General features: G+C 41.9%; 1 protein-coding gene and 2 long non-coding RNA genes across 5 annotated transcripts in view; 2 read left to right on the top strand and 1 right to left on the bottom strand.

Moving 5' to 3' along the window:
- The window catches only part of LOC137084486 (C3a anaphylatoxin chemotactic receptor-like), an 8,006-nt gene extending 3,365 nt beyond the window's left edge, over positions 1-4,641 (bottom strand). The window contains exon 1 of the mRNA XM_067450761.1: positions 4,504-4,641. Coding sequence (XP_067306862.1) covers positions 4,504-4,641 — 138 coding nt within the window. The remainder of the gene's footprint in view (positions 1-4,503) is intronic.
- Positions 4,642-21,133: 16,492 nt separating this feature from the next.
- LOC137084213 (uncharacterized) lies at positions 21,134-23,297 on the top strand. The gene is made up of 3 exons (XR_010906721.1): positions 21,134-21,175; positions 22,573-22,731; positions 23,169-23,297. It is a non-coding gene; the product is annotated as an uncharacterized lncRNA (long non-coding RNA).
- Positions 23,298-37,571: 14,274 nt separating this feature from the next.
- On the top strand, positions 37,572-47,115 carry LOC137084212 (uncharacterized). 3 transcript variants are annotated; one of them, XR_010906720.1, is made up of 6 exons: positions 37,572-37,826; positions 38,075-38,172; positions 38,500-38,533; positions 38,623-39,283; positions 39,693-39,774; positions 44,898-47,115. It is a non-coding gene; the product is annotated as an uncharacterized lncRNA (long non-coding RNA). The 3 variants fall into 3 exon arrangements; XR_010906718.1 differs by having other exon boundaries at positions 38,075-38,533; XR_010906719.1 differs by lacking the exon at positions 38,500-38,533 and having other exon boundaries at positions 44,898-47,114.
- Positions 47,116-72,089: the final 24,974 nt, after the last annotated feature.

The following is a 72,089-nucleotide window of genomic DNA, read 5'->3' as shown; positions in this document are numbered from 1 at the left end:
GATTCAACACTGAACTGATAAGTCTGGGCTCTGGCTGGGCCACTCAAACCCATTCACAGAGTTGTCCCCTAGCCACTCCTTTGTTATCTTGATTGTGTGCTTGGGGTCGTTGTCCTATTGTAGATTGAACATCCATCCCAGTCTGAGGTCCAGAGCACTCTGGAGAAGGGTTTCTTTCAGGGTCTCTGTACATTGCAGCATTCATCTTTCCCTTGATCCTGACTATACTCCCATTTCCTGCCACTGAAAAACATCCCCACAGCTTATGCTGCCAACACCATGCTTCACTGTGGGGATGGTATTGAGCAGGTAATGAGCAGTGCCTGGTTTCCTCCAGACATGATGCTTGCTATTCAGGCCAAAGTGTTCAATCTTTGTTTCAAAAAGTGAAGTGCTGTGAATACTTTCCAGATGAATTGCAGTGTTGTGTAAATGAAACACAAGAGAAGTTAGTTTTGAATGATGTGTCTAATGTTGAGTACTGTGTTTAGAGATTTGCAAAAAGTTAAATAGAAAACGTCTCAGGTTACGTATGTAACCCTAGTTCCCTGAGGGAACGAGACGCTGCGTCGAAACGCTGTGAGAACGCCTCTGCGTTAATGCGTCGTGAAGCGCCTGTAGAACCATTCCATCGGAAAAAAGATCGATCGTCGGCGTGATGACGTCATCGACCGGAAGCTATAAAACGTCCGTGAAAACAAACAGGAACTAACTTCTGATAAAGCCTGAAGTAAGTGATCACGGACACGCCGGGAGTATGGCAAAGCGACGCAGCGTCTCGTTCCCTCAGGGAACTAGGGTTACATACGTAACCTGAGACGTTCCCTTTCGGGGAACTCGAGCTGCGTCGAAACGCTGTGAGAACGCTTATACCCACATCGCCATAGGACCAAGTGTCTCGTATGTGTGAAGCCGAAGCGCACACGGTTACGAGAGTACCTGTGCCCCTACTGTAGATGCCAGGTCTAGTTCGTAGAACCTGACGAAGGTAGAAGGAGACGACCATCCGGCCGCGTTACATATATCATGGAGGGAAGCCCCCGACAAAAGTGCTTTAGAAGCAGCCATACCCCTGGTTGAGTGCGCCCGGACAGCCAGTGGAGATGGCTGCCCGGTAGCTTCATAAGCAAGTGAGATGGCCTCGACCACCCACTTGCTCATCCTCTGCTTGGATACTGGAGCCCCCTTCTTAGGGGGTCCAAAGCAAACAAACAATTGTTCAGTTTTTCTCCACAGGGCAGCTCTGTGGACATAAGTATCCAGTGCCCTCACAGGACACAGCAGATTTAACCTTTCCTGGTCTGACGTCATAAATGGAGGAGGACAGAAGGCTTGTAGAGTGATGGGGCCCCGTGGGCTCGTAGGAACCTTGGGGACATAACCCGGCCTGGGATGCAGAAATGCTTTCACCATCCCTGGCGCGAACTCTAGACATGAGGGCCCTACTGACAGGGACTGAATATCTCCTATCCTTTTAAGGGATGAAATGGCCAAAAGGAAGATAGTTTTCAAGGTGAGGAACTTATCCGAAACCTCCTCTAGAGGTTCGAACGGAGGTCCGGACAAGCCCCTCAAAACAATGGCCAAGTCCCATGCCGGGACCCTCGAGTGCATAACTGGCCTCAACCTTAATGTGCCACGAAGGAAGCGTGTAATTAGAGGGTGTCTTCCCAAAGACACTCCACTGCAAGGGACGTGGACAGCACCCAAGGCCGCCACGTACACCTTAAGTGTGGAGGGGGTCAACCCTGCAGAGAACCTCTCCTGCAGGAACTCCAGCACTGTACCAACCGGGCAGTTAACTGGGTCCCACTGGCGTTCTCTGCACCATGCTGAGAAAAGTCTCCATTTCAAAGCGTACAGCTTCCTTGTGGACGGAGCTCTGGAGTGTAGGATGGTCTCTACGACCTCGGCCGAGAGACCCTCCTCTATGAGCCTAGCCCCCTCAGAGGCCAGGCCCACAGTTTCCACATCTCTGGGCGTGGGTGCAGGAATCTCCCGCCCGCCTGAGAGAGTAGATCCCTCCTGGTCGGAATCTCCATCGGAGAGCCTTCCAGGAGAGATATCAGGTCCGAAAACCATACTCGGGTCGGCCAGTTCGGAGCCACTAGAAGTACCTGGGCCCCGTCCCGGCGTACCCTCTCCAGAACTCCTGGAAGCAAGACAATCGGGGGGAAGGCGTACAGAGGCAGCCTCGGCCACTCCTGTACCATGGCATCCAGCCCCAGCGGGGCCGGATGGGTCAGAGAAAACCACCGCGGGCAGTGAGAGTTCTCCGCCGAAGCGAACAGGTCTATCTCTGCTTTCCCATAAACCTTCCAAAGGAGCTCCACCACCTCTGGGTGGAGTCTCCATTCCCCGGGCCTCGGCCCCTGTCTCGACAGGCTGTCTGCTTCCTGGTTCAGGGCCCCCGGGATATATACTGCCCTGATTGACAGCAATTTCCCTTGGGCCCACAGGAGGATCTGATGTGCCAATTTGTCCAACGGACGAGACCTCAGACCCCCCTGGTGATTTATATAGGCCACCACGGACGTGTTGTCTGTTCTGACTAGTACACGGTGGCCCCTGAGGTCGGGCAGGAACTGTTTCAATGCAAGAAACACTGCGAGCATCTCTAGCCGATTTATGTGCCAGTGCCGCTGATGTTCCTGCCATAGACCCTGGGATGAGCGACCACTCATGGTCGCCCCCCAGCCCGTGAGAGAGGCGTCTGTCGTTAGCGTTACGCGACGAACATGAGCCCCCAACACGGGACCCTGAGATAAAAACCCCGGGTTTTTCCACATGACCAGAGCACGTAGGCATCGCCGCGTGACTTTGATCGTGCGGAGCGGATTTCCCCTCGGGGAGAACCCTTTTGTTTTGAGCCACCACTGCAGTGGCCTCATGTACAGTAGGCCAAAAGGTATCACGTTGGACGCTGCTGCCATGAGACCTAACAGTTTCTGGAACTGTTTCACAGTGACGGCTCGGCCTAGCTTCTGTTCTTTGGCGGCTGCCAGGATCGATGCTATGCGTGTTGGCGATAATTGCGCCCGCATAATTACCGAATCCCAGTTCACACCTAGAAAAGTGGTTCTCTGAGCCGGAGAAAGCACACTCTTCTTGGCGTTCAGCCTCAACCCCAGCTTCGACATATGGGCGAGAACAGCATCTCGATGCTGAACCGCCATCTGCTCTGTATTCGCTAGAATCAGCCAGTCGTCGATATAGTTCAGTATGCGGATGCCCTGCAGACGCAGCGGCGCCAGAGCTGCATCCACACACTTGGTGAACGTGCGGGGTGACAGTGCTAGACCGAAGGGAAGTACACGATATTGGTATGCCTCTCCCCCGAAGGCAAACCTCAGGAACTTCCTGTGATGTGGAAGGATGGAGACATGAAAATACGCATCTTTGAGGTCTATGGTGACAAACCAATCCTCCGATCTGACCTGCGCTACAATCTGTCTGAGTGTAAGCATCTTGAATTTGAGCTTGGCCACCGAGCGATTCAATAGCCGCAGATCTAATATCGGGCGTAAGCCCCCATCCTTCTTCGGCACGATGAAGTAACGGCTGTAAAAGCCAGACTCCCTGCTGGGAGGGGGAACCCTCTCTATAGCCCCTTTTTGCAGGAGTGTCTCTACTTCCTGTGCCATTACCAGAGCCTGCTCCGGGCCCACCTCTGTAGGTAGGACACCGCAGAAAGGAGGTGGCCGACTCTTGAATTGAATGGCGTACCCCCTTTCTACTATCTGCAGGACCCAACGAGATATATTTGATAGACGTTTCCATTCGTCTAGAAAATCTACTAAGGGAACCAGCCTCTCGAGGCTGGCCTCTGGTGTATTTTGAGCAACAAATACAGTGCCCTGAAGCGGCGGACCGGCAGGGAACGACTGACTTGACTGCTCGGGGGCCCCCCGGAGGGGGTGCGGACCACCCTCGGGTGGCCCGCGGAGACCGACTGCGCCCCGGCATTGCGGCGGGGTTGGCAGCGCGGCCCCCCGAGGGTGCCGTAGGGAAGCGGGTACCGTTAGCAGGGGTAAACACCGCTTCCCTATGGGGGGAACCACCCTCAGCGTCCTGACGCTTCTGGCGTCAGGAACGCTTCGACGAGGCCTTCTTGGCGATCAGGACTGTCCGCAGATCAGCCCTGCCCCTCGAAGACCTCGCCTGAGAGCGCCGCCCCTCGTCCCCGCGCTGAGGGGGAGCTCGAGTGGCGACGCTCTGCTTTTGTTGTGACCTGTGAGCGGAGCTCGTACTCGGCTTGGGCTGCCTGATGTCAGCGGCAGCCCCAGGGACCTGGACGCGGAGAGGGAGAAACTGCTTTAGCGCCGCAGCTTGTTTCTTTGACTCCTGGAACCTCTCGGTGACAGTGTGTACTGCGTCACCGAAGAGGCCACCAGGAGACAGCGGCGCGTCGAGCAGAAAGCTCTTCTCCCTCTCCTTGATTTCGGTGGGGTTGAGCCATAAATGTCTCTCCGTAGCCACCAATGCTGCCATAGAGCGGCCAACACATCTGGCCGTCTCTTTGGTGGCCCGGAGAGTCAGATCGGCTGCTGTTCTCAGCTCATTTATGACGTCACCCCCCACTTCATCGCGACCATCTAAGTCCCTGAGCAGGTCAGCCTGATACGCCTGCATTATCGCCATGGTGTGTAGGCATGCAGCAGCCTGACCTGCCGCCGAGTACGCTTTGCCCACCAGTGCCGACGTTGTTTTCAATGGTCTGGTGGGCAAAGTCGGGGCCTTTAGGGACGATGCCGAGGAAGGCGAGAGATGGCTCGCGAGCGTCTCTTCAACCTTTGGCATCGCCCCATAACCGTAGTGCTTCAGCCCCATGATGTTGCTATAGACCGAAGTCTGAGGGCTGAACACACGGTAAGATGCCGGTCTCCTCCATGATGTTGCCACCTCGGTGTGCAAATCATGGAAGAATGGCAGGCCCCGCCGCTGAGGTTCTGAAGCGCGAGCGGGCAGGAATCTCTCATCTAATTTACTAGATCTTCTCTTTCCTGCCTCAGATCTCTCTACGGGCCAGTCAATATTTAATCTGGCCACGGCTCGCGTTAGAACCTCAACGAGCTCCTCACTCGCAGGAGACTGAAGTGGCGAATCTTCAGTCGCGATGCTCTCAACGTCCACCTCCTCGGAGCTGGATAGTTGGAGCACCGGCGGCTCTCTCGGGGGGGAAGAAACCGCAATGCGTGCTTCCAAGCCCCGAGAAGAACCGCTGGATGGAGCAGGTGAGGGCAGAGATAAGGCAGCGCCCGTCTCAAACCCCTCTGCAACATCCAATTGTGAACCCCACGACTGCAGCCTCCGCTCTGCCTCGGCAGCAGCGGGACCAGAGCCGCGGGGAACACGAGCCGAGGCACCCTCCTCGAAGAGTGCCCGGCGGGAGCGCAGCGTTCTCAGTGGCATACGCTCACAGTGCTCGCAAGCAGCCCCCTCGAGGGCTGCCTGGGCATGCTGCGCTCCCAAGCATGCAACACAGAGAAGATGTGTGTCCCCGCCCGTGATGTAGCGTGGGCAGGGAGGAACACACTTTCTGAAATTGCTGCTTTCACTTGCCATTTCTATCTATTTTATTTTCTCTTTTTTCTGTTAATATATGGAATATTTAACAAAAGGGTGGAAAATCTCTGATAATAGACAGACAAAAACACCAAATAGACAGACAGGTTCACACAGATCGCTTACTGAAGGCACAGAAGCTAGTTCCTGTTTGTTTTCACGGACGTTTTATAGCTTCCGGTCGATGACGTCATCACGCCGACGATCGATCTTTTTTCCGATGGAATGGTTCTACAGGCGCTTCACGACGCATTAACGCAGAGGCGTTCTCACAGCGTTTCGACGCAGCTCGAGTTCCCCGAAAGGGAACTGAGTTTAACACATGCAATGGGTTTGTAGTTTTGCAAACTGTGTCTAAAGATTAGATACATGAGTGAATGGATGTGCTGAGTTGGCCTCAAGTACCACTTTCAGTGACTAAGCAATAAAAATAATAATAATAATAATAATAATAATGAAAATAATAATAATAATAAAGATAAATAAAAATGATAATTGAATGGTTGCTAGAAAGTGGAATGGTTGCAGTTTTTACATATATCCGCAGAACTGTGCTTCTTAGAATGACTTCACATTTCAACTAACCACATGTTTAAATATACTGCGGCAAATCTTTGTATTGCTAATAAAATATATCAATAAACATTTAACATGCACACTTCTACATTACAGGTTTTTTTAATTGCAGACACACTAACAGTGGCATTTGAGGCCGACTCAGTGCCATAAACCATTTATATATATATATATTGAGTGAATGGTTTATGGCACTATATATATATATATATATATATATATATATATATATATATATATATATATATATATATATATATATATATATATATAATCTTCAAAAAAAATCTGCAAAACCGTAAGCACATTATATGCTTTACACTCAGTTTGAGTTTTTTATTGAATGTTCAGCCTAGTAAAGGCATCTATAAAAGTGTCCACACAATAAAATAAAATAAAACTAAGCTGAAATAAGTCACAGAATATTTTGTTTTACCATGTAGTCATTAATATTTGAATGAAATGTAATGTTAACAATTAGGTTTAATGGGTTAAAAGTTAGGTTAAAGTTTTTTTTTTCTACATGGAATTTATTCGAACAATGTAGCAATCAGCAAAGACAAACATTTCAGTTAAAAAAAAAAAAAAGAGAGAAAGAAAGAAACCTAGTATGCAAAATCTGGATATAAGATACATATACCAAAATGAGATACAAATACCATCATGTTGCAGGCAAGAGATGAGGAGCAGATGATCTCAATTGCAGAAGACTTCCTAGCAAGCAATAAATGTTTAAACAATACATTATAAAGTAAAGTATTTTTTTTTTTTTTTTTTTTTTTTTTGAATCTGTATTTAAATTGGGTCATTAATGTAGTAGATATGTGAAATATTCCCTGGTGAAAAAAAAAGTATACTTTATTGTATTTCAAATATATTCTCTATTCCAATAGTATATTAGAAATATACTTACAAAAAATGAACCATTTCTAAATATATAAAAATATATTAGCATCATATTTCACAATACAACCTTTAACACACTTTAAGATAATTGTATTTTAGTATATTTTCTAAAAATATATTTTAGAAAAAATACTTTAAATGAAAGTTAAGTGTACTTTTGTAAAGTGTACTTATTCGAACATTACTTTAAAATATATTTTGTAATATATTTTTGTAAAATATTTTGTAAATATTTTTGTATTTTATAACTTATGCTCAAAATTGTCATTGTTAACAATGCACTAAAAGCATATTTTAAAAATACATAAAATATCATTCAGCTGTATAAAAATGTAACGACAATGACTATGAGTTTAATGTCTCGGGGAATAATTAACTCAAAAGAGATTTAATATTCAATATTCATGAATTTATGAATATAATTTGCTAGTCGTTTATTACGTATTAAAATTTTCCGATAGGGAAAAATGTTCAATTAAATACAAGTAACCCTTTACGGAATTGCTTGAAATTATCCTACTAAGTTTGTCCTGCAAATTAGTTATAGACTTTCAAATCAATTCTCAATAAGGGATTACTGCTTTATGAGCACATAAGAAACATTAACTTTACTGATCAGGACAAAATCAATTTTTCAAGTGGTCGTACAGTTTACTTTACTAAAATAGTAGCATAAGCAGTTAGGTAACGTTAGATCGTAAGTTTCATTGACTTCGTGTATGTGGCAGAATAACAGATTCAACTCATTAAATGTCTTTTGGAGGTTTAATAAACACAGACTAAAAATAACACTACAATTCACACAGAAAGTACACACTAAATATGCATCAAGAGAGTAGAAATATGGATAGTAAACGAAAGAATATGGTACATAAACGAAGATAATGAATAGACTGAACTTAGAGAGATAAAGAGAGAGAGAGAGAGAGAGAGAGAGAGAGAGAGAGAGAGAGAGAGAAAGAGAGGGGGGGGGGGGGACAGCTTTCCTTCAGTTCATCAAATACAACCTTCACGGAGTTAACTTGTCCCAACGGGAGAATAACACACCCTCTTAACAGCAGTTTGAATTTGGAAAATAAGAATACTTGCTTTAGTTTTGGCTTCTTGCGTGTGTGCGTGTGTTCAGAGTTCAAATGTCCTGCGTGTCCGGCGGTTCTTTCCGAGGTCGGGGGCTGGGGGGGGGGGGTGGGGGTGGGGGGGCTGGTTGCTCTAGCGATGCTCCGTGTTCTCCTTCTGAAGAATGCCCTTGGGGCTAGTAATTTGATGCGATGCAAAAGCGAAGCGAGGAGGGAAGAGGAGGAAGAGGGGAAGAGTTGGGGCCTGCTTGGAGGGCCTGCATTGGTGGCCTGGCTCAAGGGCCAGCCACCGTGGGTGTTGGTTCCGCCAGAGAGAGAAGAGAGATGTGAGCGAAGAGGGGGGAGGGCACCTGTTGTGTTGGGGGAAGGTCTGTTACTAAGCACAAAGCATTCAAAACATATTTGTTAAATGTAACTGGCGATTGTGTGTTTGATTCGCCTGAGTCGCTACAAAAAGTTATAAATACTGTTTAAGGTTATTTATTCATGCTTAACTGTTCAAGCTTAAGCATGAATAAATAATTGATAATTTATTATTATATGGACTAAAAGCCCATTTTTAAATGTATGCAGTGTATGCTATAAGCCCTACTTTAGTTGTGATTTAAGTGTAAATATGTTTAATAAGTTTACACTGGCAAAGAAGAATAGCACACTTTAAATACAACGCAAGAAAAAATGAGTTAAATAGTTGTTCCCTTTCAGTCGGTCACGTTCGACGTACGTCAGAACTGAACTGACGAATGGGATCTTACTTTAGAGACCAATCCTACTTCGAGCATCTAACAACGAGCCAATGAAATTTGGCATGCGATCACGCATTCCACGCTCCGCCCCGCAGCGCGGGTATAAAACAGGAAGTGGAATGGTAGATCAGCGCTTTCTACTTCAGAGCCGAGCAGTGTTACTGTTTCCTACGAAGAGTGTTTGACTACGAGTCAAGAGTGTCGAGTGAGGGAGTCTGCCAGTGCGGGTGATACGGCGCGTCAGTGAGAGACCGTCTGATCAGTGATCAGTGACTAAAAGAGCTTTGTTGGTTCGCTGAGCGTTTCCTATACAAACAAAAGAGCTTTGTTGGTTCGCTGAGTGTTTCCTATACAAACTGTTGGTTCGCTGGGCGTTACACACACACACACAATACATATCACTTAGAGCTCACACAGGCTTGCAGAACGAACTGTGTGGAGCCGCGGTCATCTCCTTGAGTGCTTCAGCACACTAAAAGAGCAGCTTTCCATTCATAAAAGAGCAACACGGTTTGACCCTGCGTCTTTTTCAAGATGTCATTCAAACCGTGTGTTTCTGGGTGCGGTCGATTTCTGTCTCCGCTTGACGGGCACATTCGTTGTCTCACGTGTCTGGGCGCACAGCACGCTGCGGCTGCGTTCGTGGATGAGTCATGTTCCCATTGCGGGAATATGTCCATCGCAGTGTTGCGGTCCCGTCTCCAGTACCTCAGAAGAGGTGGAGCGCCATTGTGCATCCCCCGATCTAGCGGTCCTCCAGCTGCAAAGCAGACGGCTGCTACTTTGGCTGATGACCTTGGTGGGGACCTGAGGGTGACGGTCAGGGCAAACCCGACGGGTCTCATGGCTCCTTGGGCCCCTCCCCCCTCCACTGTGCCTGTGGAGTTTCCGGAAGGGCGTGCTGACCTCCCACGTGGAGCGCCAGTCGTCTCTTTTGGGGCTCCGGCGGAGGATCAGATGTCGGTCGCTGCATCGGGGGATGAGCTAATGGGCTCCGAGGATGAAGACTCGGCTGCGTTGCGCCCTTCGGGTGTGACAGCGTTGCCCGAGTCTGACCCGGAGCTTACGGCTATGCTTGCCCGGGCCGCCGCAAGTGTCGGGCTTGAGTGGAACCCTCCACCACGTCCCGAACCTTCACGGTTGGACGATTGGTTTCTCGGGACGGGTCGCGCTGGTTCTCAGCGTCCCGCCCCGGTGCCTTTCTTCCCGGAAGTGCATCAGGAGCTCACGAAGTCGTGGGTGGCGCCGTATAGCGCTCGCCTGCGATCGACTGACTCCTCCATCCTCACTACCCTCGATGGTGGTGCGGCTAAGGGCTACGAGGGGATCCCTCCAGTCGAGCGGTCGGTTGCGATGCACCTGTGTCCTAAGACCGCTGCGGACTGGAGGCACGCCCCGCGTCTCCCCTCCCTGGCGTATAAGTTCTCGTCCGCCTTGACGGGCAAGGCTTAGTCAGCCTGCGGAGAAGCCGCATCAGCTTTGCATGCCATGGCGCTCCTGCAGGTCCACCAGGCCAAAGCGCTCATGGAACTGCACGAGGGTAGTTCCGACCAGGCAGTTATGCAGGAACTGCGTGCGGCGACGGACCTCGCCCTCCGGGCGACGAAAGTCACTGCACGCTCTCTGGGTCGGGCTATGTCCACTCTGGTGGTCCAGGAACGCCACCTGTGGCTGAACCTGACAGACATGCGGGATTCGGACAAGGTTCGGTTCGGTCAGGCCGGCCTCTTCGGCGACGCCATCGAGGACTTTGCCCAGCAGTTCTCGGTGGCCAAGAAGCAGACGGAGGCCATCAAGAACATCCTGCCCCGGCGGCCCGCTGCTGCCTCCACCCAGCCGCCCGGGGCAGCCCCCCAGTCTGTTCATCGCCGAGGGCGTCCCCCGGCGTCCGCCACCGCCTCCGCCTCCGCCCCTGCCAAGCCCAAGCAGCAGCCTCCACCCGTGAAGCAGGGTGCCAGAAGCAAGGGGGCCGCCCAACCCGTCCAGGGTCCCGCTAAGCCGGCCGGCAAGCGCAAGGGGAAGTGGCCCTGAGACGGGCAGCCCAGGGAGAAGAGGAGCTGCTCTGAGGGAGATGATGTCCGCATCCCACCCCCCCCGGAGGAGGACTGGGGGGGCCCCACTGGTCAATACATCTCTGCCGCTGGCTCTCCGGAGTCCAGCGGTACCCACATTTCCACCAAAAGAGCAATTTCCTCTCTCTCTGGGCCCCAAGAGGGTCAGGTTGGCAGTGTGCGACGCCCACGGGCCTTGTCACTCCTTTCCTACCCTCCCGTCACCAGGGGGCAGTTGTGTGGGCCTCGAGGATGCCCCTGGGCCTTCTCACCCACACACTGCTTCTCTCGTGAGCACTCAGTCAACACTCCGGGCCGCCCACGGGCCTTCCGGGTCGGGGCTGAGTGCTTCACTTCCCTGCCTCCGGGCAGTGGGCAGCAGAGTGGGCTCCGAGGACGCCTCCGGGCCTTCTCACCCACTCTCTGTCCAAACCAGGAGTGCTCAGGCAACACTCTGGGCCGCCTCCGGGCCTCCCGAGTCCGGCCAGAGTACTCCGCTTCGCTGCCCCACCCCGGGCACGTCTGTGGTGCCGTTGGTCCGGCTTGTACGGTCTCTGGGGGCCTGGCTAGGTCTCCCCAGGCCGTCTCGCTGGCTCATCCGTAGCATCAGACTCGGCTACGCGATTCAGTTTGCGCGCCGGCCGCCCAAGTACAGGGGCATCCTCTTCACCTCCGTGCGAAGCAGCGATGCTCAGGTCTTGAGGTCAGAGATCGAGGTCCTACTGGCGAAGGACGCGATCGAGCCGGTTCCTCCAGCCGATATGAAGACGGGGTTCTACAGCCCCTACTTCATTGTGCCCAAGAAAGGGGGTGGGTTACGACCAATCCTGGACCTGCGAGTTCTGAATCGGGCCCTGCACAAGCTCCCGTTCAGGATGTTGACGCAGAAACGCATTTTTCAATGCATCCGCCAGCGATCGAACTGAAGGACGCGTACTTCCATGTGTCTATTCTCCCTCGACACAGACCGTTCCTGCGCTTTGCGTTCGAGGGGAAAGCATATCAGTACAAGGTCCTGCTCTTCGGGCTGTCCCTGTCGCCCCACGTCTTCACGAAGGTTGCGGAGGCAGCCATTGTTCCGCTCAGAGAACACGGTGTTCGGATTCTCAACTACCTCGACGATTGGCTGATCCTAGCCCAGTCGAAGGACCAGTTGTGCGAACACAGGGATTTGGTGCTAACACAATCCATGTTGTTTTCACACAATATGCAGTCAGTTAAAATAATTCTAAAATGCATACATTTTCTATTCATGCTTAGCCAATACCAAAATCATGGTTTCTTCTGGTCTAATTTACAAATGCTTTAACAGTATGTCACAAATGAAGAGCTAATGTTACAATCTTTAAATATAGTATGAAGCCTCTACTTCTGTAACAACAGCAGCATCTTGAATGTATTGGAAAACTATATAAAAGAAAGACTGAAACAACTGATAAGCATAGTAGATCTAAACGTACTTATGGAGAGAGCTTAAGTGCATCAAGGACCAGAAACAGTTTATAAAAAAAAAAAAAAAGCTGCTAGCTTGACATTTTTTGGTACTGAGAATGTTCATAGGCATTTGTATGCCTTGTTGACTTGTTTTTTGTTTTTGTTTTTTGCGACGGTACCCTTGAGAAAAACCTGTACCTAAATCTGTACCCTGTGACATCTAAAATGTTCATTGTGTGCAACCTTTACACTTACATTTATATTAGTTGCATGTACTGTACATCTCTCATGATGTATTAAAACAACAGAGTTGATAATGAGGGTTGCCATTTTTTGATTACTGTTTTAAAAAAATATTTTTACATTTTACAAATTTCAGAATTTTATTTCAGCTTTTTGTTAGTTTAAAAGGTTTTCCAAATGTTCTGATACTGAGATGACACTATCTATGCATATAACTGCTAGTTCTAATATCTGTTTAATATGTCTTTGAACGCTGATGCTTATCATCGCTCAAGCTGTTTAAAACCTTTAAACTGATTTCAAGCATTATTTATAACAGTAACATTTAATTAATTTAATAACATTAATTTATGTTGTACAGTACATGCAACAAACAGAAATGTAAGTGTAAAGGTTGCACACAATGAACATTGTAGATGTCACAGGGTACAGGTTTAGGTACCAGTTTTTCTCAAGGGTACCGTCGCAAAAAACAAAAACAAAAAACAAGTCAACAAGGCATACAAATGCCTATGAACATTCACAGTACCAAAAAATGTCAAGGAAGCAGATTGTTTTTTTTAATAAACTGTTTCTCGACCTTGATGCACTTAAGCTCTCTCCTAAAGTACGTTTAGATCTACAACCCAGTCTCATATAAAAATGTACCCTGACTACGTTGGTCCAGAGTGCAAAACGTAGAGGGGTTACAATAATGGCCCTTGAATTGTATGACTGTTACGTTTTTTTGCTTATTCATTTCCTATTGTTTTGCGTCCAAGTCACTTGACTTTCAAGATTCCGACCGTGAGAACAAAAAAACATGGCGGGCATGTTTTCAGATTTCAGATCAGATTTTCAGATCTCGCCAGAATAACGTGAAACTGCAACATTTTGGTTGCTATGGACACTGCTATCGCCTAGCATTACTGTGGCCCCAGATTCCACATACTCTTCCTTGCAATTTCGCTCCGTCTGATGGATCAAACCCCTGCCCACTATATGCGTTTTGTCTGAGGTTGATTTGCTGATCAACACATTAATTCGTGGAAGCATTACAATAATGGCCCTTACAATAATGGCCCTTGAATTGTATGACTGTTACGTTTTTTTGCTTATTCTTTTCCTATTGTTTTGCGTCCAAGTCACTTGACTTTCAAGATTCCGACCGTGAGAACAAAAAAACATGGCGGGCATTTCTCTCATTTTTAGTGAAAAAAATCTATATTTTGAGTTAGTTTCTGCATAAAAATAAGTTTTGATTACATTTCTAGCGAGAAATATATATTTTATTTTCATAATATTCACTCAGTGAATGTACATAATCACTCGCTTGTTCGTTATTGCGAAGATTTTTCAGATCTCGCCAGAATAACGTGAAACTGCAACATTTTGGTTGCTATGGACGCTGCTATCGCCTAGCATTACTGTGGCCCCAGATTCCACATACTCTTCCTTGCGATTTCGCTCCGTCTGATGGATCAAACCCCTGCCCACTATATGCGTTTTGTCTGAGGTTGATTTGCTGATCAACACATTAATTCGTGGAAGCGTGAGAAACTAATGTTGACAAAGTTACGAGTTACGATCAGTCCGCTGTTTTTAATTTTGACATCTACCGGAACCTCCATGCATTTGTTCGGTGCGATCTCATTGGTGGGTGTTGGGTGTTGACGCGTCAAGGCCCCACGAAGAAGAAGAAGAAAAAGAAGAAGAAGAAGAAGAAGAAGAAGACAAATATGACTATGAATACGAGGGAAAATAATAGACCGTAAGGTGAAGCCGTTTTTCGTATAATCCCGTTCCCATATATGGGGCACTAAATTATTTTCATTCTAAAAAAAATATCTATTGGCTTTGAGCAAGAAAATAAAAGTTCTCCATATGTAATCCTGCAGTTTATTTTTTTATCAGTGTTTAAAGTGATAAACGGCAATAGTTCCTTCCTCGCGTAATCATATTTTGATCATGAGTGATGAGGCTTCGCGGAACAATCGTCACGTGCTTACCGCTAGACCAATAAGGTGGCTGCTTTTTGGAACGACGTTTAAACAGAAGTCCAGAATGTCGTCAATATCGAGCAGCGAAGAAGACGAAATTACGGCCTAACCTCCTTCAAAAGTCCGTAAAAAGGATTATAAACAATGCTATATGCATCTCACGTCCATAAAGAAAGAAGAAACAAAGGATTTTACACACACACGTTGGGATACATTCAGAAACAGCGTCAAACGGTGGCTTGGCTTGCAGGGTGAGAATCAGAGAATTGCAGAAACATACAAACATTGCCTAGAAATCGAGTTTGACAATGTTCCGGAAGACGCTGGGTTTCACTCCACTTGCTATAGGCGTTTCATTGACAAAAAGCGTTTGGATGCGGCCGAGAAACGGGTCACGCAGCGTCCTGAAGCTCAAGATCAAGGCCAGTCTGTGTCATCGGGTAGTAGTACCTCAATTGAATGTCCGTCAAAAAAGACACTACGGTCCAGGACGGGCCTGCCAGCAGCTTGTGCAGGTCCCGTGCTTCCTGCCTTGTGCCATCTTTCACAGGCAGAAACGTTGTCAGCAGGTAAGACTCTCTCTCTCTCTCTCTCTCTCTCTCTCTCTCTCTCTCTCTCTCTCTGGTGCATGCTGGGAGTTTGTGGAGGTGCTGAGCGCGTGTTGAGAGCGTGGTTGAGTGTTCTTCGGTGTTTCCTTTCTGCTTTATGCACTTATTTATATTTCTCCCTTCGCTGTGTTTTAAATCTACCAGTATAGGAAGGAAAGTTGTTTTGTGTGTGTGCGTTGTGTAGTCGCCGGGATGGCGACTGCCCACGCGCAGGGAACATCCCCTCTGTCACTCCGGAATGGCTGCAGGTGTGTGCCTGACGCTGGGGTGACAGTGGAGGATTTACTCCTAGTTATCGGTCAGAAAATTGGTTTTGGAAACATTATCTCGGCGTCACGCATGAATAAAGCGATAGTCGTGTTTTTGAAAACTGAAGCACTCGTTAGTGAACTAACGGTAAGCGGAATTTGGGTGAAGGAAACTTTTGTTCCGGTAACCCCGCTATCTGCCCCAGCGACTAAAGTAATAGTTTCGAATGCTCCCCCATTCATATCTAATGAAGCTATCGTGAAGGAGTTACTGAGATTTGGTAAGATAGCAAGTCCTATAAAAGCAGTCCCACTTGGATGTAAGGACGCCGCACTAAAGCACGTTTTGTCTTTCAAACGACATGTTTATATGTTTCTCAGTTCGCCGGAGAAGACCTTGGAAGTTTCTTTCCGTGTTTCTCACGGAGAGAATTCTTTCATGGTCTACGCGAGTACGATGAGTTTGAAGTGTTATGAATGTGGAGATTTGGGCCATAAGCGATTAATGTGTCCACATAGATCAGAACAGCGCCCTTCTACATCTCGTGATGATGGAAATGATGTGACGGTAGTTAATCAAGAAATGCTACCGGTTAATAACAAAGAAAAGGAGAGAACCGAAGAGCAGGATAAAGAAGCTAAAGAGGGAGAAGACGAGCAACAGGAGGAGGTGAGTGAGCTGGATGAAAATGCTAGCTGTGTGGAGAAACCTGGATGTGTTAATTTACCTGAAAAAGAAGTGAGGGAGGATGATGATGATCAGAGTGACGCTGATGATGATGATGTTGTACAGAAAGGTGTTTATGAGGAAGATATGGCTGATGAGACTGAAAGTTTATCACAGTATACTGATGATGGAATGAGGGATGATGTTGTAGAGGATTTATATCCCCTTCAGCAGATTAATTCATTTCTGGATAAGACAAAAGGAAAGGCAGGTGTTGAAATAAGAGATTATTTCCCTGATGCTGACAAGTTTATTGCCTCAGTTATGTGGGCTAGTAAAAAAAGCAGCTATGATGAACTTTCACAACAGAAAAGATTTCGTCTTAAAAAATATTTAACTGTTGTTAGATCAGGAAAAAGGATGGGAAAAGCGAAGGGAAAATCTAAATAATTGTAATGGCTGAAAGTTTCTGTTTCTATCTGATCTGTTATCTCCTTCTCTCTAATTTTCTTATGGAGATTTTAAGGGTTGGTTCTCTCAATATCAATGGGATGAGGGATAGGAGAAAGAATGAGGTTTTATCCGAAATCATTAATCTGAAAGAACTGAGTGTTACATTCTTGCAAGAAACTCATAGCAGTTTGAGTAATGAAGTTGACTGGGGTTTGTGGTGGAGGGGAGAGTATGTTCTCAGTCACGGGACCAATTTAAGTGCTGGTGTGGCTATCCTCTTTTCTCCTACTATAAATGCTAAGGTGCTATTAAAAAATGAAATAGAGCCAGGAAGGCTTTTAACTGTTAAAGCTGAAATTGGTAATTTTAAATTCTTGTTCGTAAATATTTATGCTCCAAATGTTGGAGCAGAAAGGAGTTTACTTTTCAAAAAGTTTGAACAAATAGTTAGTGAAGAAAATGAAGATGTGTATATTGTTGTGGGAGGGGACTGGAATTGCACTCTTGATTTTACTCTTGACAGAAATGGGGAGGAAACTCATGCATCTTCAGCATCTACTTTAGCTGGTTTTATAGAAAATTTGAATCTCTTTGATGTATGGAGGGAACACAATCCTTCTATAAAACAATATACATGGGTAAAGGTCTGTAATGATAGGATTTCTGCTGCTCGTTTGGATCGATTTTATATATCTTGTAATTTGAAAAATAGAGTTGTTAGTACAGAAATTATTCCTAACATACTTTCTGATCATAAACTCATTAGGGTTGGTTTCACACTGTCTAAAAGTACACAGAAAAGCTGTTACTGGCACTTTAACACCAAACTTTTAAAAGATAAAGAGTTTTGTGAAACTTTTAAGCTGTTTTGGGAAGCATGGCAAGCAGAAAAACACCTTTTTGGAAGTATTATACAGTGGTGGGAAGTTGGAAAAGTGCACATAAGGGATTTCTGTCAGAAATTTTCTGCTTATTCATCTGAAGTTTTAAAAAATACTTTAAAGTGGCTTGAAAAAGAGATTGTGGATATTGAAATGGAAATGACTGTCAATGATGATGCTAATTTAAAAGAACGCTGGACTGAAAAGAAAAATCATTTAAGTTTAATACTGAATGAACGGGTTAAAGGAGCTCTCATAAGAAGCCGTTATTTAACCCTGAAGGACATGGATGCTCCTACGACTTTCTTTTTTAATTTAGAGCGCAAAGTGGGCCAGAAGAATTTGATGCTTTCATTAAAGGACAATAATGGACATGTTACTTCAGAACCACGGAAAATGCGAAAGATTGCTGTTGAGTTTTACTCCAATTTGTACGCTGCTGAAAAATCTGATGAACATTGCAGAAGAGAGCTGCTAAAAGACTTACCGGTGCTATCTGAGGATAATAAAGTGTTCTTAGAGACTGACATCTCCTTTGAGGAGGTCTCTCTGGCTGTAAAGGATCTCTCTTCAGACAAGAGCCCTGGCCTGGATGGACTACCGGCCGAGTTTTATAAATCATTTTGGACAATAATTGGAGATGATTATTTTGAAGTCCTTCAGGAATGTTTCAGTGAAGGTGTTTCTTCCAACTAGCTGTCAACGAGCTGTATTATCTTTGCTCCCGAAAAAAGGAGACTTAACACTTTTAAAGAATTGGAGACCTGTGGCAATTTTGTGTACAGAGTATAAAATCTATTCAAAGGTTCTTGCAAATAGATTAAATAAGGTGTTGTATGAAGTAGTACACAAGGATCAGTCATATTGTGTTAAAAATAGGTCAATCATGGATAATCTTCATTTAATCAGGGATGTTGTTGATTATGCTTATTTTAAAGATGTTAGTATGGGCCTGGTGTCTCTGGATCAAGAAAAGGCCTTTGACAGGGTTGATCATGTTTTTCTGTTTGAAACTCTAAATGCTTTTGGGTTTGGGGAAAAATTTATTTCAAGGATTGGACTTTTATATGCCGAAGCGACATGTATGATCAAAATGGGTGGTGCTTTGAGTATTCCTATTAAAGTTAAAAGAGGAATCAGACAAGGTTGTCCAATCTCGGGCCAATTATACAGCATTGTAATTGAACCCTTGTTATGTAAAATGAGAAGAGAGTTAAAGGGCCTGCAGCTCAATGCCCTAAACTGTTCTGTTAAACTCTCGGCCTATGCTGATGACGTCACTGTTATAATCAGAGATCAAAGTGATATTCAAGTGCTTAAACAGGCATTAGAGTTGTATGGAAGAGCCTCATCAGCAGTAGTTAATTGGGGAAAGAGCGATGCTTTATGGTGTGGTAGTGTTTCCAAAGGTCCTAACCTTCCTGGTGGTTTACAGTGGGGAAGTGCAGGGTTTAATTATTTAGGAGTGTTCTTGGGGACAGAGGAGTTTAAGAAGAAAAATTGGGAAGGCCTCTTGGAGAAAGTGTGTGCAAAGTTGTCTCGATGGAAATGGTTGCTACCCCAGTTGTCATATAGGGGGAGGGTCCTAATATGCAACAACTTGGTTGCTTCTTCACTCTGGCATAGAATGACAATACTTGAACCTCCTGAGGATCTAGTGCGAGGAATACAAAAGCGACTAGTGGATTTTTTCTGGTCGGGACAGCACTGGCTGAAGGCGGCGGTACTGTATCTACCTAGACAAGAAGGAGGCCAGGGACTGGTGGACATCAGAGCAAGACTCCGGACTTTCAGAATGCAGACGGCGCAAAGACTGCTCTATGGAGTGGATGTGAGCTGGGCTGAAGTGGCCTGTGCCCTCCTAAGAAGAGCTGGAAATATGGAGCTGGACCGCCATTTGTTTTTGATGGACTTTGACAAACTGAATTTAAGTGGGCTGAGTGTCTTTTACAGATCAATTTTAAAGTCATGGACAATTTTTAGTTTTTCACGGAGTGCGGCTAACACAGAAAAATTATGGCTGAAAGAGGAACCACTTTTTTTCAATTCTGAACTGGAATCAAATGTTTTCAAATCAGATACTTTCAGAAAAGCCATGTGGGCTGCAAATATGACAAAAATTGGACATTTAAAAGATAAAAAAAGTTGGATAAGCCCTGAAAATTTTGCTTCAAAACTTGGAATAAAATCAGTCAGGATGGCACAAAATATGTTGACTCAGATTCTAGAGTCTCTGCCTCAGGATTTTCGACAGGCAATGGAGACTGTTGATGAAGAGGCTGATAACTCTGACTTTCCAGAATTGTTTTTTACAGCAAAGACTGGTACATGGCAAGAAAAAGAAGGTTGTATATTGTCATTTAAGATACCTTTTTTGGCCGCCTTTGGCGATGCGAACAAGAGAGACATTTACACTATGTGTGTGAAAGTGTGACATCTTAACACACTGCAGAGTGTCAGCGAGTCCAAATGGCGGGAGGTTCTAGGGCCAGGTGAATCCCCTAAAGGACGCTGGAGGTCCCTGTATAAGCTACCCATTGAGAAAAGGTCTGGTGACCTTCAGTGGAGAGTAGTGCACGGGAGTATAGCTACAAACAGACACAGAGCACACCTTGATCCAGAGGTTGGGGTGGGTTGTCCATTTTGTAGTGAGGAGGAGAACGTGTTTCATTTGTTCCTCAAGTGTGAAAGGCTTCAATCCTTGTTTTGTATCTTAGAAGAGTGGGCTCAAAATTTAGGAGAAGTTTTTACTCCAGTACTTTTTATTTATGGACCTAAGTATATTAAAAGTAGGAGGGAAGAACATGTTCTGTTAAACTTTCTTTTTGGTCAGGCAAAATTGGCGATATGGCTATCAAGAAAACATCGCATGAGTGATGCTGGGTCAACTGATGTTGTGTCTGTTTTAAAGGGATTATTAAAATCTCGTATTAAAATTGAGTTTACATATTACAAATTGGTGAATGATATGGAGATGTTTAAAGGTAAATGGGCTGTAAATCATTGTATTTGTGATGTTGATGTTGATGACTGTTTACTGTTTAATTTTTAATTTAAAAAAAAAAAAAAAAAAAAAAAAAAAAGCATGTAAAAATGTAATGTAAGTAGGCACAAATGCCTTTGTTTGATGGGATGTTTGTTGTTATTTATTTAATAAGGCTCTTATGTATTTATTGATTGATTAAAGAAGACCCAAAAGTCTCTCTCTCTCTCTCTCTCTCTCTCTCTCTCTCTCTCTCTCTCTCTCTCACTCACTCACTCACACACACACACACACACACACACACACACACACACACACACACACACACACACACACACACACACACACACACTCACACACACAAAGTTTTGTCATATGCTGGGTATTAACGTCACATTATTTATGTAATATTTATTGTACAGTCAGATGTTAACAGTGTTCAAATGTTAATACAGTTTTTATTTACAAATGTTTATATAAAAAAATATTAGAAGTTGAGGAGTTTCCCCCCTTCAATGTAAAGCGCTTTGAGTACCTTGAAAAGCGCTATATAAATCGAACACTATATATATATAAATATTAATTACAGGCCAATTGCTGAAAGCTGCTGAGATGAAAGAAGACACTAGCATTCTTGTGCATATTCGAGACAAAGACTGTGTGTCTCTGGAGGTGCGATACCACAAGTCCTGTTACAGACAGTACACCAGGTTCTTTGACAAAGTCTACTGCAACAGTTACTGGGACCTCAGAAGAACAGTGAGTTGTTACATTGCATTATCTGATAATAATTAATAATTCCCTTACTCTCATTATTGTAAAGCATTGACCCCCCCCCCCCCCCCCCCCGCCACACACACACACATTGCAGTGTTAATTTTGATAGCAAATTTTGATTTAGTTTTAGTCAAGTTTGTTTATTTTAGTTTTAGTTAACATTACGTTTTTTTAATGGTTTTAGTTACCTGTTATAACCTCAATGCTTTATTGAATAATGTTCTTAGTCTTTCCTCCTTACTATGAATTAAATGGGAATGAAATTAAATGCTGTTTGTGTAACCAAAGTCATCTATCCTCCTGGGACCCAGTAATAAACTTTTGTCCACTGTAGTGGACATTATATTTTAGTCTACAGGATGTCCTGTAAAGAGCACATTCGGGGCTTTGCACAGATACCAAATGTTTGGAGGTTTCACCAGGACAACAACATCTTCTTGGTCTTTAAAAATGGCTGACATTAATTTGTAGCACTCTTATAAAAAAATATGACAGTATTTTGTAATTATAATTTAAATCTGATGAATTTTCAAATTGTTTGTTATAAATCAACATCTCAGGAAAATGTAATGGGGTTTCTAATCAAAATATGACTTTTTCTTACAAAGCAGGGCATTGATTTCCTAAATGTCCACTGTAGAGACACCAGGACTTAAATCATGTTTATCAGGCATGTTGGAGACACAACAAATGATTAGCCAAGAAATTATATATCAATATTCCTATGAAATATTACATATATTATGAAAATGTTGGAAACTATTAATGTAATGACATGGATAAATAGAAAATTCAAAAAAAATGTTTTTTTTCCTAGTTCCCAGGAGGCGATATATATATATATATATATATATATATATATATATATATATATATATATATATATATATATATATATATATATATATATATATATACACGTGACGTAATTATAAACAAGCTCAAAGTACTCATTGACTCTTATTTGACTCTTATTTTGAAATGCCTTACTAATGCAGTTTCAGCTGCTCTTTCAAGTTCAGGTGAGGGAGATAAAATATGCATTGTTACAACCGTCTAAACTATATTACAATATAAACTTTGTAAAATAAACATTGCCATTATTCATCTGCATTAGTTCATAAACAATTACGTGGCATAAATGTGTAGCCTAGTCCTAACAGACTCTCGTACATTTAGTATGAGTCTGTCCATTGATGAGCATTAACTTCCTCTGGATCTGAAGAATACATTTTAAAAAAATCTTCACAATTCGCTTGGTCAATTGTTTTGGATTTTCTACTATTTACACTATTTTAAATAGAATTCATGGTGAAATGGTTATGGCATATGCCACACAAAATAATATATATTTTCCATTTTTAATGTTTTCTTTTCAGAAATGATCCAACCTTCGAAGCCAGCTACAAGATCTTCTGTGAGAGGATCATCCGCCATAGAATAATTGTAAACCAAGAGGTGCTGACAATGACGCAGCTAAGAAGGATCTTTTTAAATCTTGTGAAAAACCATGAAGATCTTGATGCTTCACACTACAGGTAATTTAATTACCATGAGTTTCTTTGGCAGCTTTTATGCAATATATATATATATATATATATATATATATATATATATATATATATATATATTTATTAGGGGTGTAAGAAAATAGCAATACACCTGAGTATCGCAATATTTTTTTGTGGTGATAATGTATCTCAAAAACGCAAAATCGATATACAAAAAAATATACATAATCATACAGATTCATGAAAGTTGGATCATTTTGTCTGTTTATATCCCGACCGCTAGATCACAGTGTTCTTATCTCTGAACTTAAACAGTGACATGAAGTATTAGCATAATGGCACGTCACTAATGTTAACGTTAATATAGTTTGCTGCTAGTAATGGGGGATGAATTTTAACTTATTTGTTTTCAGTGTTAATATATCTTAATGTTGTGATAATTCTTCACTGTATCTTTGTTTCAGGCAGGATAAATTGAAGAGGAGGTTGACCCGTGATTTCCCCCAGCTGGTGTTTCACTCCCCCAGCAAGCGCAACATCAGTGAGCTGGTTTTTGTTGAGACACTGTCTGCAGATAAGCTAATAGATAGGCTACCTCATCCATCAGGTACAGAAACAACAGAGTCAACTGAGGTAACTAGTAGCCAAAGTGATGATGAAAACACGGCAAGTACAACAGCCGGTCCGTAAAGACCAATTTCAATGGCCTCTGTCAATGCTACAGAGGACACAAGGACACTTTATAGTGCAGCATTAATATTAAAGATGCTTTTATGTGACTCTCCCAGTATGACATGCCCGTGGCCACCCACGTCAGATGATTTAAATGTGAGTGAAGCAAAATCTGTTGTGCCACTTGAACTGTACAATCTGATTTCCTGGATTATTGGTGCAACTGAGGAGCCAACATTGGCCCATTATGTTGATATTCCAGATGATTTGAACCTTAAAGTACTATCTATTTGTCAAGACATTGTGTATCTTGCATCTAAGGGACGGAGGCAGACCCCTAAATCATTGTGTCTTGGTCTAACTGTTCGCCATTTAACAGGTTCATCACAAATTGTATCACTTCTAAATAGACTAGGGCATTGTGCTTCATGGGACACAGTTGTTAGTCTAGACACTAGCCTTGCCCAACTACAACTAGTAGAGGGCAGTGACAAAATACCAAAGGGATTCTCAAAGAAGGTTCCTACAATACTTGTGTGGGACAATATTGACTTTGGGGAGGAGACACTGTCAGGTCGTGGAACTACCCACCACACAAATGGGATTATGCTGCAAAGTTCTGTAGTTGAAACTGTGTCAACAACAAACAGGCAACCACTACAGAAGGGAGTTTCCTCATTCAAAGCACCCCCTAGCATCCCTATAGAACAGTACCATCAGTCTAAAAGACAAGGACCACAGAACTTGTTTCATCATGAAAATGTTCCATTAGAGAGAGAGACATACAAATTGAACACCGCATCTGCCGCACAAACTGAACTGGCATACGTTTTTATAAAGTCCATAGATGCTGAAAGATGCACTATCCCAAGCTGGACAGGTTTCCATACATTGCTTCAAGGTGATGGCACTCTGCAAAAGTCAGCACTATATTATCTTCCAGTCATTGAGGCTTCACCGACAGAGATGTCAACAGTCAACACAATTCTGAAGCGAAGTGTCCAAATTGCAGATCAGCTAGAACTGGACCATATAGTCTTAGTTTTTGACCAAGCTATATATGCCAAAGCTCAGCAAAAGTGCTGGAAAGATGATGATTTTACTCAGCGTGTAGTGATTCGTCTAGGTGAATTTCACACATGCATGTCCTACCTGGGCATTCTAGGAAAAAGGTTTGGAGATGCAGGACTTCAAGACATACGCATTGAGTCCGAAGTTGTTGCCCCAGGATCCATCAATGGAGTGCTCAGTGGTCATCACTACAACCGCAGCATGAGGGCACACAAACTTCTCTATGAGAGTCTGCAACGTATTAGACTTCTCACCTTCTTAGACTCTTTGACACCAGAGGAGAGAGATGAGTGTATGGATGTAATCAGTGAGCTCAAATGTGCATTCCAGGACAGAACAATGGATGTTTTTTGTGTACAAATGAGAAATTTGCCAAAATGTGTTCAAAATATGAAGACTTCGTGAAAAGAAGAAGTGCAGAAAACCCAACGTTTGCCTTCTGGAGTTCATACATTGACATGGTACAGATACTCCTCCTTTTTGTGAGAGCAACACAAGAATCAGACTGGCAGCTTCACCTGTCAACAGTGCGCTTGATGATGGCATGGTTTTTTGCATATGACCGTGTCAATTATGCTAGATATTTACCTTCATACTGGCTGGAAATGGTCAATTTGCCCCTCACACATCCTTCTTGCCACAGTGAGCTCTGTGTTAAAGGCCAGTGGATTGTCCAACCCCAAAGTGTCCATGGATTTGCCTCGATTGCTTGTGACCAGGCCATTGAGCAAACATGCAACAGAGATTCCAAGACAAAGGGTGGTTGGACAGGGATTACACAGAATCGAGCTGCAGTATATCGCTGGATATTGTCGCAACATGAAAGAGCAGCCATAGCAAGACAATGTGAGGCAATGGCAGGTAAATCTCCCGATATAAGGAAACGAAAAGACCTTGACAGTACACGAATTCATGCTGATGAAAAAGATGTGACCAGAATAATTTCCACCCTAGATTCCATGCTGAATCCTTTTGACACACACCAAGATGGCATTGTGTGTCTTAGCTCTGGGACAGTCGCAGCTGAAGAAATCATGAGAGATTTACTTGCAGCTTCGGAAAAGGGGGAAAATGCTGTCAAAGAGTTTATGGACCATAGACTGTTATCACCATCAGTTGACATATTTGCTCCCATCAAAACACAAAAACTAAAGACCTTTAGTGATCAAGCAAAGACAAAGAAGAAATCCGCAGCAGGCAAGGAAGTGATTCTGCGTGCCGACAAGAAGCTATTTTCCAGACTACTCGTCGTAGGTCAGAGTAGAAAGATTGACCTGCGGGAAATTCTGTCCTACTCCTTGGGAACTGTGTCGTATCCTTTAGCCAGTGCTGATGGTTCACTTGCTAAAACAAACAAATCAGCTCTAATGGATTTATTGGAAACCAAAGGTGGAGACTGTTTAGTTGACAAGGTTCCGGCAGATGGAGCCATTCTCTTCGATGGCATGGCAGTCTTTCAAGCCATTCGATCCATACCAAGTACCTTCGGAGAGCTCGCCGACACCATACTGCTGTACATAGTCAAGCTTGCTCTGAAGCACAACTGTACACGGATAGACTTTGTGATTGACCAGTATCCAGAAATGAGTATTAAGAATCTAGAACGGTCACATAGAGCTGCTGGTGGTACACAACTGGTGAAAATTTATGGAGTGGATCAGAAGACACCAACACAATGGAAGAAGTTTCTATCAAATGGAACAAACAAAGAGGCACTGGCAGAATTCCTCTATGTTGCGTGGAAAGATGCTGATCTTACCACTGTGGGCAAGGACTTCAGCTTGTACATAGCACATGGAGACCTGTGTCACTGCGTGACTGTAAAGGAGGGTTTACAAACTCTTGAAAGAATCCAAAATAATCAAAGATATTTGATATTTTTCATTGAACAAAGACATTTGTTTTACTGTGTTTCACCCCCCTCTCTCTTATCAGTGGGGCTGTTTGGGATTCCTAAAGACAAAGAGATGTTGAGGGCCTGTAGGCCAAATGGTGCCACACCTGTAGTACAGTGGGGGAAGTTCTGGTCTGACTGGTCAGTTTGAATGTCTCAGGGTTTCAGTCACATGGTCAAGGGATGTATAAAAGAAGATTGCAACTGTTGCTCGAGGTCTTTTCTCTGGGTTTTCTTCCTCTGAGGTTCTTTCTTTTTCTCTGGGGGTCTCTTTCCTCTGACGCTGTCTTTTTCTCTGGCTGTCTCTTCTAGGGCCTTCTTTGGCTCTTCTCTTTGCTCTCTCTCTTTCTATCTTTCTATCTCTCTCTATCTCTCCCTATTCTCAGGTAACATTCTATACATGCTGGGTACGATTAATGGTATAAGTTTTATCATCTCATTCATCTATTTTGTAACTATTTTAAGTGTAACCATAGCCGGATTTTGTCATTAAATTCTTTCAATTATAAATGATTTGCTAACTAGTTTTGGTTTGGTATTGACTTTGAAGTGCTCCCTATTGCAATACAATATAGTCACATTAAAGCAACGCTCTCCCACATATTTTGCTATTGTAACTGCGCTTATTTCCGTCGTTGGTATAAGTTGCAGTGGGTGGTTATAGACAAGAAATGTACAGTTTTCTACCATCACGCTGATTGCGTTTCTTTAGTCGTTCGGCAACCCTGCAGTCAGAACCACCGTAGGCGATCCACCCTTACACTCTCAGTGCTGTTGAAGATCTGACGTGTGATCATGAGGAATGTGACACTAGAGTGTTTTTACATGTACAACATGCTGCACAGGAACATCGAACCGTAGTCATCAAGAGCCTTGATACTGATGTGGCAGTGATTGCTTTAAGTCTGCAGCCAGACTTACCATGTAGGGTGTATTTTTTCACGGGGGTTGGCAACAAAACAAGGATCATTGATTTAGCTAAGGTGTCATATGCTCTTGGCACCAGTGTGTGTTTGGCACTTATTGGGATCCATACCTTCTCAGGCTGTGACTCTACAAGCGCCTTTTATGGCAAAGGCAAAATAAAGGCATTTTCTGTTGCTTGCGAGAAAGAGGAATACCTGGCTGCATTTACAAATTTAGGAAGCAGTTTTAACCTGGACCAGTCTACATTTGAACTACTTTGCAAATATGTGTGCCACCTGTATGGCCAGTCATCTGCTGAAAATGTGAACGATGCAAGATACAAAGCATTCTGCATGGCATCGTCAGCTTTGCCAGAACTATCCATGCCCCCAACAAGTGACGCCCTGTACCAACACTGCAAAAGGGCAAACTACCAAGCAGCCATAATGAGACAGTCTCTGAAAAGTGTAATGTGTGCCCCTTCACCCGTTGGCAATGGATGGCACCTTGAGGATGGGGAGTTAACAGTGACCTGGATGACTAGAAATCCTGCCCCTGAAAGTATGTTGCAGGTAGTCCACTGCAGTTGCATGCAAGGCAAATGTGAGACCGGAAGATGTTCCTGTATGTCTGCAAGACTGTCTTGTACCGATTTATGTCGGTGCCAAAAGTGTGCAAATGTTTCCCAGGAAACAGAGGAAAGCGCTACATGGGGTGATGGCTTTGATGATAGTGATAGGGATGATACTGATGAATAAAGACGTGCTGTCAAATTTTAGGCTGATTTTGAGCTGTAATTAATCTATTGTGGATTTTTTTTTAATTAAGGGGGCAGGGAAGCATTTTGAGTCATTTAGCAAACCTGAGGCAAAGTGTACTTCTTTTTTTATCTTTCTGTGAATACACAGTGCCTACTGAAAATTTTTATGTATAAAACGTCACAGTGTTGCTACATTTACAATGTTTATGTTTAATTTTTCTTAGTGCCAATCTGTTAAATTTAAGAGTATTTTCTACAAATTTGCCATATGTCATGGTCTACATTCACACTTGAGAATAGTAATGCACTAATGTCTGTCTCAAATGTTAAGGTACATATATAAATGTCAGTTTGAGAGATATTTTGTGTTGCTAAAATGAATAAAATAAAGTTACAAGCAAAACCAGCAGTATAAGAATTTTGGGGTTTTTTCAATTCACAATTATATACATTTATGGATTGTGACAGAAAACTGCAGGATATTTTGTGGAGAACTTTTAACATAAAGTCTAAAAGGGTGTTGTCTATGCAAAAATGCATTTAAAAAGTAGTGCCCAGGTGTGTGAACAAAAATCACCTTTTAGAGACTTTTTCCTAGTTCACCTTATGGCCTATAAGCAGGAAAAGTTAAACAAGGAGTAAAAGGAAGCGTGGAAATATAACTTAACCAAGCTGAAAATGAATCACCTTGACCCCGAAGATGCCATATTCCTGGTTGATGCATTCCTGGATTGCAAGGTAAATAACATTATCTCAGTTGTGGAAAAAGCACACAAATTACATATTAATTACAAGGTATAAGACCATTATAGGCTCTGAGGTATAACAGGGAAGAAGAATCAAGGTGCAAAACTGCAACACTCCAAAAAAGTGCAACTATACAGTACCAGGTTCAATGTCTTTATTCAAATGCAAGCTATAGTCAGTTCACACGTTAGAGCCAGTGAGAGTTTAATTCAATATTCTGTCAAAAGGTTTAACTTTCTTTTCTATTTTTCAATGTAGAATGCCATCACTGTGGACACAAGGCTGCATTAGTGATGTGTAGGGACTGTTTACCGTGATCACTCTACTGCACAGCCTGTGACCTTTCCACACATGAGGCCCTGGTGCTTCATAACAGATTATCCATGGTGGAGGGGTTCTTCAGACACCTGCCGCCATCCACTTTTGTTCAGCAGCACGAGGGAAGGAAATTCTCCTATCGTGAAAAAGGTAGTTTTTAAGGGTGTACTCACACTAAGCACGGTTGCCATGAACCGGGCCCGAGTACGATTGTCCCCCCTCCCCACTCCCCCGCTGGCCTGCACTCACATAGGAGGGTTTCAGCATTCGTGCCGGAGCACGCTTACGTCATTATGGTGCGACGGTTTCGGGTTTCAGCATTCGTGTCGGAGCACGCTTACGTCATTATGGTGCGACGGTTTCGGGATAAACAGGAAGAGCGGCGCTCTCTGAACACAATGGAGTCCATCGCTCTGTTTTCTTTGTGGATAATTTTGTGTCGTTTGGTCCATGGTGGTCCACTGCCCTCTCACAGCCTGTTGTTAAACAGATGTGTCGCCTTAGTGGCGCGAAAATGTTCACGTAATCATGCTGCTCGTATTATGAGGTTTGCAAGGTACCAGCTGAAGTGCAGCAAGGACTTTGCAGCTTTGATTACGGACTCTAGCACGGTTAGCGCTCACACTGCATGTGAATCGCGCCCGAGTCCAACTGATCCATGCTCTGGCCCACCTCTTCCAAGCGGGCCAGGGCCGGCTAATCGAGCCGAGCCCGGGCACGGTTCGGAGCACTCACACTAGTCAAACGAACCGCGCTTTGGTAGTCAAACGCACTCGGGCACGGTGCAAACTGGCTAGTGTGAGTACACCCTAAGTCTCAGGTTATATAGGCTGTTTTACATTTTACACAAATCCTGGTTTACTCCAACAGACATGCTGGATGAAGTTGGAATAAATGGTAACATTTTTTAAAATATTTTTTTCATAGTGTGTTTTTTGTTTCTTGTGAACAAGAGATAATTGTTTTTGTCTGAAATTTCAGGAAGATACAACCTCTTCCTTCCATCAGTAAACTGCTCCTGTGGAAAAAAACCTTGCCAGTGACCATAAGTGATCTGGTTGAAAGTGGTTACTGGCCAGCCACTGTCAATTTTGAGACCTTGTACTTGGTGGACACCACGTATGAGGATCTAAAAATCACTGCCCCAGGGATGTCGAGACAAGCTTTTAAACAAAAATTTAAACATTATTTGGTTTGCATCAAATGCCAAAATATCATGATTTACAGCTTTTTTTATGTAACTGTGTAAATGTCTGTATTTGCCCTCATCTGTTTAAGAATCCAGGGAAAGGGAGATGTGGTGCTGGTCAGTGGTCCACAGCACGAGAGTCTGCTAACAAGTCTAGAAGCAAACTAGACAAGGAAGGTGTAGAAGTTGCTGTCTGCCGTCATGGGGTTTTGCTGAAGGGACTGAATATGTGGAGAAATATTTGCATACCCATTATATCTCCAGAAACAGCTAGCTTCACAGACCGTCCAGTTTTTTTACTCTGATGTGGTCTGTAAATATTGTCAATATCTGCAGAAAGTTGTGGACCACTGTCCAGAGTTGGAGGACTTCCTGAACATGCGCCCATTTCTCTCCATCATGCATGCAAAAGCGCATTCATGGATGTGTGAGGTAATAATGACAATTAGATGTATTGCTTACCATTTCCAACACACATTATGATTGTCTGTCCTCTGCCCCTACTTGTTGTTTTCCAAATTATAACATTCATTTAAATGTGTTACAGTTAAAATGGGGGGGACGCAATCAAGAAGGAGCTGGAACAACAATCGGGGAGGAGGCTAAACAGGTTAACAGCTTCCTCTCTCTCGAGCAGCCACATGTCCCAAGTACATGTCAAAAGCCGGTAAGCATTTTTCATGTAAAGTTGTGTCCAAATTGAGTGGTTTTAACACTGATGCTTGGCCTTTGCATTTTAGAGTTCCATGCATAGGTGCTCCCTTAGAAAACAACTGTCTAGTCAGCACTTTTACACTGATCAGGATTCTCTTAATAATAATTTAACTTCTGACACGTTAATTAATTGTATGATTATTTCCAGGTTTATGTGACAATATTAGATAATGATCAATGTAGTATCTGACCTGTGGTCCTCACTGTGAACATAAATTACTACACATGCATTGTGTGTCAAGTTCGCACAGACATTTGATGGGATATTTTAAGAATCATAGGCTCTGCTCTTGTACAGGGCATCTGAAAAGAGGCTGATTGTAAACTGAAATTGGCATTAATCAATTTGTTTGTTGTCGTGCAAAGGAGCAACAATCCAAAATGACCTGCAGAGGACCATCGAGGGGCTATATTTGCATCAAACAGCGAAAATTTCAGCTGTATCGTTAGTCTGGTGAGAGCAGAAAAGGCGACTAGTAATGCAGATTTGTGAAAAATGAATTCACTACTGATTTATACATAGTAAAGATAGCAAAACCTTTAATTTAAAAAAATAAAATTAAAAAAAACTTTTTTTAAAATAGGTTTACTACAAGTCAGGGCAGCATACTGAAAAATATGTCATCATAATAATAAAATGAAATAAAACTGTCATCATAATAAATCATAATAAGGTTGAGTGCAATATCCAAATTTGTCCAATATTTCTGCATGGTGCAGAGTTATCCTGACCAACCAATTTTGTACTCTATTTAAAAAAAAAAAAAAAATACACAATTTTTCAAATGATTATGAAACTTTTTATGCAAAAATGATCACACAACATCTCTCACAATAATCATAAAACATACACACATATTGTGAAGTTTTATTTTGTATGGTGCTTTTGTGTAGTGATCATGTGAATGTACACTCATTTTGTGTTTCTCATTGTAGGTGGGAACAAGCGAAGGCATCAACTGAGAAGAAAAATTGCTGTTAAGAAGAAAGCCTTGGAAGTTGCCATCAATGACCACAATACTGTGGGGGAAGTTGAAAAACGTCTCGGTTACGTATGTAACCCTAGTTCCCTGAGGGGAACGAGACGCTGCGTCGAAACGCTGTGAGAACGCCTCTGCGTGATTGCGTCGTGAAGCGCGTATAGAACAAGTCCAATCAGGAGATCGTACGTCATAGGCGGGTGACGTCATCGACCGGAAACTATAAAGCATCCGCGAACACAAACAGAAACTAGCTTCTGAAACAGCCTGAAGTAAGTGATCATGAGCATGCCGGGAGTATGGCCGGGCGACGCAGCGTCTCGTTCCCCTCAGGGAACTAGGGTTACATACGTAACCGAGACGTTCCCTATCTGGGAACTCGAGCTGCGTCGAAACGCTGTGAGAACGCTTATACCCACATCGCCATAGGACCAAGTGCTCGTATGTGTGAAGCCGTAGCGCACACGACTACGACAACACCTGTGCCCCAACTGTAGATGCATACATCCAGTTCGTAGAATCTTACAAAAGTCAGCGGCGAGGACCACCCTGCCGCATTACATATATCTTGGAGGGAAGCCCCCGACAGAAGTGCTTTAGAAGCAGCCATACCCCTAGTAGAATGCGCCCGGATAGCCAGGGGAGACTGCTGTCCGGCCGCTTCATAAGCAAGCGAGATGGCCTCGACCAGCAACTTGCTCATTCTCTGCTTAGATACTGGCGCCCCCCTTTTTGGGGCTCCGAATCAGACGAACAACTGATCAGTCTTTCTCCACAGGGCAGCTCTGTGGACATAAGTATCAAGCGCCCTAACCGGGCAGAGCAGATTTAATTTTTCCTGGTCTGACGTCACGAAAGGAGGAGGACAGAAGGCTTGAAGATTAATAGGACCCCTAGGGCAATAGGTAAATAGGTAGGTAAATATCGCGATATTATGTTTGGCGATACTGTATCGATTCTCAAAAACACTGTATCGATATTTATATATTTATTTATTTACATCCAAGATTCGTGTCTTTGTGTTCGCTTTAAACCACAGACTGTATAACACCCAACCGCTAGATGGCAGTGTTATCTTAGAACGTATAACTGACGCGGAGCCAGAGAAGCGCAAGATAAAAGTGCGTGCATTGCTAGTGTTTGCATTCGCAAACCCAGCTCTCAAGACGATAGCATTATTCCGCTCCTGCACTGTACAGAGCTGAAGTGTGGACTCATTTTGGCTTCAGCTAAAAAGAAGCCACTAAAGGAATTCGACAAGAATAATTTTGTTTGCAATATAGGCCAAGTTAAAATCTAATACTCGGGAAACACAATGAAACTCAGAGCTCGCTTAACATCCTGACATCACCCGCGCTGCTGAGAAGCATTTTGATAGAATGTACTGCACATTTTCCTCTCAGTAACAAAATAAACACACACCAAAACTGACAGCGGTGGCAGCAGAACGAAAGATCATAGCGATGTGGATATGATGACCAGCTCTGCAGTTCAGTAACGTTACTTGAAATAGCACTTTATACAATAGACTGCTTTATAGAAAATAGCTTAACTGTATTAAATATAAAACAGTCATTCAGTCATGAATTGGACTGCACTTTCTGTTGTTAAATGGCCACTGCTATACTGTGAACCTTTAAAACATATACACATAAAGAATCCTGCAGTCACTTTACATTTCCCTTCACTATTTGCACAAAATAGTGATTAGTGATATAAATTATACTGCATTAATTCAATATCATAGTTTGACTCATGTTTTAGGTATATGTTTGTGTTCTTTATTCTTTTATATTATATATAAAATAAAATAAAAAGGAATATTGCAATATATTGCCTCTCTTACAATATCGCAATATATTACAATACATCGTATCGTAACCCCTGTATCGTGATACGTATTGTATTGCCAGATTCTTGGCAATACACAGCCCTAATCAAAACAAAGTTCTGCCTTGAGGTAAGCAGCCAAAGGCAAAAAAATTGGGAGCCGGCTTTCACTCAAAGCGAAGCGCCGAACCGCCGCATCTTTTGCGCATGACCCATCACTAATTCATTCTGTACATCCTCAAAGGTAGGTAATGAATACATGTAGTGATATCAACATATGCTTACGGAACCTGAATAATAAAGTTAGTTAGCGCTGTCTAAGCCATCATTCGTTAATTATTTATCACCATGAATTTATAGGGATGTGTCCAATAGGGGTTTATCCAGCATTAACATTTTTAGCCACCCCATTTAACGTTAGCTGCAGTTGGCGGCAATGTGCTAATCGAGGTCACAATGATAAGTTGAAAACTTTATTGATTCCAAATTCATGTCACTGCAGCAGGAATAAACTTGGAGGTATATGAAAAAATGGAGTCCTGGTAATTGTTGCATAGACTCTGTAGTAGGGCAATGCTATATGGACTATAAGTCATATATCGATATTTTTTCCGTGGCCGGATAATTTCATGCGTCTTTTATTAATGGACCGCGGTAAATCGCACTCCCACCACTCACTCATACTACAAATCCCAAAATGCACTACAATAGCTGAAATAGCTACAATAGCACACGGTTCATTAAAACGGCGCAAGGGCAGAAATGCATAGTCATTTAAACGCAAAATAAATTACATCGATATTAACGATATCTCGTGCTGTTTCGCGTTTGAAAATATGAAACACTTGAAGTGTTGATATCTGACACTAGCCTACTGATAATGCTGAAATAGTCCAAATTACAAACATTTGTAATGTAACACTTAAATAAGGCAGTTCCTTTGTGTTTTTGGTTATTAAATGTTGATTATTTTATATTCTAGATTTAAGATACCACGAGGGTCAACAATAACAACCTGTGTGGGCTGCAAAGCAGCTATTGGTGTGGCCACCAAGACCTGCAAATATTGCCAGTCTGTATAGCCAAGAAAACAAAGAATGGCCAAAAAAAAAAAAAACACTAAGAAATTTGAGGACAGAAAGGAGACGTGGTTAAAAAACCAAACCAAACCAAAAACCACAACCACCCCTCATGTTGTTGATGAGGCATCTGCCTTGTTTACCGTCTGTATATATATATATATATATATATATATATATATATATATATATATATATATATATATATATATAATCTTTATTTTCAGGTCGAAAAGTTAAACACATTGGGGTACAAGGCCATAGTCTTCATTGGAAAGAAAACAAAGAAACAGAAAACCTGGTCCGCACGAGTCCTCCAGCCAAAATGGCAGCTGTCAGACCATTCTGCAAAATGCCTGGACAGGATGAAGGCTCTTTATGAACTGTTAATTGATGGTAAGTGTGTGCGATTATTAAAATTCTTACTCCACAGTCAACATAAAAGTAAATGTGACAGCAATTACAGTTGGGGATTTTCTTGGTACCGCTGTCACAGGGCAAACCACAGTGGGCCAAAAATAGCTATTCATCTGTTGCTTCATCAAATTTGGTCTTTGCTTTACCCAATAAGTGTTTCTTTTAGAGCTGCGAAAATTAATTGATATTTGAGATTATTAATCAATTATACAATTAATCACCAACAATTTTGATAATTGTTTAATAAAAAAAATGATCTGCCTTCAGAGTCTTACATATGAATATATGTAAGACATATACATATATATATGTAAGACATATACCAGAGGCCCACCACCGGTCCTCCTCCCATTCAGTCCACCACCAGACACCTTCTCCTCCTCCCATCCAGTCCACCATCCAGCCAATCACCAGTCCTCCTCCCATTCAGCTCATCACCAGTCCTCCTCCCATTCAGCCCATCACCAGTCGTCCTCCCATCCAGCCCATCACCAGTCCTCCTCCCATTCAGCCCATCACCAGTCCTCCTCCCATCCAGCCCATCACCAGTCCTCCTCCCATCCAGCCCATCACCAGTCCTCCTCCCATCCTGCCCATCACCAATCCTCCTCTCATTCAGCCCATCACCAGTCCTCCTCCCATCCAGCCCATCACCAGTCCTCCTCCCATCCAGCCCATCACCAGTCCTCCTCCCATCCAGCCCATCACCAGTCCTCCTCCCATTCAGCCCATCACCAGTCCTCCTCCCATCCAGCCCATCACCAGTCCTCCTCCCATCCAGCCCATCACCAGTCCTCCTCCCATCCAGCCCATCACCAGTCCTCCTCCCATTCAGCCCATCACCAGTCCTCCTCCCATCCAGCCCATCCTCCCATCCAGCCCATCACCAGTCCTCCTCCCATCCAGTCCATCACCAGTCCTCCTCCCATCCAGCCCATCACCATTCCTCCTCCCATCCAGCCCATCACCAGTCCTCCTCCCATTCAGCCCATCACCAGTCCTCCTCCCATCCAGCCCATCACCAGTCCTCCTCCCATCCAGTCCACCACCAGTCCTCCTCCCATCCAGTCCACCATCCAACTCACCACCAGTCCTCCCATCCTACCCATCACAGAACCACCTCAGCAGAAACAAAGTAAGCTCTGTTGATATTTTCAAATAGCATCATGATTCAATTGCTAGTCATCTTTTTTTGGTCATCTTTTTGCTAGTCATCTTTTTTCATGTTGTTTAATCACGGTATACATGATAGCCATGTTAAACATGTAATCTGTCTCTCCTTCTTAAAATGAAATAATACTCTAAATAAGGAAATGTATTTAAATTTGAAAAAAATAAAATAAAATACAAGTGACCGATTAGTGTAATGTGACTTCTGAGGTGTTATACCAGTAACTACTCTAATATGTAGGTCTGGTTAACTTGCCTTTCAAATAAAACGGAAAGGGAAATATATAATTTTTAAAATTCTGCCAGAATTATTGACAGATGCCTGAAGAAAAAACAAGCTTTTGGCAAGTGAATTACTGAGGTGGTATCAGCCACAATGTGCCACTAGAACAGCTTCAATCTATATAGGAACTGATGATGATGGAGAACACTGTTGCACATCCAAAGTCTGCTGTAGGTGTTTGGTGACTAATTTTTAGCTGTATAGAATTCACTTCAGTCTATTGTGTATATGGACAAGCTCAGTATGTGCACACACACACACACACACACACACACACACACACACACACACACACACACATCAAAATACATGGCTATAACAATTCCCATCCTATGCTGGTTTCTGTTAAGTAAGGGATAATGTATAGCGAGGCGGTTGTTATAGCGAATACAACCACGACAGGCTGATCGGGACTTGAATCAGCCTGAAGGGGTTGTATTCACTATAACAACCGCCTCTATTTTACCTCTCGCTGCATCTCTCACTGCATCTGTCACTGCACCTCTCACTGCTCCTGTATCTTTCACTGCATCTCTCACTGCTCCTGCATATCTCACTGCTCCTGTATCTCACTGCATATCTCACTGCACCTCTTAATCTCTCACTGCATCTCTCACTGCACCTCTCACTTGATCTCTGACTGCTCTATATATGCATAGAGATATATCAATGCATATATATATATATATATATATATATATTAAGGCTGTCAAAGTTAACACGTTAATAAAGCGTTAACGCAAATTAATTTTGACGGCACTAAATTTATTAGCGCGCATTTTCTGTTTGATCCCTGGCATAGCCCGTAGTTGGAAAAAGTGAGAGCATGTCAGACGCAACCCAGATAGCACACATACGTCTGGCCGACGTCGGCCCCAGAGCGGACGTCGGCCTCCAAATCATAACATCGAATAAGTATCGGCCAGGCATACGCGAATATCGCTTTATTTCCAGCTCGTCGGCTTTGGGTCGGCCCAATATACTGGAGGCCGATGCTGTGTTTATCTGTTGTTTGCTCATGATGCCCATTCATCTCTTTGCCACCAACCCGAGAGAAAGACGAAGCGACGCGACGCCATCTGTGGGTTTTAGGTAAATTTTCACTTGAGGAAATCAGAAAAAAAAACAGGCAGTTTGTAATCGCAGTTTTTACTCCAAGAATTCCTCACAGTTTTTAGTCAGAAATGGTGCATACTCTTGCGCCAAAGTTTTTTGAGTTGCCAAACTGTCTGAACATTTGTCATCATCTGATAAATAAACTGACTGTTCATTAAATTGGTAATGTACGTGTTTATTTACGTAATGCTGCTGCGTGACTTTGACGGGCGTGCGTTGAACAGTCAAACACTGGAAGTTACCATGGAAACGGGCCGGAGTTTGCAGCAAGCCAGCAACAGCACAGTAACGGACACGCTCCTGTTATTTTCGCTGCTTTCAGGTAAGTTTAGTCCATAAACATTACACAAATAATATAAAACTGTTCCGTACACGTTTCTTACTGTAATTGACACGCTTCTGTCGAATATTTACTTTATTAAAATTGTTCAGTGTCTTTGAAAAAGTCCGTTAGCATCTCAACCGTTTTTTATTAGCAGTTTGCTAATATACTTTAGCTCTAATGAAAGTGAGTTTTTAATCACGTCTTTATGTGCAGAAGAGAGGCTTTGATAGTTTTTTTTTAGGTTTGCTGGTAGTCTGTCAATGGGTTATTGGAAGTGAGCTAATTTATTTAACCTAACTTCACTATAAGTTAATGTTATTACAGGAAACGCCAAAATCAAATGAAATGATCTTTCACGGTAAAAAAAACAACAACAACCTAAATTACATTTATTGTTTAATTATTTAATACCAATTACGTTCATTTTTTTTCCCCCTGTGATTTCAGTAAAAAAAAAAAATACAACAACGGAGGCAAAGGATGGTCCCATGGGCTGCTGACAGAAGGGTAAAATCTCATTAGATCTTTAGTATTTTTTCTACAAAAGGTAACACTTTAGTAAGGTGAACAATTCTTAGCTTGCACATTTGCTGTTTATTAGTATTATTAAGCACATATTAATGCATGACCTTATACTACAACATCCCTAAATTCTTCCTGGTATCTAACTAAACTTAAACGCTACAACAACTACCTTACTATCTATTAAGCAGTAAATTATGAATTTGAGGCAAAAGTTAAGTGAATGTTTCCCATACCAAAGTGTTACCTTAATAAATATTTTACCTACATCACCATGCATGTTATTTTCTTTTGCAAAATTATTTTTTATTACAGTTTGCAAGGTTCTGACAACCACACGTAAGTAACACTGAGCAATGTAAAATGAAGTAAGCCTAAAACAAATTATGTTAAGAAATTATTGTATGTATACTCTGCATATTCTACTTTCTCTTATCTGCGTTTCACCTCTGCTCTAGCTTGTTTCCTTCTAATAAGCCTGACATTATATAGGCTCTGTGATAAATTGTTTATGTTCCTAGATTCTTCCATGCTGATGGCCTGCACTCCTGTTGAAGAAAATCTCAGGCTAAAAACTAGATGACTGGTAAGCAAAACCTCAAAAATTATACTACTGTTCAAAAGTTGGGGGTCTGTACATTTTAAAAACATTAACTCCATGTTGTTACAGTAAGACCGCCTGAAAAGCCTTTAGGGTAAAATAATCAGCAAAATTAGACAAGGTGACAAATGTAATGTGTTATAGTTTGTATTTATGATTAACTATTATGAGAACAGGATGTTATGGTCTTAAATACTTTTACTAAATACTTAAATACTTTAAATGCTGACTGTGGTTCAGGCGGTCAACAACTTTAGGCATTTAAGTTATTTTTCAGCGTACTCACTGCTCATACTATTAGCCTCTAAAATATTTGAATTATATCACAATACAGTGTCAGAGGGTAAAGATATCATTAGAGTTCTTACAGTTATTGCTGTGCTCTTATTACCAGATCAGATATAAAGCCCAGCGTTTGGTGCTGAGATTCTTCAGGACAAGGCCTTGATGACATCTACAATTAGTACATGAAGATGGTGAGTTTCCCAATAGCTGCCACTATCCCAGATCAAAAGACTGAAAACAACAGGCTTCAATCTGTATTAAAGGTATAGTTCACTCAAAAAATTAGACTGTGCTGTTTATCTGCTGGGCTTCCGAGATGTAGGTGTGTTTATTTCTTCAGTAGAACACAAATGAAGATTTTTAACTCAGCCGTTGGTCATATAATGCATGTCAATGGGGTGTATTTCTATGAGAGTAAAAAACACAAAGACTTAGGAATCCATATTAAACACAGCGGCATGTGGCGACACATTGATGTCTTAAAACACAAAACGATCACTTTCTGTGAGAAGCACACCAGTATTTGTGTTATTTTTTACCTCATATCAGACGAATCTCATCTAGTATTCCCAACGCCATTAGTTCCATCTAAGAAGGTCAAAACCCGGTGCGATCATAGATATATGCCTTATTAGTGCCTCGATGGATCGGTCGAATGAGGCATCTACGTTCGCGCCGGGATTTTGACCTACTCATCCTAAATGAGATTCGTCTTAAGGCATCTTTACACAGCCGAGTTAAGGCGGGTCTAACGCGGGTCTGTGTCTGCTCAAAATTCTGTGTAAAGACGCGATGACTTAAAATATGCCGGGTCTGACCCACCTCGGCCCCTAGTATCAAAGGCGACATAGAAGCGGTTTTGATTCAGTGTAAATGAACGCAAACTTGTGCCACCTTAAACTACATCATTGTCATGACAACCGCCTGTCAGCCAGCTCACTAGGCGCGAGAATCAAGAAGCAGCAAGGAGACAAACTATCTAGGAATTAAAGTAAATGCTTTCTGTACTCACATCGTCAAGCTAACCACTGTAGTGTTCGCCGTTTGTAATCTTCCTTTGAAGAGACTGGCAGATCAACGCACTGCAACATTTCCCCTCAGAAACGGTAAATGCTTAACCCAGTCGGCGTCACTGTGCAACCCAGTAGGCTATTATAATCTCTTGGAGAGATATTTTATATTAGATTTGATATTTTCTGATATATACTATCTGCTGTCCTACATGTCGTTAAAATAGACTGAAGTTTGGATTTTTCCCTTAGGCATAGTGCAGCCTAACAACTTGAAATAGGCTATAGCTCAATCATTATGGTTGTAGGCTAATTTGTCTATAAGCAACATTGTAGAATATTTGAGTTTATTTAATTTGTAATTATCGTTATTATTAGGCTATGTGCATATTTATTTAGAACATTTAGCTTATTACCGTTCGTTACCCATCGGGTTGTAGCCTAACTGCCAGAGAAGGGCTAAATTTAATTTGCATGGTGGTAGTTTTTACCATTTCGTTATTTTGGCTCGAAAATTCGTTTTTTTGGAAATATTAACTGAATTTAGAAATGCTTTTAAACAATTTTTATTAGCCTAATAATAAAAAAAATGAATTAAGACAGCGTTTGGAAATTTTGAAGTGCATAAACAATATTCCCAGAATCTTTGTTGTTATTGTGACATAAAAGTAGAAAATTGTATAGTTTATAATAATGTATATCACCTAGGCTATCTGTATCATATGGCAAAAAATGACAGAGTGAGTTGTTACTGCTGTCATGAAGGAACAAAATGCGGCGGCGCTTAATTTCGTTGGACAAAGGGTTAAAGAAAACTATAATGTCATAGTTAGGCTATGTTTAAATATTAGCCTATAACATTATGTTTTAATTAAATAGCCTAACTGTTTGTAGGCTATAGGCATAATTAATAAAGACGCGAAAGAAAAAAATCGTGGGTAATGGATTGATGTCTGTAACGTTTTTCTTTTCACAATTAGACAGAATTGTCAAATATTCGGGTTCATGTTATACGAGCTGAGAACTAAACTTCGTTTTGGGGAAATATTACAATCCTGACCACTTTTACAGTCTATGGGCACAGAGAGATGGGGTATGCAGCCTGGTGCTATAATGGAGATTCCAGATCGCTCTTCTTTGGTCAGAACCACGGAGAACGACCGCGGACAGGTCCGTCCTATGCACCGAAACAGCAGCGAGCGCAGACACAGAGCGGCCAGAGAAATGGAGGAGCGACTGCAGTAGGCTATGGTGTTTGTGCAAAACTGCGGAAAAACTGCAGAAAAAGAGCGGTGTTGAAACCTGTCACCGAGAAAAGAGTGTGTGTATCCCCCACGGATGTGACGCTGCTGTAGCCTACATGTTGTGAATGCTCTAAAGTGACTTTCTGTTTCTTTGAAAAAAACTTTGGACCACTTTTAATCCTGCGGTATTCTACCCGTTATAATGTAGGCTATACTTTCGTTATAGCATTGTCAATCAGGTACAATTTTATTAAGAAATATAAAATAACTATACCTTAGCCTACAATAGAAGAATTGCAGAATTACAGTAGACCTACAGAATTATGCCGAACATCAAAAGCGCTTTATAGAAGGCAGAAAAAAACTATTTTTTTTGTTATTTTTAAAAATATATATATTTTTATTTTAGGTCTATTTTTATACATTTCATTATTTGTTTTAAATTAATTTATAACACTTTGTTAAAACTGTAGTTTTAAATAATGTTCAACGCATTGTTACCCGCGATTTTAATTCCTGTGTAAATGCATTTATGCTGCTTCAGAGAAGGATTAAACGGTCTGTGTAAATGCACATTTTTGGGAGTTTATGCCGCTTCAGAATCGGTTTCTGTGCCGCGTTTGCTGTGTAAAGATGCCTTTATATGAGGTAAAAAAATAACAAATACAGTTGTGTTTATCACAGAAACCGATCGTTTTGATGTGTCGCCACGAGCCACAGGGGTTGGGGTTTAATATGGATTAATATCGCTCTGCCAAAAGACTTTCATCACCAAAACAATATGGCCGAACTATATAATATGGGTTATAACTTGAAAATTATGCTTTGTTTATTAAATTATCCTGTCGATGGATACATGTACTGGCTCCTCAGTTATACACTACAACAACAGTGATAATAAAAGAAAAACCAGTCATTTTCACCTTCATCACCCGCGTGTAGAGCCAGAAGACACGAATGAGAACTCTAGCGCGCTTTGAGAAGATCTGTCTCTGTGCATCATCCGAGAGCGCGCACGTCTCACAGCGCGCAAATATTGAGTTCTCTTACAAGTCTTGCGCTTAAACGGACAAACTCGCACAAGAAGTATGTCAACATGTCCATCTTGATGAGTATCCAAGCAGATACTCATCAAGACCCCCCCCAAACCTGCAACTGTCTGCGTTTCGACCGCGATCTAAAGTTCCGAGAAGATTAGGCAAATTAGTCTGGTGATGTAACCTACTGCGCGACTGCTCCTCCATCAATGTCGGACAGAAATCATTTTTGTGTATACCGATTGAAAGATTTAGTGGACTGTCTACATGAGCCGTTATCTAAACTGATCTGGTGTTTACATGTGATGACTTTCAATCGCAATCATTTTGTCACATGCAGCTTGTCTGCCGCATCAAAAATGTCACCGCTGTTTTCTCCAGCAGCTGGAATGTGTTAACTGTAGCCATAGCAACTCTTAACGGCCACCAGTACTAATACAGTATTATTTATAGCTATTTATTTGTTGTAAAGTGTAATAATCATCTCAGAAAAAAAAATCTTCTGTCAGGCGCAGTTAAAGTAAAAACTGCCTGGGGCAATATACGCTGTGTCATTATTCCAACATTATCTTCATAACTTACGAAATAAAAAGTTAACCCCTTAGAAAAATTAACTATTCTCTCTTGTCAACATGAGCGCGGCGCGCGCTGTCACGTCATGTAAGAACGCACACTTAAAAGTAATCGGTCAGGTCGTTTACATGGTGAAAAAAAATTAATAACAAGTATGGAAGAGATTCAAGCTGTGCTGCTTTTGCTGGTTATGACAGAAAAGAGCACTAATATGCAGATTCAGCAGCATATTCAGAAAGCTTGTAAAGCTAGATTTAAAATGACAATGTATATTATTATTAGCTATTACAGACATTGCACGTAAGATGGCTGAGACGAACGCGCGGTTGAAATAAAATGCTGCGTGTGCTCAACCAATCAGCATGTTCAGCGCCCAAGTCCCGCCCTCGAAAGTTCCTGAACTTTGAAAAAGTACTACCTTACTTACTACTTTACTATCATAAAATGATTATAGAGCCACTGTAGTGAGATGGGCTTTGTAACGACGTCTTTAGTGCCTTTATGGGTCTTGAGAGAGGAAATTACATTGGTGTCAGTGAAGGCCTTTCTGAGCAATCTGATACATATTTTTATATGTATTTAATTGCTTTTTTTACATCTTGGCCAGGGGACTACAGATGAAAAATAGCCTTTTAGCTAATTCTGGCTTTTTTAACCATGTTTGTTCATGTGTTTTATGAAATTGCACTGTCCCCTTTCAAATAAACCATTAAATCAAATCAAATCATCGGATTTCAACACTAATATCTTCATCTGTGTGTGAAGATGAACGGAGGTCTGACCGGTGTCCAACCACATGAGGAATTATGACAGAATTTATTGGGTTATTGGGTTAATTTTGGGTGAACTAACTCTTTAACTTTATATCGCACACCCCACCCACACCACAGGTTTAAAAGATGGTGGTGCGCACTGCAGCCTCACTTCACCGCTCTAAGACACCAGCATTGCATCCGTGGCTAAACACGCCCTAACTTTAGTGCATCGTGATTGGATATTTTGCTCATATCAGCATAGACTCATTGGCACACAAAACAGAGCCAATTCAGAGAGAAATAAAATGCACAGAAATTAATGCAATACACAAGCGCCTATTGATCCAAGGGTGTCGTACCGAATGGGTCAATATTATATTGAGAATTGTGACATCCCTAATATTTTTCCAGTTTAGTTATGTAATTGTTTATATTTTACATTAATCATTCATTTTGTATAAAAATTAAATAGAGAAGAAAATGTGACAATGTCACTGGGCTTGTCACAAATTGCCAAATTAATGGAATATTCAGAGTGCAAGACAAAACCGTGCCTTTTGTGCAATATTATGCTGCAAATATTGTATATTGAGCTAAAGTTAAATTGAACCTTGTATGATAATTTGTGTAACCAGATTCAATACTTTGTAATGAGTATGTACAATGGATTTTGAACTGTACTATTTTTGTTACAGGTTCTCTGGGAATCCCCAGTTGAAGGCATGAAGACATCAAATGTTGGCCTGGACAGATGTACCAACAGTCCACCATACTGACCTCTGCTTTTGCATGGATGGCTGATCAATACCCTGTTCTGTGAGGGTATTATTATAGAAAAACTGAACACCTGTGACAGTGGGATTTGTAGTTGTAAAGAATAGTCACACATCAGTGCACTTAGGGTGCTTTCACATCTCTTGTTCAGTTAATTTGGTCCGAACCAAGGCCAAACAATTAAATAATACATTGTTGCATTTTACAGCTTTTTTGGTTCCTTTTCACACCACACTGATTGCTTTGGTCCGGACCAGTTTAAACACGTGACAACATCCACATCACTCATTGGCCATGGTGTATTACCTAAACTGCTTTTCGATTGGTCAGAATTTACTTTGTGGGAAAATTTCAACAGAAGAGGAAAAGCCAGCAAACTATAACACTATAGAAAGACGACTGCGGGCAGGTTTTGTCCCTGGCCATAATCTACTACATATTGTGTATTAACCACAGTATGCAAACAATACCTTTCTATAATGAAGCGCGGATGCAACTTGAAAACAACGTATTGCAGACGACGAGCGCACATCACTCGTCACTTCAATCGGAGGCGTGCATTAATTATTCTTAACTCTGACACGCTCATTCCGAAAATATTTCCAACGATCTATCAGGTAATAATGTCATGCACATAATGTCAGCGCAGCTAACTATGGCAGCTGGTTTAGTCAAAATATTATCAGTACTTTTGCAGTTGGTTCTGTTCGAGGCCGGATCACGTTCTCACCACCAGCTAACCGCTCCAGAGTTCATTTGAAAGCGCACCGAGACCAGCTCTTCAAGGAGGTCTCGGTACGCTTGTTTAGTCCGCTTTTGGTGCGCACCTGAGTGCGATTGCTGCTTTCACCAAACGAACCGCACCAAAGAGGGAAATGAACTCTAGTACGATTCAACTGAACTAAATGAGGCAGGTGTGAAAGCACCCTTAAAGTCAGAGAAAATGTTTTTTTTAGAAGTTGCAAACTTTTCTTTCTCTTACAAAGAACACAACAGTTAAACCTTTTCAAATTATTTTCTGGTGGTGCACAAGTCCTATTCTACAAATTAACAAATGATAAAAACATGACAAAACATGATATGACTTCATGCTCTGTAGAGTCTTTATATAAACATGAATTCAACATTTAAAAACAGTATATTCAAAATATAAAAAAAATATCTACTTGACTTTAATACAAAGGTTTCTCGTCAATGTAATGTAAAGTGTAGTGTGACCGTATCTTTATTCTGCGTTTGGTGCACCCATGTATCAAAAGTGTGAAGCCATGGACAAATTTTACTTGTTAGATGATGTGAGATCGTGAGTATGATTTTTTCCCCCTTGATGGAAAAAATGAGCCCACGATTTTATTAATTTGTGATTTGTAGAATAGGATTAGTACAAATGTAACTGTTGTGTTTGTGAGAGAAAAGAAAACTACAAGTTTACAAATCCTAATACATTTTCTCAGTGACTTTACTGAAATTTTCTCCACTGTCAGCAGTGCTTAGTTTTGCTAAAATAATACTCGATATTATACAGCACATGCATAGTTTGAGTCGATCTTCTGGTTATATTTTTTCCAGTCTCAATTTACCAATGCCAAACCTATTTCATTAACAACTATTAATTCTGTTTGTAGTCAATATATAAACAATTGATATTTAATTCAAGAGATTGGCTGGACTTTGCAGACTCGATCAGTATTTCTCGTCCAATGGTCAAACTTTTATTTTCCAGTTTCTCTAGTATTGCATCCTTCTCATCGGTATTTAATAATGACTTTTCAGTGTGGTTTAAACCTCTTTTTTGGCTCATAATATGCATTTTATTTTTTAAAGTAATTAAAAATATTTTCTCTATGCTATTGAAAATGTGGGTTACATCTTTGTCACCTTTTTCACCAAGGAGTTTACACTTGCTGATAGTAGGCTGCAATAGTTGCAAAAGAAAACCAATTCATCTGCAATATTCTTCTGCCCTACATTTTCAAGGGTAAGCTTTCTTTATAAACCATCTACTCACCCATATGCATTTATTTTGTGTAACACAAAAAGAGTCACATAGTCTCAGTCACCACTAGAAAAGAACCTGTCATTTGAGTCTCATTATGTTCTGACTGACATATCCTTTTGTGCTCCAAAAAAAAAATAATGTGTCTGGTACATGATCAGTTGTTTTTGAGTAAATATTGCTTTTAATTTATGTACCTGTATAGCCTACCTCTTTGTGTATTTGAATGTAAATGCCTTTTCTATTATATATATATTTTTTTTTTTTCTATTAAATGCCTTTTCTATTATATTGTCATATTGAATATTTATATAGATTGTTTGCTCTAAACATGTAGGCTATCTGTAACTGCTCTGTAAATATTAAAACAATGTTAACTGAATGTTATGTGTGATTATTACATAAACAGGCTAATGTATCTTATTAGTATTAAGTATTTGCTATTTTTAAAACAGAAAATGTGTTAACGTTAACTGTACCAAACTGAAATCAACATCGTGTTTCACTCAACTGACATTAACGTCATTCAGCATAAGGTAAGTAAATCATCTGCGTAGATTGATGTTTTGAATGGAGTGTCTGACGTTGGTCTTTAATGCCGTGAGTGTAAGGTTGATTCTATGCCAGTGTGCTATCTGGGTGTAACCCGAAAGGTTCGACCTAAATAAAGGTCCTAGAAAGCCCATGAATAGTGGCCAGGATTTGCTGTTTTGCATCGTCCACACGTCGGCCGGACAGCATTCGCGATCAAATGCCGATGTCTCGGCGACTTTGTCCCAATTAGCAAACGCTCTCTGATCGATGTCTTTCCGATGGAACTTTGTGCATCGCGCCGACATCGGCCCGACGTATGTGTGCTATCTGGGAAAGGATGCAGCAGCAAACATTAATAGGGAAAGAAAAGGGTTGGCATTAATATTCTAAACCAAAAGTGCAGTTATTACCTACAGAAGCTACCATATTTTCTGTTTAACTTTTATTAGACTCCAAAAAGAAAAGTGCGTTTTTTCACTGAGCACATTCTCTGCAGTCTGAGCGCAATGCACTGCAGCTCACTCTCACTCATGTCTGAGGTAAATCATTAACACCATCACCGCTTATAGTGTTTCATTGAACTAAATACATTACAATCGGCTAAAACGAATGCACAGGTTACTTTCCTGAACAAGCGCGCTCCCGAGTCCGTGTTCTTCACACTGTCCACGTGAATCGCGGCCCAGTTCGGCGGGCACAAGCAAAATACCGACAGTTCAATAGGGAATGCAGATCTCTTAAAGGAGCCGCACTATATTCCTAATCGTGGAATATGGACCTCCTCCAGGTATGGTGTATGGCTTAATTTAAGATACATTTACACTGTAAGAAAAAAATACACCATATCTACTCAATAAAAATGAGGCAACAGATTACAAGCAATTTTATTAATTAAATTTCACAAGGTTTGGTACAAACCTTATAGTAATATTAATATAATAAGTAAATATTAATTAAATGAGACCCTTAATAGTTATACATTTAATATTAGATTTGAATAGAAAACGGTACAGCATTAATTATAACCTAAACAAAAATATTGAGTTGATTTGAAAAAGATAAACTCCCATATGTGTAAATAGTAGGCTACTAATAAAAATAATTAGATTCTACATATCATAATTGAGTAATCATCATCTACATTAATCTGCACACTGATTTGAATTTAATCAATGCAATTAATTAAATCTAAATATTCCTTTCTTATAAATATGGCCCAGAAAGTACAGAATTTAAATACTCAAGAATTTTATTAACAATTCACTTTTGTGCTTTAGACACATTGTAGCACATCATTGAACACTGCAACCAGTTACATTTCAAGCCAGAAGATGGATCTTGCATTTCAAACCAGACATTTGAAAAAGAAGAGAATGCTGACTTTAAACTATTTTGTAAAAACAAAAATAAATGACATACAGAATGGTGATGTGTCCATAAACCAGTTTCCATGCTTTATGACCTCACTTAGCCACTAAATTGAAGTTGAATTGAAAAATCCTCCAGATGTGCATGTACCAAAACAAAAGCAGAAAATTGTAATTTGTACGAAGTAAAAAAAAACATTTTGTACCTTGAACTAGAAATCTCACTGACATTCATGGTATAAAAGTCCAAATCAGTGCTAACTTACAAACATAGGACTTTCAAATGTGCAATTCCCAAGCTCTGTGGAAGCTAAACATTGTGTAGAAAAACATGAACACTCCAACTACGGTCTCAGTTACAAGCCAGAAGTTTGCTCACGCATTACAAACCAGAAATTTGAAAAAGGACAAAATGCTGATTTCAACTATAAAGTTTGATTTCGATACATAAGAATTCTTCTAAAAAATGTTAATGCTGTGTTAATATTATAGCGCAACAACATTCTGCCTTCCGACAGAAGTCAACTTTGTATGGCTGCTGAGTCTCTTTTTCTGTGGTAACTCATTTTATATTGTAATATACCAATGCGTTCTTCTTACTAGCGCAGTGATAACAAAATAAGTTTTCTTACCTAAGTCAACCAGTTAAATTTTGTAAGATGAGCAATGTAGAAGAAAATGAACATTCACTGTCTGTAGCCTAACGTTACTCTCTATGTCTTGTAGGCCAGCTGACTTAAAGGTCTCATGGCATGGATTGTTTTATTATTTTATAATGTTTCCTGAGGTGTACTTAAATTGTTAGTATGCTTTTTACATCAAAAAATGTCATAATTTGGAATAAAAGGCCCTTTTTCTATACTGATATTAGCCCTCTGTTTAGAATGCTCTGTTTCAAGGGGCGCGTCTGCTGTGAGTCTTCAGTGAAAACACCCACTGTTGTGATTGGCTGACATCTTTGCGTTTGAAATTAGATTATGTGTGGAGGGGGCGTGGTTTAGTCAGGTGCGAGCTGCCAGTCGAGAGAGAGACAGAGCTGGGTAAAGATGGCTGAGGAAGTGTTATTGTACCGAGTTTTTGATGGCGCAAGTTTATTTTGTTTGTATCTGAGAGCTCTGAATAAACACGAGTGAACTTTGCAACGTTATTTCTCTCACAAAATGCTTTCACCACCACAGCTAACAACAAACACGACATCGACATGAATACAGTAAGAGTTGAGGGACGTTTAAGGGAACGGCTGACTGCCCGGTGGCCTCGGCGCGAACCTCCGTCCAGCTCTGGAACCTCTCGCGGTCCTTCTGCTGGGCCTGTACAATAGCCTGGAAGTGGCGTTCTTGATCCGTCCGCAGGTCCAGCAGGGCTTGATGTTGTTCACGGTGCAGGACCGCGAGGGAAGTGATGATGTCCGCAAATGGCGTGGAGGACGGTGGTGTCTGCATGGCGGCGGCGATGGTCCTTCTTCCTCCCGGGTTTCGGCACCAGTGTAGAGGTTCGTGTATGTGGGAAGGAAGAGGACACAGGGGTCGGCTGGACTACTGACGTTCTTTTATTCTCAACTCAAGGTGACTTATAGTCGCAACACAGTGCAAGCTCAAAACACAGCGATTCGTCGTAAACATTTCCTGGTTACTGGCATCCGGGAACTCAGTTAGGCACGTCAGTAGTCCTTCTCTCTCTCACTGTCTTCCGTCTCTCCAGAGCTTTTGTACTCTCCCCGCGCCAATTACTAGAATGAGAAACAGGTGTTGGTAGTTTGTGTCCAACCCACTCACTTACCGCTCGTCTCCCGCCTCTCTCTCCCGCTGCAGACCTCGCTGAACCACGCCCCCCTCTGCCACAATATTATTATTATGGCATGCCGTTTAGGAAATTATAGTATTTATAATATTATTGGTTGTATATATTGCCACAGAGCTGTTGTGCGGCTGACTCACTGAACAGTGCTGATGCATGTATGAGACAAAATGCAATTGAGGCCAAACAAATAACATGCCAGAAACATATTAATCATCCAATCAGACTCTTAAGCATTTGCCTATTTAAATCTAAATGAGCCGGGCTCATTTTTTTTTGGCTGGGCAGTGTATTAAATGAAAACTGACGTTATCAAAGTGCCATCTTGTGTTTTTCATTTGTGATTGTTCAGATGTAGAACTATAAGTGAGTCTGCACGAAATCTAGCAACTAAAGTAATAACGGATTAATAAACACGCTGGCAAATGCATGTACGGGCTGAAATACTGGCCCCCAGATGCTTCTAATGATGAAGAAATCCGTTCACTATTATTATTATACACAAATTAAGATAGACAGCTATTTAATGAACATAAATACTATAATCTCTTGAATGGCATGCCATTATTATCAGAGATCTATCTATCTATCTATCTATCTATCTATCTATCTATCTATCTATCTATATATCTATATATATATATATATATATATATATATATATATATATATATATATATATATATATATATATATGTATACCGTATTTCCTCAAATAAAAGCCTGTAGTCAATCCCTGCGTCTCAATCAGCTCCCTAGTTTACTAGTCAGGGCACTGATCAGGACATAAGTCAATGGGCTGACTCCCTGATCAGTGCCCTGACAACTGAACTAGGGAGCTGATTGAGATTCACCCAATTAAACGCCGGGCCTCTGATAGTGGCCGGGGGCGTGGTCAGCACGAACAAATAAAGGCTGGTCTCAAATAAAGGCCGGGGGAAAATGAGTGGATAATCTCCTAAATGCCATTAATTTAATGTGAAACCATCCTGATGCCACGCGCCCCGATGCGAGTCATGCCAGTGCGACACACACTAATCCTCGTTTCTTCTATAGTTAACCTTAAAACTTTACAGGGATTGCTTTGTAAATTAAATTGAGAACATAATGGATGCATGTGCCATTTTAAATAGGCTACTGTAGTCTATGAGAGATGCGACGTCTGTGAAAATGCTGTGTCAGGCAGGCTACAAACATTGATCTTCACAATGCATGCGGCTCAATCTTCTCCGTGAGTAGTCAGGGCACTGACTACTCAGGGAGTCAGCCCATTGACTTACCTCTATGTCCTGATCAGTGCCCTGACTACTGAACTAGGGAGCTGATTAAGACGCACCTAATATTAGCCTCTCGTCTCTTTTATGTCTTAAGGGTGTCGCACTCAAGCCTCGAAGCTCAGCTCCGCGAAGTATTATTTATATTTTCGCCTGTCTCCGCTGCGCGAGCCTCCGCTGACTGCGTGCGCTCCTCCCCAAACGGACGAGACGTTTATACTTGACGCGCTCACCTTTGTGCTATTCTTTGAAACAACAGAGGGCGATTCGGAGTAATTGTTCTATAAACCAACGCGTCGAGAAGAAATGGGCTAAAGTACACAGGTGATGATATTTATTTTAGTACATTTCACCAAAAACCACACCACAAAAGAATCGTGTAAAACTCAGTAAACCTTGGCTTGATATTATTACATGTGACATGAGAACCAAATATGCGCTAAATTAACGATCTCTTAAATATTTCCTAATTTCACTAAACTTTAATGTTGTGATTTATTTATTTATTTGCTTAAACCTGGATCTTTATTTAAAATGGCTCATTTCTGCTTTTGTAGGCTCATTCAGTAAATTTAAGCACCTACTTTGTGTGTGCAAACTGGGGGCCAGTGTGATGAGACGTCATGCTTGGCTAGATTCGCTGAGAACTTGTTCATCTTCGGATGCGGAGCTGCGCACAGAATTTAAAAAAATGCATATTATTTTGTTGTATGGTGATATTTTTGCAAATGTTTCTTTAAAAAATCAATGATATTTGTCCACTGGAATGATCACTTTAAATTGAAAACGGTTTACATAAAGCAATTATATTTCAAACAGATGGAATTAGAAATACGGGCCTGCCCCTAATAAAAGCCTGCTTCAAATAAAAGCTGGTTCCCATCGGCAGTTCAGGTAAATAAAGGCCCGGTCTTTATTTGAGGAATTACGGTATATATATATATATATATATATATATATATATATATATATATATATATATATATATATATATATATATATATATATATATATATATATATATATAGCGTCACAGGCTGCTGTTGAGAGAGAGAGAGAGAGAGAGAGAGAGAGAGAGAGAGAATAGAATTTTACATCTCTTTAATTATCTACACAAAGATTTTTACAAAGTAAAATTAAACAGCTGCGAGCATTGTGAGGCTCTGCCTCTCCGCGTGCTGTGATCCCACCAGGCACTCTTTGAACGGGGTTCACATTTGGATCTGAAGGATTTCTCAGCCTTCACCTGTCAGATCCAGTGCCGCTTCTCTGGGTTTGGGAGCCCACACTGCGGTTTCTCCCGCCCGGCTGTCTTCCTCTGAGGAGGTGGATGTCTGCAGCGTTGAGGCAGGGGTTGAGGACTTGCCACTTCAATCCCCTGCCAGTGAGGAGCATCATGAGCGAGTCTGTGTAAAGCAGGCTTGACGAGCGCGCTCTCCCCGCGCGCTCTGCTCAGCCTCAGACTTTGGTCTATAGTAACACAAACATCGGTTTACATGTGATACTGTTTGGGCAGTCAGTTCCTGAGGGTGCTGGCTGTGTTCATTGAGAAGTATCTCGACGCGTATAGAGAAAATGCCTACGTTTATCGGGGATTTCATCCTCGCATCTGTGGGCCTGCGTCACCTGACGAGACGCTGCGTCACCGCTATGGGAACGCCTCTGCGTGATTGCGTCGTGAAGCACGTATGTAATCAGTCAAATGGAGAGACGGAACATGATAGGCGGGTGACGTCATCGACCCGGAAACTATAAAGCCTGCCTGCCGGCAAACACACGCCCCCAGCTTCTGAGAAGGCCTGAAACAAGCCGCTAGAGGGCATGCGGGGAGTATGGCCGGGTGACGCAGCATCTTGTTCCTATTCCGGGAACTAAGTTTACAGACGTAACCGGGACGTTTTTTTAAAACAAATGTTTTTTTTTTATTATAAACCATTACCAAAAAGTTCTGAGTGATATTTAGATCAAAACATCTCTAAACCACAACACATTGTCGACAACAAAACACAACACATCTTTGTCACACCAGATGAAAATGAATTCCTCAACAGTATTTGTGGACATATAAAAAATAAAATCAACCTTCAGTCTGGCTTTCAACATTCTGATAAACAACATGCTTGCATCGCAATCAAGAGACCCATCTCCCTTATTTCTCCTACTAATATATATGGCCATTTTTGCTTAGCCCAAAACAAAATTAAAAAGCTGGCATCTCTGTCGGTATTTCTGACTATCTATACCCCAAAATAAACATCTCTTTAGAAAAAACTTCATCAAAAATTAAAAACAGTTGTTGTAACAGTGCAAAAAAATGACACAGTCTTCTACATTCTGAGAAACAATGAAACACTGTTTCCCTTTTCTCACAGAAAGGACAATTTTATTTTACATTAGAATTACATTTACATCTACATTTACATTTATGCATTTAGCAGACGCTTTTATACAAAGCGACTAACAACTCAGGAGTACAGGAAGCGATCCGTCAAGAAGAGGCAAAGAAACACAAAAGTGCCCTAAATGCCAAGATTTGTATACTACTCAGAGTAGCAAAAACCAGAAAAGGGAAGAAGAAAAGAGAAATAGAGGAGGAAGAGGTTTTTTTTTAATGTAAGATTAAATGCTCATGGAAGAGATTAATTTTTACCTGTCTTTTGAATAAAGCGAGTGATTCTTTTGTGCGTATGGCGGACGGAAGATTGTTCCACCAATCAGGAACAATGAAAGAAAATGTCCTGGAGAGGGATTTCATGCCTCTCTGTGATGGTACCACAAGCCTTCGCTCATTTGCGGAGCGAAGGCTTCTGGTGGGGGTGTAGACTCGTAGGAGTGAGTCGAAGTATGTGGGTGCTGAGCTTGTGGAAGATCCATAAGCAAGAGTCAGAGCTTTGAATTTGATCCGGGAATTAATAACGGAAATAAAAGCATCAACAGCCACAATTCCATGTAACACTCTCCATTGTAAGTCCCCAACTTTTTTAGTCAATGGTAATTTAATATAGAGTTCTCCACACAGGCTTGACTTCCTTATCAAGCCCGAAATGAACTCTCCAGGGAGTATCTGCTTGACGATTATTTTATCTTTGTTTAACAAAATAAATATACATGGATTTACTTGACATCGTGACCATGTTGTTTGTAAGATTTCCGTTTAACTCTAGCAAAGGTCCAGTACAGTCTTTAAAATCAGGATAAGAATTAGTGAAGGGAAGATTTCACCACTGTTGGGTTGACAAAATCCATTGCAATCATTACACAAGGAGAGTTCAGTCTGTACAAGTTCACTTTTTCAGTTAGTAAGCAAGCAACTTACAGTCCTGACAGAACAGAACCCTATGTGAGAGGCCAGTTTTTCAGCGTTAGAAAAGTTTGGCCCGGTTAAATCCAAGACATGTTTCAAAGTAACGTTCCTGCTAAGATAAAACGCTGTGCCATAAAAGATCCATTAAAGTTTTCTACATTGAATCGTGTCCCATACAGCACTGGTTCTTTCAACAGCAAAAACAATGAACCGATGCTTGTCCTTGATTTCTGAAACATCCCCCACACAGTAAACAGTCCTTGATAGAACTTATAGGAAGATTACAAAGTTTGTGAGTCTTCAGATCCATTAAAAACAAAGAATGAACTAGACCCAAATTTCTACCTTGGCTCAATATAGTATGGGCCACGGGTCTCCAGACAAGGTTTTCTGGTCCAACAAGCAGTCTCTGTATAAACTGGAGTCTGAAATTATCACCTCTACTAGCAAGATGAATTAGGCCATGGCCTCCTTCTTCCTTTGGCAAAAACAACAGACATTGTGGGACCCAATGTAACTGATCCCAAAAAAGAAAAAAAACTAAAACTGCTTGTATTTTTGCCAGCAACTGTGGCAGAGGATCTACACACATCAGGTGATGCCATAACATCAGTGTTGTGCAAGTTACTTCCAAACTGTAATATATTATAGATTACTTATTACTGCTATTTAAAAGTAATTCATTACATTACAATATTACTGTCTCAGAATTGTAATGCGTTACATCACTCCTGTATTACTTTTGAGTTACTTTCACCAAAATAACTTCAGAAGTAGCTCTTAATATTCTAAAATGTAGGAAGAGGGCAATTTACCTCCAGTAGAAGGCGATATGATGAAGAATAATGACATGGACCATCCAGGCTAACAATATAGAATTGGCAAAAAAGTGAATGCTCAAGACAATGCAAGAAATCATGACGATCCAACTATGTTATGAGTATTATTTTAGAGGTAAAGTGATTATCTGGCAATATCTGGGAATAGCTTCTGTTCATAGACACAACAGAACGGTGTAAACTCTAAGTTATGACAATATGCGCATTTATCTTTTCTTATTGTTGCGACATAGTTGCGAGATAGTTATTTCGGTCTTAGAAAAAGGTTGTATTTGACTGCATTTGCATTTGACTAGCGTATGTTCTTGTCCTTATCTCTGATAAACTAAGCAATGCGCATCCATCTCGCGAATGTACAGTAGGGATGAGACGGTGGGGACATTTTCCCACCTGTTAATCAAAGTGTGATGACAAAACCGGTAGCCTATCTGGGCTTTTAAATCACTAGTCTATTTAACCGAAAGGAACATGCGCACTGCCGCTTGGGCATTAATGACGGGAGCGGATGCAAAGCGAGTGCTTTCAATGAATTCCTATAAAAGTTAAGCTTCCATATGAACTGAAAACGCGCCAGTGCGCGCACACCGTGAATGACAGCTCGTTATAAATGCGCGCTCTGTGCGGCCAAGCAGATTTTTAGTTTCGGGTTAAAATTAGCCTATTATTCTTAATGAAATGCACAACACAATGACAAACCCCCCTTTAATAGGCGCTTTTACATTTCACTTTGAAACCAAATCTTCCGCGATCATCTGTCAGCTCAAGATCACACTTTCGGATCATGCATCAGACACCTTCCGTTTTTATTTGAACAGTCTGTTCTGTAACTGAACTAAATGACTGTAAAAAATCTAAACGACGGTGTCACGGTGTGTAGTAGTCTTATTCTGTCATCTTCACCCAAGTGTTATAGGCATTCGGCCTATAGTTTGGCTCTGCAGCGCGCGCCTCGTCTCTCGTCCGTTCTTCGACGCGCTCGCCGTTGTGCTATTCTTTGAAACGACAGAGACTTAAAACCTTCTTTAGCCACTTTTCCGCTGGCCAGCGCGAGCACAGGGGCTGAAATGCTGTACTTCTGTAAAATCCGCAATAAACACGTGCGCCTTCACTGGACTATATCACACCATATCCAAATGTACACCAGCAAGAGGGAGATGAATTGAAGTACTGAACTGAAGGAAAATGAAGTAAATAGCTATACAAAAATATATCAGAAGCTGTCATTTAGTATTTAATTACTAACCTGGACACCACACGCGGCTATTGAATGACCACGAACAGGTAATAACTTGCATTTTTCATGCGTTAATGTATCGCGCCTTTTTTCCTTTTCCTTTTTCTTTTTATTGTATTTTTTTGGGTGGGGGGTGGGTAACGCAAGCGTTACTGGAAATGTACCGAGTAAAATATTACTGAAAATTGATTAGTAATGCCTTACACTACTGCGTTACAGCAAAAAGTAATAAGTTACTGTAATGTATTACTTTTGTAATGCGTTACTCCCAACACTGCATAACATAGATGACACCAAGTTGTTGACCACTAATACACGTCCCTTAAATCAGCACTAGGTAACTTTTCAACCTTCATTATATATTTTCAAGACTCTTGTGATGATACATCGACTTACAATAGGTTGAATGGCACGTCTGCCATAGCTTGACGGGGTCTGTATCGTTTTGAATCGTACTTTTAAATTTCGGGTTTCGGGTAGTAACCCGAGAACAAAAAGAACTACAAAATTCGACTGCTTTACGGCATATACATCACTTCCACCACTTCCTTACATTCGGACGTGCGAGCCCAACTATCGTTTGTTTGTCGATGTTATAATCATATCCGAAGCAACACAGAAAAATAAGAAAGCAAAGGTTTTTCAGGAGGAAAGCAATAAGAGGAAACGAAAAAGTGATGGGATTAAAGACAGGACGAGGATCAACATGGGGCCAGCGTTTGCTGGTTGGCGTGAGCTAAAGGAGGCATGCCCGACCGATGCTGACTCAGCTGTCATGCTTTCAATGGTTATTACCTACCACTCAAACATTAAATTGAAGTATCATAGATTCTGTAAAATGGTAACCTATAGACTAGGCTACTATAGCCTAATGACGCTGGCTTGTAAACGTGAGCATCGCGATCATTTGGCGTTTGAAAAAAATAAAACCCATGAAATTATATTCATATGACATGCTGAAACATGAGCCACTGTACCTGGGATGAAGACATTTCACACGGGACGCAAGCAGAACACCCGCATGCACTGCATGAAAAGTGGGATTTTCGTCCCCGTAAACGGCCGGAAATCTCCCTGATTTTCGACAATTAACGTCAGTTTACAGCCTGTGAACGTCGCGTTCGTCTGTGCCACATATTGACGGAAACGAACCATGACGTATGTGGAGCTTGCGGAGGCATGCTGGCGCCGGCGCTAATGGCTCTAATTAGCATATGAATAGCAGCTCTGGGCGGCTTGAATGGCTTGAATTTCCTCACTCAGTATTGGTTGAAACTACTACATTGAAACAAGAAATATCACTCGTGATTGGTTGGCAGATCTGCTACTATTGGTCAACCTGGGTAATAAATTAATAAATTTAAACCCCCAAATTATAATAATTTTACACACATATATATATATATATATATATATATAATTATGATTTGCATATTATTTTTTAATTGTATATATTCATATTCATGTGATATGCTATTATGTTTTATATTCATGTCATTGTTATCCTATGGACTACGCTATTATAACCATCAAGGACATTCATTTATCGAGGAAAGGAAAATATGCCAGGGACGTGCAGTTTATTCAAAGAAAGAGCTTTATTAGAACAAACACAAACACACAACCAAATGCAAAACGTGTGAGATCTGCCCACACAACAATAGGAAGCTCACGAGAAGCCCAAAATCCTACAGCACCATGAAGTCTCCGTTTTCCGCTTCAGAGCTGTAGGTAACTAGCGCCATTCTGTCTGTTTTAAGTCCATTTTTCAGATGTCTGTCGTGCGTTGCCCTGTTCTTTGGAATCGCCTCTAATATCGATTGCAGCGTGGCACAGAGCTCGGCGAGCTCCTGGCTGGTCAAACAGTCCATCCAGACACCGCGCGAACGATGCCGTCTTCCTCATCAGACATCAGGTCTATGGTAGCGCACTTCCAAAGGCCCACCTCATCCTCAGCTAACACACTCTTTCTTGCTTGTAGCAGCTGTAAAAACAAACAATAAAGACAATCAGTATTGCGCGATGTACTGCGTAAAATGCACCTGAAAAATAGTCACACTGACCAAAAACGGATCTAATCTAATAAATCTTACCCTCTTTCTTCTCAATCGACTCCGAGCTGAACTCTTCACAGCTTCTGCGTGCGATGCAAGTTTTTACCTCCTTTGTTTGTACCTCCTGCGTACTGTCTCTATGTCTTACATGCAGCTGGAAAACAATTAAATGTGTGTTATGACGAAGTTGTGAAGACGGCGTACTGCTTCCTGTAAAATGACCAGAAAAAGAAAACACTTTTATAAAGCAACTTACATTTGTTCTTTTACAAGGCTAATTTCAGCTTGTGCTACTTAAAAAGCTTTGCTTTAGGTTACTTTAGCTTAGATAACAGTCTTACCGCAATCTTAGGACTGGTCTTCTCTTAGGCACTCGTCTTCTCTTCTTAAAGTTAGTATCTTCCACACAGTTTTTCGACTCCAAAGCAAGCAACCTATCATCTATGGACAGCAACCTGGAGATTACTAAAGTTAACTGCTCGTTAAAATCGGCAGCAAGCTGACGAGATAGCCCACTGATTGCATTCAGCTGTTTCTTCCCGCCGGTGTTACGGAACAACTGGGGATCATGTTATCTGGGGACGGGCGCGTGCACGCAGCTAGTTTTACCTGGATTTACAGCAGATGTTAGACGAGGACAGATTCGTCACAGCGGATTTTCCACTGAACAGATTTAAAACGCTTTCCACATTATTGGTAAATGTTTGCATAATATCAGGCTCTGTGTTTTCCTCTGTCGCTGCTTTGCTGTATGTTTCAAACGCAGTTTAAGGGAATTTTTAATGTGGTTTCATTTCACAACACAGACCACGCCCACATTTTGTTACATTCTTTTCGATGAAAGTCGTATCCAATGACAATTACATTCAATAAACTACATTGTGTCGTATTAGTATCGGAATTTTTATTTTATTTTTAATAACTATTGTTTTTGTAATTTGCTTAGGGTATTTTTTAAATTATATATGTATATATATAAAAAAAAAAAATATATATATATATATATATATATATATATATATATATATATATATATATATATATATATATATATATATATATATATATATATCCTAACTAAAATAACTCATAGCCTGTCATATTACCTTTCTCATATTAGCCTATTATATTCTATTACAATCTATTATATTGCCCACCTGCACATCCCAGCTGATATACAAGATTTGGGGGGTCATTCTGCATTTGAAAGTTTGAAAGGGTTTTAAATCTTCTAAATAAAGTAAAATGATTCAAAATCAAGTAATTTATATATGCCAAAGTCAACTTTAAACATATACAATGTAATTTCCAAACAGCAAAATTGTGGCCAGTGAAAATGCTGAGTGGCTAGTAACTTTGGAAAACCACTAGCCGGTGAGCATAAAAGTTAATGTCAACCCCTGTGTATATATATATACACACACACACACACACACACACACACACACACATATATATATATATATATATATATATATATATATATATATATATATATATATGTAGTGCCGTTAAAATTAATTTGCGTTAACACGTTAATTTTGACAGGCAATGATATATGATATATAAAGTTTGCTGATGTATGACGCCGCTTATTAGCAGGAGACCGCAATGATTGGTAAAAGTTGCGGTGATTGGTCAAAATTGCGAGTCACACTGAATTCACGGGGACTGATTGCAAATGACACACAATAAATAATCTAGAATACTTTCATCAAATATATAAATTCAAGCTTAAGTTTAAGATTTTACAATTAGGCTATACTGAGCCTGATCTATCTATTTTCTTAGAAGGAAGTTAATACCTTTTAGAAAAATGTCACATGGGTTAAAACTCCTGCTACCCTGATTTGCATTTGTATAGCTCACAGCATGTTCATTTACATGTTAAAGCCTCCCCTGGAGTTAAGGGAAGGGGGGTCTTGGGGGGGACAACTGCCAAGCAAGGCCCACGTCAATTTCTGACAATTCACGGCAGTTTTCGGTGTCGCCTGCAAACTGCCGTGTACAGTCGTAAACCTGATCTTCCACGACAATCTACAGTGCCGCTTACTGACAAATTCCCACTTTTCATGCAGTGATGTGAACATGGATCATATTACAGTCGTCAGGAAAATTCTTTATCACATACACATTGATAAAGATCAATTTTACATTTTCAATCTTCAACAACCTCCCCTTAATAATTTCCTCAATATCAAAAGAAAGTGGCATAAATTCTTTAGCAAACAAGATGCCAACACCACCACTGTTTTTGCTGTTATGACTAAGGCCCCGTCCACACGGAGATGCGTTTAGCTGTATATGTATAAATTTTGTACCGTATCAGCGTTTCGTCCACACGGATCCGGCGTTTTAGAAGCATGAATCCAATATTTTTCGAAACCGGGTCCCAAAGTGGATAAATCTGAAAATGATCATCTTCCGTTTTCGTGTGTACAGCGAATCCGTATATTTTCGGAAACGTTGATGTCATCACACTACGTCCAGCACGGTGAAAGAGTTAAGGGATACAACTAGGGGCACTGGGCATGCGCACATCAATATCGCGTCATTTAATTACCATATCTGCATTATTGTAAGGCTATGCAAAAGTAGTCCAAGGCACTCGATGGGTATATTGAGAAAGTTAAAAAGCCTTTATTTTTTCATGGCTTAAACATTTAAAAAATTGGTGACAGAGACACCTACGCGTTGCGGCTTTACATGCCTTCGTCAGGGTGTGTATAACAAACAACATGTTATGCTATGCTGCTTTTACATAGGGATGACTACAAGAAAATTAAAGACAAGATTATCAGAACACAAAAATGCTATTCGAGTCTGTAACCCTCTGTACCCTATGGCTATACATTATAGAGATACAAATCATGGTAGCCCAAGTACACTGAAAATAGTTGGCATTGAGCATATTCCTAAATCAATAAGAGGAGGAGATAGAGTTAACAGGCTTTTAAAAAGAGAGTCTTTCTGGATCTATACACTAAAAGCAACTACATTTCCAGGCTTAAACGGAGAGCTAGATTTTGTACCATTTTTGTAATATAATTTAGTTACTTCTAGTAATATTATTGAATGTATTTGAATTGCATTGAACTTAATTATATGAATTACTTGATTTATATTTATGTATTGCTGTTTTACTTAATGTTATTGTGGAATATATACAATATTGTTTTTTCTATTTTTGTTTTTTTTTTAATTTATTTTTTTTATTTTTTATTTTTTTTCCCTTCTCATTTGATATGTATGTATGTATGTGTTTGCGTATGTGTATGTATGTTTATATGTATGTATGTATAATATAATTTTTTTTTTTTTTTTTTTTTTTTTTTCTCTTCTGTCTCTCTCAGTCTCTCTCTCTCTCGCTCTGTCTCGCTCTCTCTCTCTTTCTCTCTCTCTCTTTCTCTCTCTCTCTCTCTCTCTCTCTCTCTCTCTCTCTCTCTCTCTTTCTCTCTCGCACACACGCACACTGAATGACCAGGTGTCTGTAATTTGATCAATTAAAGGCTGGTTAGAAATGAGCTTGAGATGTTGTTTGTTATACACACCCTGACGAAGGCATGTAAAGCCGCAACGCGTAGGTGTCTCTGTCACCAATTTTTTAAATGTTTAAGCCATGAAAAAATAAAGGCTTTTTAACTTTCTCAATATACCCATCGAGTGCCTTGGACTAGCCTACTTTTGCATTTAAACTTAATTATCCTACACAACCAAAGAGCACCGAGATCTTACACCCTGTGCAGCACTTCCTGCATTCCTTTGCATTGATGAATTAAGGACGTTGAGGGATTGTAAGGCTATGTTTAGGGTCGGGGTAGGTGTAGGCAATAAAACACATTTGTTAAGTAGCAAATGTATTAATTGTTATTTTATTGAGATTTTACCTCACCTCCGACCACTGCTATATCCCTTCTATCCACAACTCTTCTTCTCCGGTTTTTAGTGTATTTCTGTGACAGAATTACAGCACCACACACTGGCCTGGCATGCAAACTACATCGTTTTTAGTCAGTTTCGGTAATCTCGTGTGGACGCAGATATTTCTTAAAACGAGGGGGAAAAAAAGATCGGATTTGGAAAGTGCTGGCTTCGTGTGGACAGGGCCTAAGACACACTTCTCCATCCCATTCCTTCATCCAGTCTGCTTCATTGTCTACTGTACTGTGTTTCTTGCAGAAATACCACATTAAGTTGTCTCATTTTAAGTAGATTAAAAAGAGCAGCTCTCTTCACATCCTCCCTGGCCCCATTGATGTTTAAAGATCCTAGCTTTACTTCACACGTTAAGTAAGTAAAAGCATTTGGGATTGCTATTTAATCAAACCAGAGAGGATAACACAAAGGAAGGAGATGAAACACAAAAAACAATTAACCTTCGTTGACTATTTGCTATCTAACTTTAAGCATCAATTTCTTGAGACGATATGTTTCTTGATTACTGAAAAATAACTGGTCAGCCCTATCAGTATTTTTCATAAACAACTTGACTGAATTGAGAAACATCTTTAAATCCGGGAAGAAATCGTCAACTCTAACTGACCTCATGCCTTTAGTGTCCTGTAAGAATGAACGGAGTTTAGTGATGTCGTGATGGTGATGAAAGGGAGGACTCAAATAGCGGGTGAAAGAACAAGTTTATTCAGGCCAACCAGAGACACCAAAAAATAAACAAACGACAACAAAAAGACTGGAAACTGTCTGAGAAGACTGTCTGGTGCTCCCGCTGTGTCAGTGCACACCACAGCTGACACGCTGGCTGGAAAGGCCACCGAGAATACAGGAGGCAGGAAGAAACGAGACCCAGCCAGCAAGGTAACAACACTTGCTGCAACTGCTCGTCTAAGGGTCCTGAATGCAGAGTAAAAAGACAGGTAAGACACAAGACAGAACGTAGTGCAGACATCCAACATCAACGTGACAAGAAGTGATCTACTGACAACAAGAGATAGACACAGCTGGGTATATAAAGGGTTGAGGGAACAAGGGACAGGTGTGGGAGATCAGCTCGTGATCAAGCTAATTACTCCAATCACGAGCTGCAGGAAAATGACAGGACAAGACAAACAACAGGAAGAGCCAGTGTCACACCCTGAACCTGTGACAGAACCCCCCCCCCCCCCTCAGGGACGCCTCCTGGCTTCCCCAGAGGACTCACCATGACGCCGATGGAATTGGTCAATAAGAGCGCGGTCCAGCACATCCCGAGCCGGAATCCAGCATCTCTCCTCCGGACCATAACCCTCCCAGTCTACCAGATACTGATGACCTCTGCCCCTCCGTCTCACATCCAGGAGTCGCCGTACCGTGTAGGCAGGCAACCCCTCGATGAGTCTGGGGGGCGGCGGGGCAGAGGTCTGGGGCTGAAGTGGGGAGCGAATAACGGGCTTGACCTTGGAAACATTAAACACCGGATGAATTCTCTTAAAACGGGGGGGTAATTTGAGTCGAACTGTCACCGGGTTAAGCACCTTAGTAATAATGTACGGTCCAATAAATTTGGGTCCCAGTTTACGTGCGGGAAGTTTGAGGGGTATGTCCTGGGCTGACAACCAAACCTTTTGACCACACACGTAAAGTGGGGGCTTAGAACGGTGACGGTCCGCCAACGCCTTGTTCCTTTCACCAGTCCGGGAAAGGGCTTCTCTGGCGAGCCTCCACGTACGAAGGCACCTCTGAATAAACGAGTGCGCGGATGGAACAAAGGCGTCAGGTTCTTGGGAGGGAAAAAATGGGGGCTGATAGCCTAAACAGCACTGGAAGGGTGATAACCCCGTAGACGAGACCGGGAGTGAGTTATGTGCATACTCAACCATGGTTAACCTGGAACTCCAAGTCGACGGCTCTGCCGATGCCACACAGCGCAAAACTCTCTCTAAGTCTTGGTTGGCTCGCTCAGCCTGACCGTTCGTCTGCGGGTGATAACCAGAGGATAGGCTCGCCGTTGCCCCCAGCTGTCGACAGAATTCTGTCCAAAATCTTGACACAAACTGGGGACCCCTGTCAGAAACCACGTCCACCGGGAGGCCATGAATGCGAAAAACGTGGTCTAAGACAATGACCGCTGTCTCCCTCGCTGAAGGTAGTTTGGGAAGGGGGATAAAATGAACCGCCTTCGAAAACCTGTCCACCACAGTAAGAACCACGCTATTGCCATTAGACGGGGGTAGGCCCGTGACAAAGTCCATGGCTATGTGTGACCAGGGTCTCGAAGGAATTGACAGCGGTCGGAGTAGCCCTGCTGAGGGTCGGTTAGAGCCCTTACCCACCGCACACGCCGGACAGGCCGACACAAACTTCCGAGCATCCTGCGCCAGTGAAGGCCACCAGAACCGTTGCTTGATTAATGCACATGTTCGAGCCACTCCCGGGTGGCAAGCTAGAACGGAAGAGTGACCCCACTGAAGAACGCTAGTCCGGACCGACTCCGGCACGAACAGCAGGCTCTCTGGGCACCCTGCGGGAGTTGTGACATCGCGCAATGCCTCACGGACACTGGACTCCACTCCCCAAGTAACCGCCGCGACCACCTGGCTGGGGGCCACGATGGTTGCAGGAGGAGTGGGACTAGCCTCAGCCTCAAAAATCCGTGAGAGCGCATCGGGCTTACCGTTCTTACTACCGGGGCGAAAGGAGATTTCAAACCTAAACCGGCCGAAAAATAATGCCCAGCGAGCCTGCCGAGAATTTAGCCTCTTAGCGGAGCAAATATATTCTAAATTCTTGTGGTCAGTCCAAACCAAGAATGGAGCCCCCGCGCCCTCTAACCAGTGACGCCACTCCTCCAACGCCAACTTAACAGCCAGTAACTCCTTATTCCCAATGTCGTAATTCCGTTCCGAAGGGGTAAGACGATGAGAAAAAAATGCGCATGGGTGTACTCTGTCGTCTGAAGGTGACCTTTGAGACAATATCGCTCCCACTCCCACCTCTGACGCATCCACCTCCACAATGAATTGATGAGACGGGTCAGGGTTGATAAGAATGGGGGCCGAAACAAAGCGGCTCTTTAGATTTTCAAACGCCTCCTGAGCCTGCGTTGACCAACAGAACCGAATTCGTGTGGAGGTGAGATTCGTCAGTGGTAGGGCGACCTGGCTAAAGTTCCGAATTAATCGTCGGTAAAAATTGGCAAACCCCAGAAATTGCTGGACCGCCTTGCGACTCTCTGGGGTGGGCCAATCAGCAACCGCTTTTACCTTCCCTGGATCCATTCGGATGCCTTCAGGCGACAGAACGAAACCCAGGAACGGAACCGACCGTGCATGAAACTCGCACTTCTCCACCTTCGCAAATAAGCGATTCTCGAGTAGCCGCTGTAACACTCGTCTGACGTGCTGGACATGGTCGCGCTCGTTCTGGGAGAAGATCAGGATGTCGTCGAGATAAACAAATACAAACCGGTCGACCATGTCTCTAAGCACGTCATTGACGAGTGCCTGGAAAACCGCTGGGGAGTTTGAGAGTCCAAAGGGCATGACCAAATATTCAAAGTGACCTGTCGGGGTATTAAAAGCGGTTTTCCACTCGTCCCCCTGCCTAATCCGAACCAGGTGATAAGCATTGCGCAGGTCCAACTTCGTAAAGATGGTTGCTCCCTGCAAGAGTTCGAACGCTGAGGACATCAACGGCAAAGGGTGGCTATTCTTTACCGTGATGTCATTCAGCCCTCGATAATCTATGCAGGGACGCAAAGAACCATCCTTCTTCCCCACGAAGAAGAACCCCGCCCCAGCTGGAGAGGAAGAAGGACGTATTATGCCAGCTAATAGAGAATCGCTGATGTACTTCTCCATGGCCTCCCTCTCAGGACCGGAGAGCGAATAAAGGCGTCCCTTGGGTGGGGAAGTGCCAGGTAATAATTCTATTGCACAGTCGTACGGACGGTGCGGAGGAAGAGATGAAGCTCGGGACTTACTGAACACCGCTCTCAAATCATGGTAAGCCTCTGGTACATCCGCCAGGCTCACCGGTTCCTCCTGTGACACAGAAACAGACATTAATGGGGAAGAAGCAGACACCAAACACTGAGACGAACAGAATGGGCTCCACGCCAATACGGAGCTTTGAGCCCAGTCAATATGAGGATTATGCTTAGTTAACCAAGTGTGCCCCAATACCACTGGAGCAGAAGGAGAATGAATCAACAGGAAACGAATCTCCTCAGAATGATTCCCAGAGATGGTGAGGCTAACCAGTCTTGTGGAGTGAGTGATTCTTGTGAGGGGTGTGCCACAAAGTGTTCTGGCTGAAATCGGCTCAGGCAAAAGAGAGCGAGAAATGCCCAAGTGCTCAGCCAGACCAGTATCCATAAAATCACCCTCTGCCCCAGAATCAATTAAAGCTGACACTCGATGAGCTGCCCCTCCAAACTGCAGTAAAGCCGGGAGTGTGGGCCGACCACCAGATGGCAGTAGCGTGTTAGTAACGCTCACCGTGCGTCGTCCAAAAGATCTGCGTTGCCCCTTTAAGGGACAAACGGCCGCCATGTGCCCTGCCTCTCCGCAGTAGAGGCACAAGTGGTTGGTGAGACGATGATGCCGCTCTGCGACAGTCAGATGAGTTCTCCCAATCTGCATGGGTTCCGCCTCAGATCGGCCGAACTGCTGTGATGCAGTCATTCCCGTGCTCTGTGCGTTGTTGATGGATCTGTGAGGGAGCCCCGCCCTTCGATGCTGGGAACGAATGGAAATCCGGTTGTCCACCCGAATAGCGAGATCCATCAGACCATCAAGGGAAGGGGGTAACTCCAGTGAGTAAATCTCATCTTTAATGTGCTCAGCTAAGCCATGAAGAAAATGGTCCCACTGAGCCTTAGCATTCCACCCACAGGATGCTGCAAGTGTACGGAACTCGATAGAGTACTCTGATACGGACCGAGCACCCTGCTGTAATAGCGACAATGCTCGTGCTGCCTCGGTGCCCAGTGCCGAACGGTCAAATACCTTGCGCAGCTCCGCTGAGAAGTCCTCAAATGTACTGCAACAATCATGCTCATTGTCCCACATAGCTGTTCCCCACTCTCTCGCAAGCCCCGACAGGTGCATGGAAGCTGGCGTGACATCTCTGTAATGGCATGATGAGAAGCTGACATCTCTTCTTGCTGCCGTCCCAACAGAATGCCCTGTTGAGTAATAGCTCGTCGTAACTCTAGTTCCTCCGCTGAGTCCATCGTTGGTCAGTAGATTCTGTCATGATGGTGATGAAGGGGAGGACTCAAATAGCGGGTGAAAAAACAAGTTTATTCAGGCCAACCAGAGACACCAAAAAATAAACAAACGACAACAAAAAGACTGGAAACTGTCTGAGAAGACTGTCTGGTGCTCCCGCTGTGTCAGTGCACACCACAGCTGACACGCTGGCTGGAAAGGCCACCGAGAATACAGGAGGCAGGAAGAAACGAGACCCAGCCAGCAAGGTAACAACACTTGCTGCAACTGCTCATCTAAGGGTCCTGAATGCAGAGTAAAAAGAATGGTAAGACACAAGACAGAACGTAGTGCAGACATCCAACATCAACGTGACAAGAAGTGATCTACTGACAACAAGAGATAGACACAGCTGGGTATATAAAGGGTTGAGGGAACAATTAAGGGACAGGTGTGGGAGATCAGCTCGTGATCAAGCTAATTACTCCAATCACGAGCTGCAGGAAAATGACAGGACAAGACAAACAACAGGAAGAGCCAGTGTCACACCCTGAACCTGTGACAAGTGAAAGGGTAAACGCTCTCTGCATCCACCTGTGTGTCAGCACCAAACTCACACACACTCTCCTGTGTGTCCATTAAACCCTCTTCAGACTGCGAACCATGTGCTAACACCACCTTTGATACTTGACTAGCCTGATCTGCACCCGTCTGCACGTATCCATCGACAGAAACATACATAAAGCATTATTAAGTTAGTCCATATTATAGGTGCGTCATCAGATGTGAGATGAACCTTTTACACAGCACCCCTCCCCTGTCAGACGGCACTAAGGGGGACACGGCACCCCGTTTGGTAAACACTGCCTTAGTTTTATCCATTTAAAGTAATGGTTTCTATTCAGATTTTCGGTCAAAATCATTTCAAATAATTTTTTGAATAGAGTTTTGAACTACGGTTCTGTGAGGAATAATCCGAATGAAATCATCATAAAATGTCAAAGTCTGCAAATACAGTCATGAAGCACAATCGCTACTCATCATCAGTCCTAACTATTACATTACAAAACCATCATAAAGAAGCATGTGTTCACTATAACATTTTCGTCTTCAATTTTCCCCCACAAATTAATTCTGTAATTTTGTCGAGGTGTTAACGATCAGTCTATTTGTTAAAAACACAAATCCTCCGGTGACCTGGGTATGCTTCATGCTGGCACTGCTGGCAATGTTGGAGGATTACCCCAATGACAGAATAAGGAGATAATGAGTTTTCATCTAGGGACATTATCAGCAAAACTGCATGAATTTTATTTTATTTTAATTGTTAAAAGTGAACTAAATATTTTTAATTAGCCTAAAATAATTTATTTTATTGTACACTTTATTAATTTATGTTTTTTATGGATATTTTGATATATTTATTCTAAAACATAAAAAGGATATTGAATGATATTCAGCAATGTAATGTGTAAGGTACAAATAGCATTTATAATCCGTATCTAATATTTTTCAATGTCTTTTACCTTTAACCCTGTTAAACATGGTGTCACATGGATGGGAATATGCATGCAAATGATATGCAGATGAGGTCATGCATAGTAAAACTAGGTGTTGTAAGCTCCATATATGGAGATTTCGTGGAGGAGACAGGGTGGAGATGCACGTACGCATAATCTGCTGCTGAGTGTTATTTATAAAGGCATTATTTTTGCGCAGCTTCTGGTTTACGCATGGTTTTATATATCTGAATCTTTGAATCTTTTATAAAAACGTTTTATAAATGAGATCCCAGGTCAATGCCACACAGAGTTCTAGCAGCAGACACATCTCTGGAACAACTGTTAAGAGGAGACTGTGTGAATCAGGCCTTCATGGTAGAATATCTGCTAGTAAACCACTGCTAAGGACACGCAACAAACAGAAGAGACTTGTTTGGGCTAAAGAACACAAGGAATGGACATTAGACCAGTGGAAATATGTGCTTTGGTTTGATGAGTCCAAATTTGAGATATTTGGTTCCAACCACCGTGTCTTTGTGCGACACAGAAAAGGTGAACGGATGGACTCTACATGCCTGGGCCCTCATTTATCAACAGTGCGTAGAAAAGGTTTTTATATTTCGTCGTATGACTGAAATTTAGAATGTGTCTAAGTACAAGAAAATCCGTATTTATCAAACGTGCGTACACAGTTCTTACGCACATGAGTAAGCAATCGTTGTTGATGAATCCCACATGTGCGTAAGTGCCATGCTCATTCACGTTCACAGTCATTAGCATTCAGAAACGCCTCCAATGAACCATATATGGTGACAACACATCCCTTTAAAAATCACGAGATTTTTTTTCCCCTCACCGCAGTTATGGCAAAAAGAGGAACTTCACAAACACAAAATAAGTCAATCATTTTGACGTTGACGACAATAACGTTTAACAACAACAACAACAAATTTGCAACACAAATGATTATTTGTCTAGCAGAAAACAGAATGAAACACTTTTCTATTTACATAATAAAATTTGTCGGTTTATGATGATGCTTTTATGGCGATGTCGGTGTAGTCTGTGACTCCAATTCTGTTTGGAAATCTGGCGATAGCATGCAAGCCCCATTTTATTTTGGTTTGTTGAGGATTTCAGTACGGGAACTGTGTATCTATCTATCTAAATAATCTATAGATAAAGATATATAGTCCTTTTGAACACAATGCGTAATTATATATATATATATATATATATATATATATATATATATATATATATATATATATATATATATAAATTTAGTGTCAATTAAATTTAGCACAATCATTCGAATATACTCCCAGGTTTCTAATGATACAAAGCCATATGTTAATTGCTGAAGTAACCCTTTACATGCTGTTTTATGTGTAGTATCGCTGTTTTACCACTAGATTCTCTGCGTAAGCATGCTCAGAGGTGTGCTTATATTCACACACATTTCTACGTATAAGTACAAGTTGGTAAATCCCACACTTTGCGTGAAACTGTTCTTACGCACTCACTACGCACAGAACTGTGCGTACGCACCCTTGATAAATGAGGGCCCTGGTTCCCACCGTGAAGCATGGAGGAGGAGGTGTGATGGTGTGGGAGTGCTTTGCTGGTGACACTGTTGGGAATTTATTCAAAATTGAACGCATACTGAACCAGCATGGCTATCACAGCATCTTGCAGCGGCATGCTATTCCATCTGGTTTGCGTTTAGTTGGACCATCATTTATTTTTCAACCGGACAATGACCCCAAACACACCTCCAGGCTGTGTAAGGGCTATTTGACTAAGAAGGAGAGAGATGGGGTGCTGCGCCAGAAGACCTGGCCTCCACAGTCACCAGACCTGAACCCAATTGAGATGGTTTGGGGTGAGCTGGACCACAGAGTGAAGGCAAAAGGGCAAACAAGTGCTAAGCATCTCTGGGAACTCCTTCAAGACTGTTGGAAGACCATTTCAGGTGACTACCTCTTGAAGCTCATCAAGAGAATGCCAAGAGTGTGCAAAGCAGTAATCAAAGCAAAAGGTGGCTATAAGAACCAATAATT

This window comes from Pseudorasbora parva, chromosome 8 (assembly GCF_024679245.1).
Source record: "Pseudorasbora parva isolate DD20220531a chromosome 8, ASM2467924v1, whole genome shotgun sequence".
Lineage (NCBI taxonomy): Eukaryota > Metazoa > Chordata > Actinopteri > Cypriniformes > Gobionidae > Pseudorasbora > Pseudorasbora parva.
Note: the sequence above shows the minus strand (reverse complement) of the source record. Positions and strands in the feature narration are given on the sequence as shown.